Consider the following 72,089-nt stretch of genomic DNA (forward strand, 5'->3'; position numbering starts at 1 on the left):
CATACGACCTATACAACAACTAAAACATACCTCAACAGAAAATTAACATAACCCGACAAAAACATAAAAAATAACACAAACGCCAACATAAAACTCAACAAAAAAAATATGAAATAAGTAAACAAAAAATGAACAACATACAACCTATAAGGGTTTTCCGTCTCAACAATAAGAAAAACAAAAAATTATAAACAACAAATATTTTGAACAACAACATAACTCATAACATGAATGATGGAAAACTACTATAAAATATACATTTTGTAATATCGTATTATTTTGGACATTTAATCATTTGAAGTAATAACTCAAATTTAGGCGTCTTGAGTTTCTTATTTATTATAACACATTTAACCACAGTCAATTTTATATTTTTTTGTTGAAATAAGGGTGTGATCCTTTGGTTAAACACTTTTTATTAAGGTTCATACAAAAAACCATACTTAAATATTATCACATATCACCACAGTTCTTGTTATCAACCGTGGTGAAATATATTACCTATAAAATCTAACTTATTCCAGTTCAGAATAGACTCTGCTTAAAGGAAACCCTAACTTCCACTCGTCCTATCCCAATATCTTAAAACTCCAACATAACTCATATGAATAAAGAAAAAGTTTTACGAATCTTTGCAAGATGAAACAAGTAGCTTATTTCTTTGTCTTCATTCACCATGAATCTTTTAATTGAAAGGTACGTTCATGAAACATATCATGAGTTATGATGTTTTTGTTGTTCAAAATATTTGAATTGTTTTTCTTGATCAAAATCTACATGAAAGTTTTTTTCTTGGTCCAACATAGGTTTTATTGGGTTTGTATTGTTTAGTTTTTTGTTGAGATAAGTAAAGTGTTTAAATTATTGTAGAGGTATGTTGTTGTTTTATTAAATAAGTTGTTGTTTATTTTAGGGGAATTTTTTTTGCATAAATATTGTTGTTTGTGTTATTGTAGATGTTTTTTTATCACGTATGTTGATGTTTTTGTTGAGATAAGTAAGCGGTTTAAGTTGTTGTTGAGGTATGTTGTTGTTTCGTCAAATAAATTATTTTTTATGTTATGTACGTTTTTTTTTTGTGCATAAAAGTTGTTGTTTGTGTTAATGTAGATGTTCTTTATTAGATATGTTGATATTTTTGTTGAAGTATGTAGATGTTTTTGTTGAGGTATCTTGATAATATTGTTGTTGAAGATTGTTGATAAATGATGTTGTTGAGGTATATTGATAAATGTTGCTGTTTGTGTTATTGTATGATTATTTGTATAAGTATGTTAGTATGTTATTGTTAATGTTATTACTTGTATATTGCAGCTTTCATTTTGTTCAACCAATATGTCCTAGAAGATGAGTTTATTATATCCTACGTGGTTTGAGTGTTTTTACCAACCCTTGTTGAATATAAAACGTTTTGACTTGAATTAAAAAAAAGTAATATGAAAAACCAGGTTATGCTAGAAAAAACAACTTACATTGATCAATATTTTACGAGCTTTCTTCAGCCTATTATCTACATCTCAGTCTTTGACGGTTAGAAGTTTGTTCAATACTTCTAACTCTTTAATCAACTCTTCTTTTTTTACAAGTTCATTGTGCAAAGTTACTAATACTTTGCAGAATGAACTAGTAGTGAAGGAAGTGTTGGTTGAAGAATTATAAGCATTGAACCAAATTCTAACCATCATTGATCGAGATGCAGATAACAGGTTGTAGAAAGTTGTAAAAACATTGATTGGTGTAACTTGTTCTTCCAATATAACTCAATTTTTCATATTATTAATTTCTAAATTGGATTGAAAAGTTATATGTTTATTGAGCAGTTGGTGAAATAATAATTCCACCTAAGTTATAATAAACTCCGTCAAATATATCACCATGATCGGAAGCTATAAACGTGGTGAAATATTGTGCGCTAACTCTTTTACTACGGTTGGGATGTTCAACCGTTGTGAAATGTATAAAAATATCTCAAAATGCTGGCTCAGGGTATCAAACCCATGACCTCCATATTTTAACACGATTGGACTATAATATTGTAGTGATATGTTACGCGCTACTCTGTTTATACCACAACTATGAGCACATTGTTGTAAACACATACTACCACACCCAACGTTACCACGGGAAACCAACCATGGTGGAATCCTTCTTCCAAGAATGGGTAACTGGTCTTTTGTAGTAGTGAAATGTTTCATGTACCTGAAATGTAAAGAGGAAGTTAACTAAATGAGTTTGGTGTTTTTGTCCTGTATGTTTCGTGGCACCTTTCCTTAATCCATACAAGTTGGAGAAGATGTGTTGTATTTTTGTGAAGAAATGTTGTTCAAACTTTATTGGAGATTAGGATAAGGCATGAGAGACATGTTAGGATTTTACATTAGGATAGCTACGATTGTTCTGTACAAAAATAAAAAAAATGAGGGTGCCAAACACATAAGAAATGAGGGTTTGAATTGGGTTGCATTAAATATAATCTCTTCACAACTCAAACACAAAGATAATAAGTGAATAAAATAAATGAACACACAATTTTTATCCTAGTTCACTGTTAACTAAGTTACTCAAGTCTACCACGTAAGGTAATTTTCCTTATCCAAAATAACTTAATCCACTATAATCAACCGATTACAAAAAACCACAATAAGTCAATTCAACCTTGTTGACAAGCTTAACAAGTCTGTTGATCCTTATTCTCAAGGCACAAATAACCATAATAAATCTGATCAACCTTGTTGACAACCCTAACAAGTATGTCAATCTTTATTGTCAAGCTGCAGAAAACCACAATAAGTCTGATCAACCTTGTAGACAACCCCAACAAGTTAGTCGATCCTTATTTCCAATCCATTATGACTGCAACCAAATTCTTCTTAAGAATCCTGACTAAACCTAGTCTCTCAAGGAACCTATCAACAATCGTTGACTACAAAGATGTGTATACATAGATGCTTCTAACAAGTAGATTACACAATGTTTAAGTACAACAACAGAAAAGTGTTGATAGCAATATATGAACACAAGCTCCTTGCTAAAAATACAAAACTATACAAAGAATATCTTAAAAACGTTTGTGCAGCTATTTAGCGTAGTTTTGTAGAATTGATTCGTTGATTTCAAATTCTTCCAAGTTCTCCTTTTATAGTCGGGAAATAGATCCATTTGAGGGTAGAATGGGAAACATAAAACCAGCTATTTTGTCCCCAACAGTCATGGTGGAAATGGTAGACAACAAGTACAAAAGGGACTTTCCTTATGCCACCCTATTATAGTAGAGGTCACACTGCACTTTATACTTTTATTCTCACCATCTCACGCAAGCCAGTATTGATCTTTATCTTCTATTTCTTCAGAGGCTTTTGATGTATGTTGATTGAAGCATATTCTAGAAGGATCAGAACTTGAGTCTTCTTAGCCTAAGTATTTGGAGTCTTTAGAACCTGTTCAACATAACCTTGTCTTCAGAGTCTTCAAAACTTGGTCTTCAGAAGTAATGTCTTCATATCTTCATAACTCATTAAGCAAAAACTAGTCTTCAGCATCTTTAGAACTTTGGACAACAAAAGCAAAGCTTTAGAAGGCCTCATAATTTCCTTGCAAAGTCACGATTAGAAGCTCTTGTACTAATGTTCCTTAGAACTGTTGCATAAGAATCATTCCAAAATATTGACTTAACTTTGTAACACACCAAAGGTATTCTTCCAGATGACGTCACACGCCTTCTTACCAGAGTCAAAACTTGTTTAGCAAAAGCTACACACTAGACAGAAACCATTAGAGTACACAATTGTTCTCTAAGATACCATCTAAAGTTATCATCAAAACTCAAGGCCAGATGCAGAACCAATCTTTTTCTTACGATCTCCCCCTTTTTGATGATCACAAAACCATGTATTTTTATGGAACAATTCATACAGGGTAATCACAATAGAACACAAATTCAGAAAATCTAACCAGCTCCCGCAGAATCTGTTAATACCGAAAATTCATTTATGCTTGTTCTGAGTCTCCCCCTAAGCAAAAGACTCACAAAATAAATTCTGCAGTACTAAAAGTAACATAGAGAAGGAATGCTTCCTCATTAACGTCTCCTTAGATTCTGACTAGAACTTCTTGGTCTTCATCTTAGAACTTGGCTTACTATCAGAACACTATGAAGTATCAAAACCTGTTTAGTAACTGTCTTGATGCTTCGCATCAAACATCAGAACTAAAACCCTGGTTCTTCCAGAAACTTGATCATGCCACCAAAAGGTGCGAAGCATCATGACATCAGAAGGTTCAACACCTGAACCGTTTCTCTATACCATGTCTTAGATCGTGTCTTTTGACCATGTCTTAGATCATGTCTTTCGACCAGATCTTCAGAAGGTCCACAACCTCTAAACGATGCCTGATTGAGAGCATACTTACTACACTTCCAAAAAGTTCACAACTTCTGAAGTATCAGAGTCTGGTCTATCAAAAACTAGTTACAAAACTTTCAGACATTTTATAACTTCTAAACAACCTCGTGGAACCGGAGCAAACGTTGCTAAAGCTCACGTTGACATTCTTTCAGACAGTTCACAACTTCTAAAAAAATGCATAGTAACAGATTACCCTTGTTATGCTTCCAGAAAATTCACAATTTCTGAAGCGTCAGAGTCTAATTCACTATACTTTTAGAAAGTTCATAACTTCTGAACAATAGGTGTTATCGAAACACGATTACCTTACTTTCAGGCAGTTTAGAACTTCTTAATAGTGTGAGGTATCAGAGCTTGACTTAACCATATTTTAGAGAAGTTCACAATTTCTGATATATACATTGTATAAGAGCGTAAATCAAACTTACTTAACTCAGAAGGTTCAAAACTCCTGAAGGATTCATAGTATCAGAGTAGAATAAATACTGAAGAATTCATATTATCATTGCACGATTCGTTTTAGAGAGTTCATAACTTCTAACAAATATATTGTTCCTAGATCTCAGCTCATCAGAGCATACTTAAGTCTTCTGATGCCAGATGATCTTATGCCATATGATAATCTTTTAATAGCCAATTAACCTGTTAATGAAAATTAGTGAACTTTCACAAAGTTCCTGAATCAAAACATCAAAAATATAGTTATAAGAAAAAAATATTATATTATGTTTGGGCTCAAGATTCTGAGATTAGATATTATCAAAGTCATAACTCTTTCTCCCCTTTTGTCAGAAATCAAAAATATTTTAACAAAATAACAAAAAAAAAGGATAACATTTCATTGATTAAGGTGATAAAGTACAAAATTTTGCATTAAATGTTTGGGATTGTTTATAGCGATAATTATTAGTGATATTTAACACATTTGTTGCAATAACATAAAATGAATATATAGTGGAATAAAAATGGGCTTTCATAAATGATCAATGGGAATTACAAGATGAGAAAAAGATAACTAGGAGGAAAAACAAGAGAAATCACTCAACATTGTCAAACATCTTACATCGTTCAACAACCAAGACATCAACAAACATTATGTTTCTGACCTTATTAACTATTCCTGCTCTTTTGAAAATCTCAGAGAACACTCTTTCATATGGAATGATAATGGATGTTTGGTTTCTCGAAGCTAGAATTGTCTCCTTGAGATAGTTAAAAATGCTCTTAGGAAGGTTGATGTGGTTCTTGAAGGCAAGAAAGAGCAGAAACTATTTGTCTTCATCTATAAGGACTTCTGTGTCTATATCTCTTGGATGAAAGTTTCACAAAAGCACTTGATGCCAGACTCTTACGATAGGTCAAAGAATCAATGGAGAAGAGGATCCATTGGCTTGATTGACCGTGTTCATAAAGAGGTGAATATGATTTCCATCAAAGGTGTTGTTGATTAGATAATCGTCCACAGTCATGCCAACATCTCGACATCCTATTGCGTCAGCAATAAAGTTCCTTGTGATTATTATTGGATGAACAAACAGAAAAGAATGGATTTTATCTCCCTAAAATGGGATAGAAGCATTAATCTAGAAATATTTCACAAGATTTTGAAAAATAGGTCCATCCAGCATGGCGAAATAATTTTTCTATTTTTGTGCTTTTATATGCCTTACAAGATTCAAACCTTTGGACTTTAGTTCGATTAGGTTAACTCTCTATTCAGCAATCACGAACAATAACTGCTCATCACTTTGGAAGGTTCTCACATACATGATGAATTGGAAAGGGAGAGAGATATTTATTAATGAAAGATTAAGAAGGTTTGTAAGGCTTATGCTATAGCTCAGTACTTGATTCAATGTTTCCCCTCCCTAAATTTGTTTTGCAAAAAATTTACACTATTTGTAGAGGTTTCTTGTGAACAGGGAAACATGATAATAGTCGGAAAAGTCCCATTGCTTGGCACTCAGTCTGCAAACCCAAGTGCAATGGTGGTCTTAACATTCTCAATCTAACTATTTGGAATCAAATTACCATGCTAAAGTGCTTATGGAACATTCAAAGGAAAACTGATAATCTGTGGGTGCTTTGGATCCATATCTATTACTTGAAGGGTAATCCTCTCATGGCTGATACGCAGAATAGTAGTTGGTCTTAGATTTTTCATAGCATCATGAAGCAAAGAGACAATATACCTCAGGTACAAGTGCTTTAGGATAAAATGGTGAGTGCAAAGAAATTCTCTATGAAACTGATGTATGATTGTCTTATGGATAATGCTGTTAAAGTTGATTGGAGAAATTTGATGAGTCACAACCCAGCCAGGCCAGCTTGTGGATGCAATGCCATGGTAGACTGCCTACCAAAGGTCGACTCCACCGTTTTGGTATGATTCAGGATACTCTATGTAGCTTGTGCAGCAATGAGGATGATACGATGCAGCATATATTTTTCGATTGCAGGATCTCTTATAGTATTTGGACTCACATCTTGAATTGGATTGATTGACACCACACGCCTCATGCTTGGCCAGATGAATTGAAGTGGATTGTTGCAAATACAAGGAAAAAAGGTTGGAATGCTAAGCTTTTAAAACTAGCCTTTACTGAGACTATATATGGAGTGTGGTACCTTATAAATGCCACTATTTTTGGTACTCATGATAGAATCAATACTACACATAGTATTATAAAGAACATCATTTATAGAGGATGGAAAGATAAGAGTATTATGAAACATATAGCTAGTCTTATGGTGTAAGGCTCTTGTGAGTTATTAGAGTCTGTTGTCTATCTTGTTTAGCTGGATCGCTTGATCGCTTGTGCTTGTATTGTTTTTTGAATTAATGAAATTCATTTTGATTAAAATAATAATAATAATAATAATAATAATAATAATAATAATAATAATAATAGTAACATTTTGTATAAATAAATATTGAACGAATCACTTTTAATATTGATCGAAAAAACATATTAAATAAAATCAATTAAAAAAATATAATAAATAGTTCTGAATCTTAATTTTTTTGAAATTAAATATTTTTATAAGGCTTAATTAGTTTCTAAGTCCTTTAATTTAATTTCAGATTTCACTTTAGTCCCTTATCTAATAAACGTTTCATATTAGTCCCTTAAAAACAGTTCCGTCAGTTGAATTGGTCCTTGCCGTTAAATTTTTTGAAAAAACGTTAATTGTACCTATGTGGCATGACAACAAAACATTTCTTATTATGCTGAGTCAGCATATTAAAAATTGTAATATTTTATTTAAACTGTGGGGGTTTTGTTTCGGAGGTTAAAAACCCCCGCAAACTGTTACAAGTGTGTAAGAAAAATATAATTCTTCATATGTATAAACTTGATAGAATGTAACATCTTATTCACAAAAGCAATGTCCTGTTCTTTTTTCTTCTTACATTTGCTGCAGAAAATTTAATAAATACGTAGCACTCTTAAAATACATGATATCATACACATCAATTTAAATTTCAAAAACTTTCAATATGCTCTCCCAGAACATACTCTTTGCACGGTTGAAGTTGAAACTCCAGGTTGGGAAGCACGTTGAGCGGTTGAAGTAGAGCTAGTGCAAGTTGCACGGTTATTACCTCCCAGCATTATACTAACAAGCATACAACACATACAAATCCATTTCCTGCAACTGTAAAAGTCAAACATCAAAACAAGAAAATTTGAACTACACATTAATTGCAATTTCAGTATTCAGAATCAGAAGCTGCAATAAAGTGTGCAAATGCAATTTTAAAAATTCAATAATAAATTGAAAATACACATTAATGTTAGATAATTGAAAGCAATTTCTCTCCAAACAAATAACGAGAAAACCAACACCTCTAAAAGTATCATTTCTCTCCCTCTGTAACTATTATAACACTTTTCCAATAGTTATACTTTCCAATAACTATGAAACTTCACTTGAACTAAAAAAACAAACACAAGCGAAGTGAAAGAAAATCATGGAAGAAGTTGAAATACCTATACTTTCTCAAATTCCACTGTCTTATTAGTGTTTTGTGTCTCCTCCTTCAAGGTCTTCAATTTTTCGTTCAAAGAACTTCTGTTCCAATATCAAACATGATGCTGATCTGAAAACAGTGTCATCTGTTAGACCAATTTTACTCATCAAATTTCACAGATCCGGTGACTTAAAAATCATCAAAGAAGATAAAGTGAAATGTATAACATTACCAACAAAGGTTCTCCATGAATCTTTCTGTAAAATCCAAAAAAGAAAAAAGAAATCAAGAAACAACATTGAAGCGTTACCAAAAACATTAAAAAGATGTTTGAATCCAAAATAGAACACACCCATGAAATAAAAATTGAAACTTTAAAGGCTTTGAAGCTTACCTATTTTCTTACCTTTTGAAGAATGCTCTGTAGCTGGTTAGAACCAACATTGTCGCCACTAACAATCACATCCTGAGCAATATCAAGACTCTGCTTCTCAATAGATCGCAAAGCTTGTGAGAGTGACCCTCGTTTACAAACTCAAAGGTGTATATGAAGGTCTTTGTTTCCATCTTCAGTAGCTGCAAAATCAAATTCAACCAAAAAATTTTCAGGCTGTAGCGAGAAGGAGAAGAAAGAAAGTCGTAGCGAGAAGGATAAGAGAAAAAGGAGAAGAAAGAAAGAGGGGGAGGGAGATGAAATAGAACTGGTGGCTAGGGTTTCGTTTTAGTTTTTTTAATTTTAAATCAATATGAAATATATAAAAATTCCATGTCATCTAATTTAGTATCAATTGGACTGCCACACATACATAAGTTAACAGAGTTTAACAAAATTTAACGGAAAGGACCGATGTAACTAACGGAAAGATATTTAAGGGACTTAAAACGAAAGTTAATTAAAAAAGGGATTAATGTGAAACTTGAAATTAAGTAAAGGGACCAAAGGATGTATTAAACCTAAATTTTATTTAAAACCTGCTTTAGATTTTCGTATGTATTGGGCCAGCCTTGAGTTGGAAGGTTGTGAGAGAAACATTTAACAAAGAACACAAAGATTGTGAAACAAACCAGAAGTAGGACGTGGAAGCTAGGAAGAAAAAACATGATTTCTCGTGGTCAAAATTTGTAGCCAAAGCCAATCCATGAATCATACGATCTTATCAAAAGCCATTAATTTATGTCTCATAGACGTGGGATTATAGCCACAAAGTTTGACACAAAATCTATATATGAAGTATAGAATTATGAAGGCTTATAGTTTGGTTTTAAAAAAAAGCTGTCACAACTTGTCCTTACTCCATTTTATTTTTAATATTGTATATCAAAACATAATAAAATCTATCATATGATTGAGTATATCCACAAATTAAAAAAGACAAAATAAATTTAAAAAAAATCAAAAACATGTGTAGACAATATTTTCATACGGTGTTGTTGTCATGTTTCCTTTTCCAATTAGCTTTCCTTAGTATAAATATCACCGAACGTTTCAACTTCATCAATGTGCAAATCCAGATATTTTTCTACCTCTACCCACAAACTTTTCAACATGATCATGAAGTACATAACTTTAGTATATGCTCATCTAAAATGGGTATTACAATTCCTTACATACCATCCCTTTTATAAGGTCCATGTTTTTGATCACTTTCCAATAATGGAAGAGATGAACAATATATGTTATTACGAACATACCAATGAGTTGGAAGAAGATGTAGAATGTTCAGTGTGTCTATGCAAAATAGAAGAAGGAAATGATATTAGAGTCTTGAGATGTGAGCATATGTATCACAGACATTGTTTGGACAAATGGGTTGGTTTTAAAAACCATACATGTCCTCTTTGTAGAGAATCAATAAGACCAAGAAGATTAATCACTGAGCTTGGAGCTGAAGTTCTATCATTTAATTTTTGTGCCATTCGTAGTGATAGAGATTGTGATAATTGGTGGATACGTTGAGTAAGACTGACTTTCACTTGGGTTTGGATAATGTTAACAAATTTGTACAAGATTTCGTGATATATGTTAAAGAAAATTGAGATAAGGCGTAGGAGAGATGTTATGATTTTGTATTTGGAGAGCTACGACTGTAGTACTTTACAAAAATGAGAATTTTGTTTACTTATATATAAGTAATACTTTCCACACCGGTTCGTAGTATCAATTGTGATGAAATGTTTATAATTAGTTCACTTTAAACATATTACTAAAGTACCTTTCACAACGGTTGCTTTTATAAACCGTGGTGAAAAGTAAATTAATTTTAATATAAGTATAAAAAAAATAAGGGGTACACCTTTTTTATAACAAAAAATGAAAAATAATTGATGCTGGAATTCGTTCACTCCTTAACATATAGCCACAGTTGTTAAGTTGTACCATGGTGAGAAGTGTTTTAATAATTAAAAAAAAAATAAAAGCGACTAAAGATAAGTGGTTACTTCAGTGAAATAAATAGCTGAAGTAAGATTATGTTACAAAATTCATATTTTGTGGCAGGGATATAATTTTTCCATCTCTTTCATACTATATTTTTTAAACAACTTACAAATTATACTTAATCCATACAAAGCAATAATAAATAAAGCATAACAATAACAACAAAAGGTTTCCATACATAATAACAAAAGTTTCCATACATAGAAATTATGTTTAAATTTATTTTTGTTCTTATAAATATCTCAAATTTTAGTCCCGTTAAAAAATGACATATTTTGGTCCTTACAAAATTTTTTTGGGTGCAGTTTTAGTCCCTGCTATTTTTTAAAATTTTGAAAATTATGTATTTACCCTTTAACTTTTAAATTTTTGAATAATTTTTTCATACATGTTTAGAATTCTGTAAAAATATTTATTTACCAAATTTTAGAATTTTTTAAAATGACTAAATGTTTAAAAATGTGAGAAAAATGATGTAGAAACGAGCTAAAGGACCAAGTTGTTACAATTTTTTTTGGCAAAATACTCATTTTGGCCTCTTAACTACACTCTTAGGTTTAGATTAGTTCCTTAATTGTTTTTAGTATTACCTTGGTCCCTTAATATCTAAAATGTTTCATTTTAGTCTTTTTTGTCTAATTAGAGACGGATTTAGCGACCGATTTCAAAGTTTTTCCGTTGCTTATTAGACAAAAATGACTCAAATGAAATATTTTGAAAGTTAAGGGACCAAGGTGACACAAATAAAATTAAGAGACCAATCTGAACCTAAGGGTATAGTTAAAGAATCGAAATGGATATTTTGTCAAAAAAATTTAAAGGACCAATCTGTTACAAAAAATATAATTTTGCTGAAAATTAATCAAGAGATCCAAAGCAAGATAAGGATTGCCCCCACTTATGGTGGATGGGCCGATAACGGAAACCATGATAGGTGGCCCACCAGATCTTAAATGAGGCTCTTGATATCATGTTAAAAAATATGGTTGGGTCTAACTCATCCTTACAAAACCGGCTTGTAGGGTGAAGATTACCCCACTTATAAACACATGTTCAGACTATATATTGTTCGATGCGGAACTCTTCCCATTCGTCGTTGAGTTTTGTAAACCAAATCTAAAGAATTAATTTTTTTCAATTTAATTTAATTTAAATTGTCGACTCAATCATTTCTTTATCCCCTTACACCCAAAAATGCTGTTCCTATGCATTTTCACTCTATGACAGTGATGGGTTATTAGTGTTCTTAGAGTCCGAGACTGTTTTTTCCTTTTCAAAAATATCATTTATATTTCTCTTATTTTCGAGATTGTAATCTCTCCTTCCATTATTTCTCTTCAGTTATCTCCTAAACAAATTTGTCTCCCTCTTCTATTTTATATATTATCTTTTATAAACATAAACATTTTTTTTCTATCACCAAGGTTTGGTAGAAGGAGAGGATGCATAAATCCAAAGTCCATATTTTTATTTATCCATGTAGGTTCCTCAATAGATTCCTTATGATTGGTCACATGACTTTGTCCACAGCTGACCGTTGACTCTTGTGTTGGGATTGGTCTTACCATCTTTGTAATTAAGTTCACCACATCCTGCCTAAACACCAATCATTAAGTTGTTATACTCATGATCATACATATCAAAACACAAATCTAATTTAAAATCTCAAAAGTCTTTTAAAAATATCACACAAGAAATAAAAAATGTAGTACTTACTTTCCTTTTAAAAATAAGTTGTCATAACTTGACCTGATCACTACTACTACAAATGACTTTTTATATTTTATATACTTCTCATATATCCTTCAGTATAAATATGGCATAAAGTTTCAACTTCTACAAAGTGCAAAACTAGAACATAAGCCAAAAATCACATTTCTCTACCTCTACCCCAAACCATTCATCATGATCATGAAGTACAAAACTAATGCGGTTTAGTTCGGTTCGGTTGGTTCGGTTTTATACAAATATTTTATTGAGCCATACATACATATATAGATGACAACATAATTTTGTATTTAGACATTCATACACTATCAAAATAACAACAAAACTCGTCATATTTTGACAATAATTTTCTATTTAATATGTAAAAATTAAATTAGACAAAAGTGGAATATTAAACATAAAATAATAGCATAAAACAATATAAATATTATTATTATAATGAAACAAAAAATTAGAAGAGATGAGAGATTAGTGAAGGTGAAAAAAAAAGTTGAGAAATTAGAGAAGAAGATGTGCGATAAAAATAAAACTGAAATATGAAACATTTACATAAAAATGAGAAGGTGAAAAAGAAAGAATATAAGAGAGTAGAGATTATAGAAGAAGAGGGAAGATGTATGTGGCAGAGAATTTGCGATAATGTTATTAGAGATTTGAGAAGATCGGGACTGAAATTATATGTGTAAGGATGAGAAAATTGTTCATAATCATAAGACTAAGGTATAATAGGTTTAAGTTTGGGTTAAAATTAAGTTAAGTAAAAGTTAGGTTGTAACATAATGCGGTTTGATTCGGTTTGGTTCGGTTTACAAAATACAAACCGCAAACCGAACCGAACCGTGCGGTTTTGTTAAAGATGACCCAAACTAATCCGAACCAAATGCGATTTTTTGCGGTTTCGGTTTGGTTTGGTTTGCGATTTTCTATTGAGTTGATTTGGTTTTGAACACTCCTACAAAGGTATAGTTAAAGAATTGAAATGAATATTTTGCCGAAAAATTTAAAGGACCAACCTGTTATAAAAAACTAACTTAAAGGCCCTCTGATATAATTTTGCTGAAAATTAATCAAGATATCCAAAGCAAGGTTAGGATTGGAAACCATAATAAAATCTTAAATGGGGCTCTTAATATCATGTTAAGAAATGTGGTTGGGTCTAACTCATCCCTACAAAACCGACTTGTAGGGTGAGAATTACCCTCATTTATAAACACATATTCGTACCATATATTATCCGATGCGAAACTCTTAACATCAATTTTTTTGTTCAGTTCAGTTTATAAACCAAATCCTATACATTTTCGGAATTGATTCTATTCTTCCATTATTTCTCTTGAATTATCTCCTAAACAAATTTGTCTCTCTTTTCTATTTATATATTATTTTTTATAACATTTTCTCTCTATCACCACGGTTTGGTCAAAGGAGAGGGATGCATTAATCCAAAGTCCATATTTTTATTTATCCATGTAGGTTCCTTTATAGATTCCTTATGATTGATCACATGAGTTTGTCCACTGCTGACCGTTGACTCTTGTGTTGGGATTGGTCTGACCATCTTTGTAATTAAGTTCACCACATCCTGCCTAAACACCAAGAATCATTTAAAAACATCACACAAGAAATAAAAAATGTAGTACTTACTTTCCTTTTTAAAATAAGCTGTCATAACTTGACCTGATCACTACTACTACAAATGACTTTTTATATTTTATATACTTCTCATATATCCTTCAGTATAAATATGGCGTAAAGTTTCAACTTCTAAAAACACATTTCTCTACCTCTACCCCAAACCTTTCATCATGATCATGAAGTACATAACTCTAGTATACACTCATCTAAAATGGCTACTAGATATCCTAATATACCATTCTAATCACTTTCCAATAACTGGAGAGATGAACAATATATGTTATTATGAACATAGGTATGATGACTCAGAAGAAGATGTAGAATGTTCAGTGTGTCTATGCAAAATAGAACAAGGAGATGAAATTAGAGTATTGAGGTGTGACCACATGTATCATAAACATTGTTTGGATAAATGGGTTGGTTTCAAAAACCATACTTGTCCTCTTTGTAGAGAATCAATAAGACCAGGAAGGGAAATCACTGAGCTTGGAGCTGAAGTTATTTCATTTAGTTTTGGTGCCATATGTAATGATAGAGATCGTGATGATTGGTGGATACGTTGAGTAATTATGAAATTAAAATCGTCTTATCAACTAATTAAATTTGCAGTAAATTAAAATCGTTTTATCAATAATATCTGCAGTAAATTAGAGGATGGGGTTCTATTTCATTCTGGTCAGAAAAATGGATTGGCAAAAGACCATTGAAATAGTCTTAGCCCCTTGTTTGCTATATATATATATATATATATATATATATATATGAAGACAATAAGAATAGAATTTCTAAGATGCACGGGCAGCTTTATTAAAGATTCATGGACTTGGAGAGAAATTCTCTCAAGAGACCATTGTTCATCAATGGGAGATTTATTGACGTCTATTGACTCAATTTAAGAAACAAAGGTCATAAAATTATATACCGGGTTAACGGAGTGTCGAGTGGTTACCCTGTTCGAAATATCCCTTATTATATTCTAGATTGGATGATCTCTTGTCGTTCTTCATTCATTAGGTAGTTCTTGATGATTATATTTATTTGTTTCTTTGAATTGATACTTTTTTGTCTTCTTTTGAATCTTTGTCTTCTAAGAGTATTTTCTCTAACATGTCGACACAATCAAAGACTTCTACATCTGCAAAGTTGGATTAGTTTCATCCAAGGTAACGTTTATTGATTCTTCTAAAGTTAAGGTTCGTTCGCTCTAAATTAAAAAAGCATGATTATAAGTGGAATAGTTTAGAAAGAGACCTTCATCAACTTTGGCGTCAAATTTACCAAGGGTACCTTTTCCATTATTTATGATAAAACACTTGCATCTGAAAAAATAGCTAGAGGTGAGAAATTATTAGGGTTCCTTCCTTTTGATTCATAAGGCGTTAACTTTAGATTGGCAAAATCAAGATCTGATTCGTCACATGGAAATAGCAAGCGGTCCAAGCTGATCATCAAGTTAAAAATATTTAAGAAGGTTGATTTTGTCAAGCATCGTTCTTGCTAGATCTTCAAAAGATCTATTTTTCATTCCACTACCCCGTTTGGTTGGGAAGTTCATGGATCACAAAAATTCACTACAAGAAAAATGGCCTACGGCCACGCCAAATTGTTCCACAACTCAAAAACTGTGGCTACATATATGCTTTGGCCGGGGTTTTAAAATCGTGGAAATATGTTTTGAAATATTGAACCCAGATTGTGAAACGGTGGCATTTTCTTAAATTGCCACGTTTACAAAATGACAAATATATTTAGACCACGCTTAATAATCGCGGCTTATAATTTTCGATTCAAACTGTGGCCTAAGCCCACATTTTATACCCCGCCAAACTTTCCCTCTTTTTTTTTTTTTTTTCAGTTTCCCTCTTTGTTTTTTATTTTATTTTCTAATTATATTTTTATTAAAAAAAAAGAAATAGAAATAGAAAAACGACCCGTACGTCTCTTCCCTTCTCCCTTCTCCCGTCTCTTCACTCCGGCCTTCACTCCTACGCCTCCCGTCTCTTCACTCCGGCATTCACTCCTACGCCTCCCGTCTCTTCACTCTGGCCAACTCCCTTCTCCATTCTCCGAAACACGGCCTTCTCTGTTTCTCAGCCATCTACTCCAGTCAACTCTCTACGTAATTTTTCTGCTTCTCTCTTCATACCTCCACATCTTCTCACACATCTCCGTTAGCACCTCTACCTGTTTCCTTCACACATCTTCGTTCCTCTTCTCTCTTCGAAGTCCAAATCCAAATTTTGACCTAATCCCCAAAATTTGTTTTGCATGCAGTTTTGATTTTTTTGTTGAGGTGTGGAGCGGAAGCTTTCAGATGTGGTTGGAGCATTGCAAGGTTTTCATCTTTACCCTTATTTTTAGATTTTGTTATGTTGTTTTGAAACTGAGTTTTTTAGGGTTTCTTCTGTTGATGTTAGTGAACTGATCATTGAGTATGTTAGGATTGTATGATTTAGGGTTTGAATTAGTTAACTGATATGAAATTGACCTTAAATTGATTTTCTGTTTGGATTGTATGATTTAATATATGTTTGGTGATGTGAACTGAACTAAAATTAACCTTAAATTGTATGTTAGTATTTCTGTTTGGATTGGATTGTATGATTTTCATATTTGTTCCTCTAATTTCTGCCTTGACAAGCTCACTAGGGTTTTCTTTTCATATATGATAATTTGTGTCTAAGTTTTAATACTGAAAGTATGTCGTTTTGACACACGATTGCCCGTGATATGAACTTTATTTGATTGAGTTAAGAGTTTATCTATCGAATGATATGGATTATGTGCTTTGGTACTTGTTTCTGTTTATGATCTGATTTTAGTGTGGAATTTGAGGTTGATGAACCTAGGACAGAGCTGAAACTGTTTGAAACTTGTGATAGGTTGTGGATTTAGTTAAGATATTTTTTTGTGAAATTGAAAAAATGTAAAAGCAAATTGAGTTCTAATTGTATTGATATCAGTTAGTTATCTATTTTGTTTTATTTCTGTTTGGTATATCACTTCTTAATTTAAGAAGTTGACTTTCTGTTTGGTATTTCTGTTTGGTATATGTACTTTCTGTCAAAATGTTCAGTTTGTGATTGCTTAGTTTGTATATTCCCATGTTTTGGTTTTGTTTTGGTTCTGTTTTGTATATTCACATGTTTCTGTTTGTAGATTGCTTCTGTTTTGGTTCTGTTTCGGTTTTGTATAGTGTGTTCTGTTTTGGTTCTGTATTGGGTCTGTTTTGGGTCTGTTTTGAATCTATTTTGTGTTGTGTGTTTCAAATATTTAGATTATAAAGTGATGGAAAAAGAGTGGACTAAATTTCCATGGTTTAGTCAAGAGTACATCAACGGTGTTACTCGATTTTTAGACTTTGCCTACACTAACGGTAGACCTCATGGAGATGAGGTTTTATGCCTTTGTGCTATGTGTAAAAATTTGTATTGGAAAACAAGAGATATTATTAGGGATCACTTAATAGTCAAGGGTTTTCTAAAACGTTATGATGTATGGTTGCACCATGGGGAAAAAGTACAAAGGTCTATGGAAATTAGTGTTGCGATGGAAGATCAAGAGGAATCACATGACGACATCCTTGGCTTATTGCATGACATATATATCGATAGGGCAGAAGCACACTGAGTTCATGAAGGTCCCAATGACGATGCTAGGAAGTTTTACAATTTGATTAAAGAGGCGGAAAAAGAACTGTACTCTGGATGCAAAGACTTCTCTACTCTATCATTCATGATTCGACTCTACTTGTTGAAATGTCTTAACGGCTGGAGCAATACCTCATTCACCTCCCTATTAGAATTATTGAAAGAAGCAATGCCTGATTTAAAAATTCCCGTATCATATTACAAGACAAAAGCCATGGTAAGTGGTTTAGGCCTCGATTATAAAAATATCCATGCATGCCCAAACGATTGCATGCTGTTTTGGAAAGAGCATGAAAACGACAATTCTTGCTCTGTTTGTGAAGCTTCGCGGTGGAAAGAAAATGCTCCAACTGAAGGATGTGAGTCTGAGCAATCGAAAAATGATTATAGAGTTCCTGTAAAAGTTTTGAGGCACTTTTCGTTGATTCCTAGACTACAAAGGTTGTTCATGTGTTCAAAGACAGCTAAGTCAATGAGATGGCATGAAGAAAAGCGCTCAAAGGATGGGAAATTGAGGCATCCAGCTGATGGTAAAGCATGGAAGGACTTTGACGAGCTTCATCTAGATTTTTCTAGTGATTCCCGCAATGTAAGACTTGGCTTAACGAGTGATGGGGTTAATCCATTCTGATCAATTATCTTAGTTTTGATGATAACAATAATATGAATTTTGCTTTAGATTATATGGTACTCTAATTCAATGCAATTTCCCTTTCAGGAAATATATATAAAGAGTACGCATAATTCAGCGCTCAGAAGCTTTGTCTCAAATGGTTCAGCATGCAACATCAGAACATGGTCTGGCAAGACATCAGAAGATGGTCGAAGCAGAATCAGAACATGGGTCTATGGAAGCATCAGAAGAACAAGAGATCAGAAGCACTGAAGCTCAGAAGATGGTATCACGCTCAGAAGCACTTCAAGGTCAGAAGATCAGAAGATGCTATGCACCAAGCTGTTTGACTCTGATGATATTCAAACGTTGTATTCACAAACATCAGATCAGAAGGAAGTACAAGTGGCAAGCTACGCTGACTGACAAAAGGAACGTTAAAAGCTATTAAAGGCTACGTCAGTAGACACAGCGTGAACAAGGCTCGAGGTAGTTGACAAAAGCGTATAACATTAAATGCGATGCTGTACGGAACACGCAAAGCATTAAATGCATTCAACGGTCATCTTCTCCAACGCCTATAAATATGAAGTTCTGATGAGAAGCAAGGTTAACGATCCTGAACAATATAATTCAAATTAACTTGCTGAAACTCTGTTCAAATCCAAAACTCAGAATCTTCATCTTCATCAAAGCTCACTACATTGCTGTTGTAATATTTTAGTGAGATTAAGCTTAAACGATTAAGAGAAATATCACAGTTGTGATTATCGCTTTTAAGAAGCATTTGTAATACTCTTGAATTGATTACATTAAGTTGTAAGGAACTAGAGTGATCGTGTTGATCAGAATACTCTAGGAAGTCTTAGGAGTGAACTAAGCAGATTGTAACTAGAGTGATCGTGTTGATCAGTAGACTCTAGAAAAGTCTTAGAGGGTATCTAAGCAGTTGTTCCTGGAGTGATCAGTGTGTGATCAGAAGACTCTGGAAGACTTAGTTGCTGACTAAGTGGAAAACCATTGTAATCCGTGCGATTAGTGGATTAAATCCTCAGTTGAGGTAAATCATCTCTGCGGGGGTGGACTGGAGTAGTTTAGTTAACAACGAACCAGGATAAAAATAACTGTGCAATTTATTTTTATCTGTCAAGTTTTTAAAGCTACACTTATTCAAACCCCCCCCCCTTTCTAAGTGTTTTTCTATCCTTCAATTGGTATCAGAGCCTGGTTCTAAGGTGCAAGCACTTAACCGTGTTTAGAAAAGATTCAGGAAGAGAAAAACGCTTCAGTAAAAGATGGTTGATGAAAGTGAAAAGACTACACCTACACCTGCATCTACATCTGGCTCTGCTGAGCAATACAACGGTAACAATGGTTATACTAGACCGCCGGTATTTGATGGTGAAAACTTTGAATACTGGAAAGATAAACTGGAAAGTTACTTTCTGGGTCTAGATGGTGATCTATGGGATCTTCTGATGGATGGTTACAAACATCCTGTAAATGCCAGAGGCGTAAAGCTAACAAGGCAAGAAATGGATGATGATCAGAAAAAGCTTTTCAGGAATCATCATAAATGCAGAACTGTTTTGCTGAATGCTATCTCTCATGCTGAGTATGAGAAGATATCTAACAGGGAAACGGCCTATGACATATATGAGTCCTTGAAAATGACTCATGAAGGAAATGCTCAAGTCAAGAAGACTAAAGCTCTAGCTTTAATCCAGAAGTATGAAGCCTTCAAGATGGAGGATGATGAAGACATTGAAAAGATGTTTTCAAGATTTCAAACTCTTACTGCTGGATTGAGAGTTCTTGACAAGGGATACACCAAGGCTGATCACGTAAAGAAGATCATCAGAAGCTTACCCAGAAGATGGGGTCCTATGGTGACTGCATTCAAGATTGCAAAGAATCTGAATGAAGTTTCTCTGGAAGAGCTTATCAGTGCTTTGAGAAGTCATGAAATAGAGCTGGACGCAAATGAGCCTCAAAAGAAAGGTAAGTCTATTGCATTAAAATCCAATATCAAGAAATGCACTAACGCTTTTCAGGCTAGAGAAGAAGATCCTGAAGAATCAGAATCTGAAGAAGAAGATGAACTGTCCTTAATCTCCAGAAGGCTAAATCAACTCTGGAAGACCAAGCAAAGGAAGTTCAGAGGCTTCAGAAGTTCAAAGAAATTTGAACGTGGAGAATCTTCTGATGATAGAAGATTTGACAAGAAGAAGGTCATGTGCTATGAATGCAATGAGCCTGGACACTACAAGAATGAATGTCCAAATCTTCAGAAGGAAAATCCCAAGAAGAAGTTTCATAAGAAGAAAAGTCTTATGGCAACCTGGGATGAGTCAGAAGATGATTCAGACTCTGAAGATGAGCAGGCCAACTGTGCGCTGATGGCGACAGAAGATGATGGATCAGAATCTACATCAGAATCAGATTCTGAAGAGGTATTTTCTGAACTTACTAGAGATGAGTTAGTTTCCGGTCTAACTGAACTTCTGGAACTCAAGTCTCAGATTAGTCTCAAATACAAAAAGCTGAAAAAGCAATTTGAATTTGAAACAAAGAAGCTTGAGTTGGAGAATTCTGAATTAAAAGAAAAACTTTTAAAATTATCCAATAATGTTGGATCTCCTTCTGATTCAGAAAAATCCACTCCTAGTCTAAACCATATTCTGAAAGAATATGATTTAAGTTTCAGGAAGTTCTTATCTAGAAGTATTGGCAGAAGTCAGCTAGCTTCTATGATATATGCTGTGTCTGGAAACAAAAGAGTAGGCATTGGTTTTGAGGGTGAAACCCCATACAAACTTGAACCTGTTGATGAAATGAAAATCACATACAAGCCATTGTATGATCAGTTCAAGTATGGCCACTCCCATGATATTAGGCACACTTCACATGCTCAAAGTTTTCACATAACACACACCAAAAAGCATGTGACACAACCTAGGAAATATCATGAAACTCACATTAAGAATTATCATGCTGTTCCTCCTTCTGCTTACAATGTTAAACCTAAGTTCAATCAGAACTTGAGGAAGACTAACAAGAAAGGACCCAAGAAAATGTGGGTACCTAAGGATAAGATTATTCCTATTACAGATATCCTTGACTGCAAAAAGGACAAAGCACAACATGTCATGGTACCTGGACTCTGGATGCTCGCGACACATGACAGGAAGAAGGTCTATGTTCCAAGACCTGGTGCTTAAGTCTGGAGGAGAAGTCAAGTTTGGAGGAGATCAGAAGGGCAAGATAATTGGCTCTGGAACTATAAAGTCTGGTAACTCTCCTTCCATTTCTAATGTACTTCTTGTAGAAGGATTAACACATAACCTCTTATCTATCAGTCAATTGAGTGACAATGGTTATGATATAATCTTTAATCAAGAGTCTTGCAAGGCTGTAAATCAGAAGGATGGCTCAATCCTATTTACAGGCAAGAGGAAGAACAACATTTATAAGACAGATCTGCAAGATCTTATGAGTCAGAAGGTGACTTGTCTTATGTCTGTTTCTGAAGAGCAGTGGGTCTGGCACAGAAGATTAGGTCATGCTAGTTTGAGAAAGATTTCTCAGATTAACAAACTGAATCTGGTCAGAGGACTCCCTAATCTGAAATTCAAATCAGATGCTCTTTGTGAAGCATGTCAGAAGGGCAAGTTCTCCAAACCTGCATTCAAGTCCAAGAATGTTGTTTCTACCTCAAGGCCATTAGAACTCTTGCACATTGATCTGTTTGGCCCAGTCAAAACAGCATCTGTCAGAGGGAAGAAATATGGATTAGTCATCGTAGATGATTATAGTCGCTGGACATGGGTAAAATTCTTGAAACACAAGGATGAGACTCATTCAGTGTTCTTTGATTTCTGCATTCAGATTCAATCTGAAAAAGAGTGTAAAATCATAAAGGTCAGAAGTGATCATGGTGGTGAATTTGAGAACAGATCCTTTGAAGAGTTCTTCAAAGAAAATGGTATTGCCCATGATTTCTCTTGTCCTAGAACTCCACAGCAAAATGGGGTTGTAGAACGAAAGAATAGGACTCTGCAAGAAATGGCCAGAACCATGATCAATGAAACCAATATGGCTAAGCATTTCTGGGCAGAAGCAATAAACACTGCATGCTATATTCAGAATAGAATCTCTATCAGACCTATTCTAAATAAGACTCCTTATGAATTGTGGAAGAATAGAAAGCCCAACATTTCATATTTCCATCCTTTTGGATGTGTATGCTTTATTCTGAACACTAAAGATCATCTTGGTAAGTTTGATTCCAAAGCACAAAAATGTTTCCTTCTTGGATATTCTGAACGCTCAAAAGGCTACAGAGTATACAATACTGAAACATTGATTGTAGAAGAATCAATCAATATCAGGTTTGATGATAAGCTTGGTTCTGAAAAACCAAAGCAGTTTGATAATTTTGCAGATTGTGATATTGATATATCAGAAGTTGTTGAGCCAAGAAGCAACGCATCAGAAGCAGAGCTTCTCAGAAGCAAAGAGTCTGAAGATCAAGTATCAGCTTCTCTGGAGGATCTAAGCATTTCTGAAGAACCATCTGTCAGAAGATCATCCAGACTCATCTCTGGTCACTCAGAAGATGTCATTCTTGGAAAGAAGGATGATCCAATTAGAACAAGAGCATTCCTTAAGAACAATGCAGATTGTCAATTAGGTCTTGTATCTTTGATCGAGCCAACTTCTGTTGATCATGCTCTAGAAGATCCAGACTGGATAATTGCTATGCAAGAAGAATTAAATCAGTTTACAAGGAATGATGTTTGGGATCTTGTTCCTAGACCAGATGGATTCAATATAATCGGCACAAATTGGGTCTTCAGAAACAAGCTCAGAATGAGAAGATGAGAAACTCTTACGTATGAGTATCCTTTGATATGAAATTTTTTTTTAAGAAGTTCTGATAGAAATCAATTAGAAATTGTGATTCAGTTATTACTAACGTTTTAGTGTCTAAGTTGATTCAGAATCTCTATAAAAGCAAAACAGCTGTAACTGGCTATCCAGATGGTAAACACGTGTTCACTATTCCTGGACAAGCATGCGTGCAGTTGAGGGGACGTCTACTTAGGTAACTGTGCAAATCACGTCTTTTGTCATTATTATCTCTCCTCATGTCACGTAACATTAAATGCTTTTCATCATTTACTCTCTTTCAGTTTTCTTTTTATACTCTTCAAACGTTTCTTTTCCCTCTCATATTTCTCTCTCTCTGCATTCGGTTTCTTTTTCGTCTCTCTCTCTTTTCATATCATAAACCCTAGCAGTTTCCAATATCTGAAAATTCATCATGAATCCATCGTCAAGCTCTGGGAATCAAGACAATGATAGGAAACAAAAGAGAAAGGCATCTGCTGAACCAGAAACCAAACCTAAAAGAGTTAGGATCTCCTATGACCCTCTCAAAGTGTATCAACCCCTTGACGGTTCCCCTCAATCACCCCCCTCTTCAAAGACCTCCACCACCTCTTCCTCCTCATTCATCCTCTCGGAACCACCTTCTTCACCATCTGATATGTCCTCTCCTTCAACCCTTCCATCAGATATTTCTTCATCTCTCTCATACCCTTTTCCCACCAGAACACCTAATCCCTATAGTGTTGTTCTTCCCGACTCAAGGTTCACTGTCAACCCTCCAACCCCTACCACTCAAACATATCTGGAGCTTTTACATGCTGATGTAAATGGCTGGTTGGAGATTCTTGGTGCTGCTCACCTTAATCATCTGGATGAGTATGCTACAAACAACCTTTGGAATACCTTTCGTCAGGATTTTCTGGATAAGGCTACAGACACTCAGAGAAGGATTATGTCTGAAGCTCCTGGTGTTCGTGGTCTCCGGTTGGAAGTTGGTGAGAGCAGCCATCACCATCTCATCAGGAACAGAAATGTTCTTGAAAGGAAGATACCAGCAGATGAGTTGGAAGAAGAAAATCTCTGCAGAGACATCGTGGTGTGGAGACCATGGTTTCCTGTGCTGACTGGAGATTTTCAGTGGCTGTTCAACTGGTTCAGAATGAACCCTTCTGAAAAAGCACCTCACATGGTCTTTCCAGTAGTGGTTTATCGTGCTGAAGTTGCTGGTCCTACTCCTCCAACAAACCTAGCAGCTATTCTTCAAGCATTGGAAGATGGAACTTCTGAGCTGCCTGAACCAGAATATGCTAAGGCTACTTCTGAGTCAGACTCAGATGAGGAAATGGAAGATGCACAAGCTGAAGATCTTCCAGAAGATCACCCTGCTGAGATTGCTGTCCCTCTGGGCAGAAATACTGGTGCCTCTTCTTCTGGTGAAACCTCAGCTCTGATGGAGACCTTGGAAACTCTTCATCAGAATCAAGCTATGCTGGCTTCTCGTTTGGACGCGCAAGAAGCAGCCAATGCTGAGTTTCGTTCCTTCATGACAAGGCAAGCTACAAGCACTGACGGGATTCATGATGTTCTGGCGCGGATTTTGCGTAGGCTAGGATCTTAGTCTTTTGGTCTTTGTAGTTTCTTCTCCTTGTTGCATCTGTTTTCCTGAATTCCTTTCTTGTAATCCTTGTTTTATTATCAATGAAAAAGTTTCTTTGCTTTTACATTCCAGTGACTCTATTTGTCGTTTTATGCATCTAATTCTTTTGAAATATTCTTTTTGATGTTATGACAAAAAGGGGGAGAAGATAAATGATAAATGATTTGATTAAATCTATCAGTTGCTGGGTAAAGCTCCCACACATTCACTAACAAGAACTGCAAGTTCTATATGGTTTAAGTGTTTTGCAGGTATACTGAAGAGAATCTTCAAAGCAAACACAAGAAGCAAAACCATGGAAACTGAAGCAAGCTGAGTGCTGTCAAGCTTCAGAAGATCAGAAGCAAGAAAGAAGAATGAATCAGAAGCACTGATAATAGAATTTGATCTATATTTGTCTATTTATTCTGACAAAATTCTATTTGCTCTGATACATATAATGTTATGGCTCTGATACATTATTTGCTCTGATACATTATTTCAGCCTATATGGCTCTGATTCATATAATGTGTTCAAACATACATTTTATGTTCTAACTCGTTCATGCTGACTTTTGTCGTTTAGTTTTTGTTCTGTAACATTTCAGGATGTAGAGATGCTCAGATGATGCTCTGGTACATTCAACAATGTTCTGATACAAATCTAGCATGAAGTGATGTTGGTAGAAATTCAAAGCTCTGAAGCTATCCGAGGGAAGCAGAAATCAGAAGCTGCGAATGTTCTAAAGATCCAGAAAAACTCAAGTTCTGAAGCTGTCCTGAATGGAAGCAGAAATCAGAAGCTGTGAATGTTCAGAAGATCAAAGAAATTCAAGTTCTGAAGCTGTCCTGAATGGAAGCAGAAATCAGAAGCTGTGAATGTTCAGAAGATCAAAGAAATTCAAGTTCTGAAGCTGTCCTAGATGGAAGCAGGAATCAGAAGCTGTGAGTGTTCTAAGGATCTAAAGAAATTCTAGTTCTGAAGCTGTCCAATGGAAGCAGAAGTCAGAAGCTAGGAATTTTCTAAAGACAAGAAGCTTATATGATCGTCTCTACCGAAATAATCAGGGAAGTCTTTTATTAAAGTTCTTCGAGTATTTATTTCAGGGGGAGATTATTTATCTCAGGGGGAGATTGTTAATCTCAGGGGGAGACATATTCATATGCTTATGCTATAGCTGTGTAATTTGTCTTTTGCCGTCTATTCTTTCTGATCGCAAATTCATATCATTTATATATGTTTTTGTCATCATCAAAAAGGGGGAGATTGTTAGAACAAGATTTGTTCTGATCAATTATCTTAGTTTTGATGATAACAATAATATGAATTTTGCTTTAGATTATATGGTACTCTAATTCAATGCAATTTCCCTTTCAGGAAATATATATAAAGAGTACGCATAATTCAGCGCTCAGAAGCTTTGTCTCAAATGGTTCAGCATGCAACATCAGAACATGGTCTGGCAAGACATCAGAAGATGGTCGAAGCAGAATCAGAACATGGGTCTATGGAAGCATCAGAAGAACAAGAGATCAGAAGCACTGAAGCTCAGAAGATGGTATCACGCTCAGAAGCACTTCAAGGTCAGAAGATCAGAAGATGCTATGCACCAAGCTGTTTGACTCTGATGATATTCAAACGTTGTATTCACAAACATCAGATCAGAAGGAAGTACAAGTGGCAAGCTACGCTGACTGACAAAAGGAACGTTAAAAGCTATTAAAGGCTACGTCAGTAGACACAGCGTGAACAAGGCTCGAGGTAGTTGACAAAAGCGTATAACATTAAATGCGATGCTGTACGGAACACGCAAAGCATTAAATGCATTCAACGGTCATCTTCTCCAACGCCTATAAATATGAAGTTCTGATGAGAAGCAAGGTTAACGATCCTGAACAATATAATTCAAATTAACTTGCTGAAACTCTGTTCAAATCCAAAACTCAGAATCTTCATCTTCATCAAAGCTCACTACATTGCTGTTGTAATATTTTAGTGAGATTAAGCTTAAACGATTAAGAGAAATATCACAGTTGTGATTATCGCTTTTAAGAAGCATTTGTAATACTCTTGAATTGATTACATTAAGTTGTAAGGAACTAGAGTGATCGTGTTGATCAGAATACTCTAGGAAGTCTTAGGAGTGAACTAAGCAGATTGTAACTAGAGTGATCGTGTTGATCAGTAGACTCTAGAAAAGTCTTAGAGGGTATCTAAGCAGTTGTTCCTGGAGTGATCAGTGTGTGATCAGAAGACTCTGGAAGACTTAGTTGCTGACTAAGTGGAAAACCATTGTAATCCGTGCGATTAGTGGATTAAATCCTCAGTTGAGGTAAATCATCTCTGCGGGGGTGGACTGGAGTAGTTTAGTTAACAACGAACCAGGATAAAAATAACTGTGCAATTTATTTTTATCTGTCAAGTTTTTAAAGCTACACTTATTCAAACCCCCCCTTTCTAAGTGTTTTTCTATCCTTCACAATGTTGTCATTGCTGATTCCTGGACCAAAATCTCTAGGAAACGATATCGATGTTTACCTCCATCCACTAATAGAGGAGCTAAAGGAATTATGGGAATCGGGCATAGAGACATATGATTCTTCAATGAATCAAACATTTCGAATGCGTGCAGCTCATTTGTGGACAATTAGTGACTACCCTGCTTATGCGATGTTGTCGGGTTGGAGCACCATAGGAAAAATGGCGTGTGCATGTTGTAAATCTAACACCAATTCGTTCTACCTCAAACACCGTCATAAGATGTGTTATATGGACCACCGTATCTTTTTACCAAGAACTCATTCTTGGAGAGAAGATGTCAAATCATTTAATGGAGAAGAAGAACATGGGACTGCACAATGCATGTCAAACGGGGCAGAAATTCTTGAAACCTTAAAAGATTTCAATAATGAATTCGGGAAGACAAAAGCGAAGAAAGTTGATGGCCCGTGGAAGAAGAGGTCAATTTTTTTTTTAGTTTCCTTATTGGGCTCAAAATACCTTGCGCCATAATCTAGATGTAATGCACATTGAAAAAAACATATGTGATAGTATTCTTGGAACTCTTTTGGACATCATTGGGAAGACAAAAGATCATATTAAAGCCCGCTATGATTTGCAAGATTTGGGAATTAGAGAAAGACTTCATCCAAGGGAGATTGGTGGAGGACGTATAGAGTTTGCTAAAGCATGTTTCTCAATGAGTCCGCACGAGAAGTCAGTTTTTTGTGGAGTTATAAAGGCTGCCAAGTTACCGGATGGGACTGCATCAAATATTTCAAAATGCGTACAAGTTTCCGACAAAAAAAATCCGGTTACAAGAGTCATGATGCACATTTCATGTTACACTATTTGTTGCAAATTGCAGTAAGAAGCACAATGCCCAAGGAGGTGGCAACTCCACTAATTCGTCTTGGTTCTTTTTTCCGCTCTCTATGTAAGAAAGTTATACAAGTGGAAGATTTAGATTACTTAGAAGAGGATATTGTAGAGATACTTTGTCAATTGGAGATGATATTTCCTCCAAGTTTCTTTGACATAATGGTTCACTTGCCCATTCACTTGGTAAATGAAGTTAGATTGGGTGGTCCCGTTCAATTTCGATGGATGTATCCCACCGAAAGATACTTATGTAAACTCAAGAACTGTGTCCGCAATAGAGCTTATCCTGAAGGTTCTATTGCCGAGGGGTATCTGGCTAAAGAAGCTATAACATTTTGCTCAAGGTATTTGCATAGCAATGTAGATACAAGGTTGAATAGGAAGAATCGGAATTATGATGTTAGTGATTCACTTGAAGCAGATTTAGATGATTACTTTACAACCGTGGGCCGTCCTTTAGGGGGGGGGGCAGGTGAACAATTTCATCTTGATGCAAAATAGAAGGATGATGCCCATAGATATATCTTATTCAATTGCAATGAAGTTCAAATTTACATCAAGTGCTACAATCTATTTGTTCTCCTATGTATTTGTCCTTTAATCCTACTGTTAGAGTTATGTTAACATATAGATTGTTGACTTTTGTAGTGAGCATGAACAAAGTGTTAATTCAAACACTAATAAACGGAAGTGGACCAAGGCCAAAAGTCAAAGTAAAGATTTTGGTAAATGGTTTAAAACTCGTGCCCAAATAGATGATGTGCCATTGCAACTTGAAAAACTATCTAGACGTCCTAATTTAGTTGCAAAGAGGTATCCGGGCTACATCATTAATGGATATAGGTTCCATACTATGAAAAGAGATGCAAATTGCAAAACTCAAAATTCTGGTGTAACTTTAGTTTCACTAACTTCAAGTTTTTCTAGCTCCAAAGATGAAAATCCAAGGACAGAACATGTCACTTATTATGGAGCAATTGTAGATATAATTGAGTTATACTATTATGACAACTTCAACTTTGTGTTATTTAAATGCGTTTGGTTTGAGGTTGAAAAATACAAATACAGACTTACTTATGTACGTTGCAATAAGAAAATTTATCAGAATGATTCGTTTGTGCTACCTTCTCAAGTTCATCAATGTTACTATATCCAAGACCCTCTTGATCCAAACAGACATTATGCTCTACAAACAGTTCCAGGAGATTTCTCTAACATTGGTGACCCTTCAAACTTACAAGATGATAGACCTTTTCATGGAGAAAATAGTGATGGTGAACTAAATTGGGTTAGGGAAGACATACCTGCAACAGTAATGGATACACCTTCTCATGAATTGAGAGAAGCTGAAAGTGATGGAGAGGATTTTGATTATGACGATACTCTTTTTGATTTCATGGATTTGATAACACGATTTTATATCGTATATTTAGCTTGAAACCCGTAGATATTTATAGCATTTTCCGTTTATTATGCTGATTTATTATGATATTACGCGAGTTTTTGCTTTGTTTCAGGTTTTACACTCTTATTATGACTATTTGTGAAAAGGAGAAGAAATGGAGCTAAAACGACCACTATTTATGCCTAAAAGATGAAAAATGGGTGCTGAAGTAAAAAGGGAGTGCAAATAAGGCCCAAATATGCTAAAGAAGACCCAAAGGCCCAAAAGAGACAAACCAGCCCACTGAAGATCAAATGTGCGTGGCCCAAACCACATAAGCAAGTTGAGACGCACGTCTCCAACGTCTCTATGCCACATCAGCAAAAGGGAGACGCACGTCTCCATTCCCCTACATTTTCTCCACTTGAGACGCACGTCTCAAGTCATTCAAAGGCACTTCCTGAAGAAGCAGAGACGCACGTCTCCAAGCCCAGTCTGAAAAGCTCCCTCTTTTCATGCAACGTCACAGCAAAACCTCCCTTATAAATAGAACTTTCTACCTCAGTTCTAAATGTCTGATTTCCTGCTAACGAAGTGCTGCCGAAATTGTACCGTGCTTTATATTTTCTGCCTTCTTTCAATTCAAACAGTTATTTTCTCACAACGATTTCTACACCGGAAATTGTTGTGAACCTTTTATAAATCTAGCCTTACGTTAGATTTATCGCTTTTGTTTTTCTTGTTTTATTTTCCGTCCATTTAAATTCCGAAGAACGATCCAGCCAACCTGTGGTGGAAGTTCAGTACTCGAAGATTCAATTGCAATTTATTTAATTCAGGTTTAATATTTACCGCCTTTATTTATATAATTATTAACATGATATATTATATGCCAATTAACATGCCTTTTATTATAAACCAAATTAATTCATGCATGCTTAACCGTATTAATATGTCTGGCTAAATTACTAGGGTATCGGTATGTAAAGTAAGTTAACTGTGGGATCCGAAATAAATTGGCTTAATTATGTTTTGTTAACTATCACCTGTTTTTGGTTTGTATGTCTAATTTAATTACTAATTCTTCATAACAATAGAGCGAAAGTTTGAGGTCTTAAGACGGTCAAAGGTTAAAATCAATAGAGCGAAAGTTTGAGATCTTTAACTGGATAGTAGACATAGGACATTAGTTTTAAGGATGGCGAAAGCGTATTAAAACTAATTGGGACTTATTTATTTTCAAAAATTGTTTTTACACCCGAGCGGGATGGCGAAAGCGTACGTTAGGGATATTAGCATGTTCCGAGTCAACATAGCGAAAGTTTGAGATTAGGAGATTTAAATAGATAACAACTTCATAAAACAGGAATTTTATTAATTACGTTGTTTCAAAAAGCTTTTCTAAAATCTAATGGGATGGCGAAAGCGTACATTAGGATTAGGATAGTAATCTAAATCAACAGAGCGAAAGTTTGAGACGAGGATTTTTAACCAATTGAATTAGTAAAGATTTTTAATTAAATTATGCAAAAGCCAATGAACCTTCGGATCACCTTAAGTTAAACGAAATACATACTGATATCTGTCTTTTATTATATTTCTTATTATTCACAATCACTCTCCCTTTATAGCAATCGAAATATTAGTAGCCTTAGCTTTACATAGTAACCTTAGATAACGGTAGATCGATTCATAGTCCTTGTGGATTCGATATCTTTTAAAACTACACGACACAACTGTGCACTTGCAGTCATCAGATTAATAGAGACGTAAAGTCGCGATCAAGTTTTTGGCGCCGTTGTCGGGGACTATTTAAGTCGATATCGTAACTCACTGTTACACTGTAGAGACTAGGGCAATTCTTTCCTTTCTTTTTGAACGATTGTATGCCAAATACTCGTTCACAAGGAGGAGATTTAATACAACGAATTAACGAGATCGAACGTTTCATTAACGTCAAACGTCGAGCTCGCAATCTTCCCGAAGTAGCACCAATTCCGATTAATCAGGAATTGACTTTTACTGATCAAATCAATCAAATCACCCCAAAGTTAGAGATGGCTGCTCTTCGTCCTCTTAGAGACTATGCCGCTCCTTCGCGCGCTGAACCGCACTCAAGTATCGCACCACCTGCAATTGAGGCGAACAATTTCGAGTTGAAACCTTCGTTGGTCCAAGCTGTCCAACAGAATCAATTCTCTGGAAGCCCTGCAGACGACCCCAACCTTCATTTATCTGTGTTCGTGCAATATGCCGACACTGTCAAAGCTAACAACGTTAGTTCCGAAGCTATTCGATTACGTCTCTTTCCTTTCTCCTTGAGAGATAGAGCTAGAGCGTGGCTTCAATCCCTGCCTTCTAATTCCATAACTACATGGGACGAATTGAAGAGAGTATTCTTAGCGAGATACTTCCCGCCTAGCAAAACTGCTATGCTAAGAGGTCAAATCAACGGATTTACCCAGAAAGATAACGAATCACTCTTCGAAGCTTGGGAACGTTACAAGGACATGCTTAGACTATGCCCTCATCATGGATTCGAACCATGGCTGATCATCCATACTTTCTATGGTGGTCTCCTTTATAACACTAAAATGACTATAGATGCCGCTGCTGGCGGAGCACTAATGGACAAGCCCCATGATGAAGCATACAACCTCATAGAGAACATGGCACAAAACCATTACCAATGGGGTGGAGAACGAGCCGCTCTAGAGAAAGCCCAAACCAAAGGAGGAATGTACGAAGTAAGTGGTATAGACCGCGTTAACGCTAAAGTAGACGCTTTAACTCAAAAGATCGAAAACTTAACCGTCACTCCATCAGCCACCGCTGCTGCTGTAACACCTAACTGCGAGATTTGTGGATTGACTGGACATGTAGTTGCCGAATGTCAACTCTTGACTGGAGTCCCATCTAATCAAGTAAACTATGCTCAAGGAAACCCTTACTCTAACACGTACAACCCTGAATGGAAAAACCACCCGAACTTTTCTTATAAAAACAACAACGCGTTGTACGCGCCTGGACAAGCACCTGCTGTACCACCTGGCTACCAAAAAGTGTCTGTAGCTGCTCAAAACACCCCTAGGAAGTCGAATTTAGAAATCATGATGGAGAACTTTATAGCTTCCCAACAACAAACCAATAAGGACTTCCTGAATCAAAACATCCACAATAGCGAGCAACTAAAACAATTATCGAACAAAGTAGATGCCTTAGCTATGCATAACAAAATGTTAGAAACTCAAATTTCACAAGTAGCCCAACAACAAGCACCTACTGCTGCCCCTGCTGGCACGTTTCCTGCTCAACCACAACCTAATCCTAAAGGACATGCGAACGCGATAACACTACAAAGTGGAACGAATTACGATGGACCCATTGATCCTAGAACTCAAAACGCACCTATGTCCCAACAAGAGCCAAAGGAAACCCAAAAGACATCAACCGATGATCAGACTGCTAAGACCAATGAGAACAACAACGAAGTGGAACCTGAAAAAGAAAAACCTTACGTTCCACCACCACCTTATAAGCCACCAATTCCTTACCCTCAGAGATTAGCGAAATCAAAAACCGAAGCGCAATTTAAAAGATTTGTAGAACTTCTGAAACAATTAAACACAACCATACCGTTCACAGAAGCCATAACCGAAATGCCTTCGTACGCTAAATTCCTAAAAGAAATCCTATCAAACAAAAAGAAACTCGAGGATAACGAAACTGTAACGCTTACCGCTGAATGTAGCACTATCATCCAGAATAACATGCCTCCAAAACTGAAAGATCCTGGTAGTTTCTCTATACCCTGCGTAATAGGAAAAACCATCATAGAGAAAGCCCTGTGCGATTTAGGAGCCAGTGTTAGCTTGATGCCTCTTTCAACCTGTAAGAAACTAAATCTGGGTGAGCTTAAGGCAACGAGAATGTCTCTTCAACTAGCTGACCGTTCAATCAAATACCCTGTAGGAATGTTAGAAAATATCCCTGTTCGTGTAGGTCAATTCTACATCCCAACTGACTTCATCATTATGGCTATCCAAGAAGATTCTAACATCCCGATCATATTAGGAAGACCATTCTTAGCAACCGCTGGTGCAATTATAGATGTCAAGCGAGGAAAGCATGCTTTCGAAGTAGGAGAAGAGAAAATAGAATTTATTCTTTCCCGATTCCTAAAAGCACCCTCTATAATTGACACATGCTGCTCTGCCGACATAATCGACGAGTGTGTTAATGAAATAAAGTCTGAACCAAATAAGGAAACCGAGATCCTAAAAATTCCTATACCGCCAATCTTTGAAGATGACAACTGGCGTGGGGAATATCAAGATGACCACCTGAGTGAATGTTTGGCTTTAACTCCTGATCCTATACCTGGACCTAAGAAACCTGCTATAGAACTGAAAACACTGCCTACCGATCTTAGATACGAATTTCTAGACGAAGAACTAAACCGACCAGTTATAGTTAACGCTGATTTAGGACAAACCGAGACTGAAAAATTACTTACCGTCCTAAGAAAATACCCAACCGCTTTAGGATATAACATATCAGATCTGAAAGGAATAAGTCCTTCCCTCTGTATGCACCGCATTATGCTCGAAGACGATTGTAAAACCTCTAGAGAATATCAAAGGCGAATAAATCCTATTATGAGCGATGTGGTTAAAAAGGAAATCCAAAAACTGCTAGAAGCCGGAATAATATATCCAATATCCAATAGTAAATGGGTTAGTCCTGTTCATGTCGTACCAAAGAAAGGAGGAGTTACTGTAATCACTAACGCAAAAGGCGAATCTGTAGCGCAACGTACCCAAACTGGATGGAGAATGTGCATCGACTATAGGAAGCTAAACAAAGCCACCCGAAAAGAACATTTCCCTTTACCTTTCATAGATCAAATACTCGAACGCCTAGCTAAACACTCACATTTCTGTTATCTGGATGGATACTCCGGATTTTTCCAAATTCCTATCCACCCTGACGACCAAGAGAAGACCATGTTTACCTGTCCTTATGGTACATTCGCTTATAGACGAATGCCTTTTGGACTTTGCAATGCACCCGCGACCTTCCAAAGATGCATGATGGCAATATTTGCCGACTTCCTAGATGGAATAATGGAGGTCCTTATGGACGACTTCTCGGTCTGTGGAGGAAGTTTTGAAAAATGCTTAGAGAACCTTGAATTGGTACTTAAACGATGTGTAAGCGTAAACCTAGTCCTTAATTGGGAAAAGTGCCACTTCATGGTTCGACAAGGAATTGTACTTGGACACATCGTATCTGATAGAGGGATCGAAGTAGATAAAGCCAAAATCGAAATTATCGAAAACCTTCAACCTCCCAAAACCGTTAGAGAAATAAGAAGTTTTCTAGGACACGCTGGTTTTTACCGACGTTTCATTAAGGATTTCTCTAAAATAACCAAACCCTTAACTGAATTACTAATGAAAGACGTCGAATTCATTTTTACCGATAAATGCACTGAAGCATTTCATACGCTTAAACGAGCATTAATCTCTGCGCCAATTATGCAACCTCCCGACTGGAATGAGCCTTTCGAAATAATGTGTGACGCAAGTGATTATGCTGTAGGAGCCGTTCTAGGGCAAAGAAAGGATAAGAAACTACACGTCATATACTATGCAAGTAGAACCCTAGACGAAGCTCAAATGAATTATGCCACGACAGAAAAAGAATTATTAGCTGTCGTATTTGCATTAGACAAGTTCCGTTCTTACCTGGTAGGAGCCAAAATAATCATATACACTGACCACGCCGCCATTAGGTACCTCCTAACCAAGAAGGACGCCAAACCGAGACTGTTGAGATGGATCCTGTTATTACAAGAGTTCGACTTGGAAATTAAAGATAAAAAGGGAACTGAAAATGTCGTAGCAGATCACCTCTCTCGATTGGAAAATCTGAAACCCGAACAAGTACCAATTGACGATGATTTCCCTTATGAAAGACTCATCGCTCAGTTGGAAGCCAATGAATTAGAACCATACCATCCAAACGCTGAAACCCACAACTTTGCAGAAATAGCTTTAGCCCGCTCTGACACACCTTGGTATGCAGATTTCGTAAACTACCTAGCTGCTGGTGTGCTTCCTCTTGATCTAAGTTACCAACAGAAGAAGAAATTCTTCCATGACCTAAAACATTACTATTGGGACGACCCACTCCTGTTCAAAAGAGGCCCCGATGGAATCTTTAGACGTTGTGTACCCGAGGAAGAAATAGGAAGTATAATAACACACTGCCATTCTGCACCGTGTGGAGGACACCATAGCACATCTAGAACCTGCGCCAAAATCCTTCAATCTGGACTCTTCTGGCCCAACCTGTAGAAATACGTTTATTTTGCTGTACTAAACTGTGATAGATGCCAACGAACCGGAAATATTTCGAGACGTGACGAAATGCCTCAAAAGGGCATTCTAGAAGTTGAAATATTTGACGTCTGGGGAATAGGCTTTATGGGTCCGTTTCCGTCATCGTTTGGAAATCAATATATACTCGTAGCTGTCGATTACGTTTCAAAATGGATAGAAGCTATCGCTTCTCCTACAAACGATACACGAGTAGTTATCAAACTCTTCAAAAACGTCATCTTTCCTAGGTTCGGTGTGCCAAGACTGGTAATTAGCGATGGTGGGTCCCATTTCATTTCAAGAATACTTGAGAAACTCCTTAGAAAATATGGAGTAAATCATCGAATAGCTACACCATACCATCCACGAACAAGCGGACAAGTAGAAGTATCTAACCGCGAAATAAAACAAATATTGGAGAAAACTGTTGCTATATCTAGAAAAGATTGGTCAACCAAGCTAAATGAAGCTTTATGGGCTTATAGAACAGCTTTCAAAACTCCAATAGGAACTACCCCATTCAAACTCGTTTATGGAAAATCATGCCACCTCCCGGTAGAGTTAGAACATAAAGCCTATTGGGCCATTAAGAACTTAAACCTAAACTACACTGCCGCTGGTGAGAAACGACTTCTAGACATAAACGAATTAGAAGAACTTAGACAAGACGCTTACGAAAATGCCAAAATCTATAAAGAGAGAATGAAAAAATGGCACGACAAGCGTATATCTAGGAAAAATTTTAGCATAGGCGATAAAGTACTTTTATTTAATTCTAGACTAAAATTATTTCCTGGTAAGTTACGATTTAGATGGTCTGGCCCTTTCGAAATAACTAACATATTTCCGAGTGGAGCGATAGAAATCAAAGGAGAAACCGTCAAACCTTTTGTCGTAAATGGGCAACGTCTTAAGTATTACCATCATCTCGAACACGATGAAAACATCGAACTTTTTAAACTTGACGAGCTGCCCGCTCATTCGAAAAAATAGTTTTCTATTTTTAAATCGTCGAGCTTACGACATAAAACAAAGCGCTTGGTGGGAGACAACCCACAATTATTTTTATTTCTATTTCTTTTACTATTTAATTTTTATTTTTAATTTTTAATTTTCTATCCTATTTTGAATTATTTTAATTTTTTCTACATTTTTATTTTTTCCTACATTTTATAATAATTACTATAATTATAACTGTTATCTTAAATCGAAAAAATATTTCCTTTTTTATAATTATATTTATTATAACTTGTTACATTTTTATTATATTTTATTTCTTCTTTTTATTTTACTTTTAAATCAACACTAGCCTAGTTCTAACTTAATCTTAATATTTTCAACTTCTAGGTTTTCTTAACTACTAACTAAGATGCAAGAAGTCGATAATATGGAAGTTGTGTTCCGTGGTAGAGGACAAGAAGCAAGATTTGATAAGCTGGCTGAAAAACAAATGGATTTGACTTGCTACCCTCACCAACCGACTATGGTAAGACTTGGTATTGAAGAAAGCATTTTGCACCTGCTAAACCAAATCGGTTGGACTGGTTCTCACCTGTTCCGCAAGTTTAGTACCTACCGGAAGCTCACTCTAGAATTCTTGAGTTCCTTGACTTATCTTCCTAACTGTGGACAAGGACTGAGAAAAGGAGTCATTCTCTTTCGACTCTTTGGTATGGAATTTAACTTTTGCATCCGAGATTTTGCTGAAATGCTAGAGCTACATCATGGATCAGATGCATACACCCAAGTAGCTGAAGACAGCCTTGCGTACTGGGAGTTAGAAAGATATTGGGGCAAGATCACTGGAAACGATAACCCTGGAGAGAACGAATTCCAATCTGAGAACATCCATAACCCTGCTTTCAGATATTTCCATAAGATCATTGCTCATTACATCTTTGGTAAACCCGATAATGTCACTGAAGTTTCTAGAGAAGAGTTATTCATCATGTTCTGCTCCTCTCAGAATCGCCCGGTCAATGCCATCGCATTCATGCTAACAAACTTCGAGCGCATCACGCAAGACGAAGTTTCACCTATTAGGATCGGCGGATTTGTCACTATGATTGCTAATGCTATAGGACTGAGAATACCTCTGCTTAGATTGACACCTCTTGGTTCCCACAATTCTATGGACATTCACTTCTGCTTTAACCGAGGTATCATCGGTAACCTTGGACCTGATCAGTTTGATTTGCTCATTGATAACAAAGTATTGGATCAGTTCACCTTACCGAGTCCTAGGACGAGTGTGCACAACCCTGCTAACTGGCTTTACTATGGTCAGATTCCTGAGAGAGAACCCTCACCTGAAACCCCTCCAGCTTATGAACATTTTGATGAGGAAATGCACGTATCAGAATCTGAACCTGACACTCCTCCTGGATACTATGACCCTATTCCTGAAGATGAACCCATTCCTGATTATGAACCTCTTTCTGAAGATGAACCCATTCCCGAGTATGAGCCTGAGACTCCTTCTGAAGATTCTGTTGATGATTACACTGTTGATATGACTGACGTCGAGCTTGAACCACAACAACTCGCTGCATCCACCGCATCAGTGAACCAAAGAATGCCTAATCAGAACACACATGAGCAAGCCATCACTGCACTGCAACAAGATGTACAACATATGCGCAACGAGCTACACACTTTGCAAATGCACTTCTTCGATTTCATCGACACCATCAATGCTCAGTTCGACGAAGTTTTCAAACACATTTATTCTAATGTGCACAACAATAGACGTGGCTAGATGTTACCATTTAGATTTTTAGATTTTATTTCTAGTTTTAGCAATTTCAAATTTCTAGTTTAGAATTTCACTTTCTGCACTTTTACATTCTATTTCTGTCAACACTCAGTACCAGTTTAATTTTAAATGCATTATTTTATTCATTACTGCTACTGTGTTATACTGCACTACTATTAACTGCTATATATTCCTGTTTACCATATTTTTGCTGTTTATAGTATGAAACAATGACACTATTCTGAGCTTTTATTCTGTACTTAATGCTATCTGTCAGAACTGGTCTACACCCATGCACGCGTGAAACCCACTTGCCTGAGCTAGGAGACGCACGTCTCCAATCATGTGGGACCAGCACTCTGCACGCAAAGGACAGGAGACGCCCGTCTCTATGCCCTGTCCCCCAGCAGACTGGCTGCCTGAGACGCGCGCCTTCCCAAGGCCAGCAGTCTGCATTGCTGCCTTTTGACCACGCAGAAGACCACCATAAATTCCATTTTTTTGAATTTTGAATTTGAATTTCAAAATTCATTCCTTTTCATTCTCCCCATTAATTCTTCCATTTAAACACCATAAACCTCATTCATCCTCCATCATTCACCTCTTTAACTCTACATCATTTCCCATTTCTCCATTCCATTCAAACTTCAAACATCACCATAATTCCATTTTAATTCTACATTAACCACACCATTTTCAAACCTCACTATAAAACCACACCACCACCACTCTTATTCTTCACAACCTCCATACCATTTTCTACTCTTCTACTCTCCATTCTATTTTTCTTTCCAAACTCACCATGCCTCCACGTTCAATCATCCGTAGTGTGCGTCCAGAGAGACCACCCCCTAACCTTGACAATATTATTTTCCGAGAAGACGACAACGATGCTCAAAGAACCAAATACCTCGCGTTCTATGAACGTTCGGTTGTTCCCACAAAATTTGTGAACATCGAATGTCTAGAAACTCTGGGTCTCATTGATGGTGTCACCCGTTTACTCACTAAATCTAGCCTACACCATCTTTGTACCGAACCCGTACCAACTTATGACCCACTCGTCTTGGAGTTCTTGAGTTCTTTCAACTACGACACTCCTTCTGATCAACCACTCTCAACCGGTAGCATCCAATTTCGGATGTTCAACCGTGAATATACTCTGGATCAAGAAGTAGTGGCTACGTACTTGCATTTTAATAATGCACCAAATGCTCTCCGCACTATCTTTCAAGAACTCAATGGTCGTTTATGGGAGCAACATGCTTTCGAACTTTGGTTTAATCTCACTGGAGAAGTTCCTACCGGTTGGAGGGCTCTACATGCTTCTCAGATCCAAAACCCCGCTATACGTTATTTTCAACGTGTTTTGGGGCATACTATTTTTGCGAGATCCAACAACCATAAGGTAAATCAAAATGAATTATTTTTCCTTTATTGTGCGCTTAACAATGTCCGTTTCAATGCCGCACCTTTTATGCTCCAACACATCCAAGGCTGCATCAACGCCCCCGCTACAAATCCCTTTCTGTTTGGCGGTATTATTACTTCCTTGGCCTGTGCCTTAGGTCTTGGTGATGACCTCATCTCCCTCTCTCATCTCATGATGCCTGCTCAATCACTCGACCTCACTTACTGCCGTGACTCCCACTTGGTTTCACCCCGCCATGATGGCCGATACACTTTGGTCGTCAACAAAGTTCTGATTCCCTATGTCGTCCTTCCATGCCCAGAAAGAATCAACATCCGTTATGTTCAGCGTTGGAGGCTTATTGAAGACAATCCTCAAGATAACCAACCGGAACAACCTAATGAACCTATGGATGCAAATGAAGAAGAACTCAACCAAGAACAAGCTGATGTCAACCAACCTCCTCCAAACAACCCTCCGCCTATTACTCTTGATGGCATGTATGCTGCAATTCAACGACAAGACCAACTCTTTCAAGCTATGCAGACAAATCAAAATGAAACACTAAGGCTTATTCGAGAGATGCAACAAGAGCAGCGTGACTATGCTATTAGGAACGAAGGCCAATACACTGAAATTGCTACACAATTGCATGATCTCAACATTCGTGTAAATGGCTCTCCTACTGATAGACGTCGCCGTGTTCGTACAAGAGGCGCAAGCAGTTCTTGCAACCGCAACACTGAGGAGTAGTTCTCATGCATTGAGGATACTGTATCATTTAAGTCTGGGGGAGTCGTATTACATGCTTTAGTTTTATTTCCTTTTAGTTTATTTCCCTTCCTTCAGTTTTATTTCCCTTCCTTGTAATGTTTTTCTAATTCAATAAAGAATATTTATGGAATTTCAAGTCTTATCTTTATAATTCCGTAGTTATTTCAATTTCTTCCATTTTCTTGAGCCATAACAAAAATTTTGCTCCTAAACGATAAACGCAAAACCCCACACGTTCGAGAAATACGAAGCTACTCAAACACCAAACGCATAGAAATTGACTAAGATTCAAGTCAATATCCTTATTGTCACAACACTCTAAAACCCCCAAGTATGCGTAACCGATTTGAATACCCTTTATACCGAAACCATCGACTTTAATATTTGAAGTAACCCTTAGTAGTTTATTCTAGCAGTCGGCACCGTCTTAGATACCAACTACGCAGAGAGTCGATGAATATAAGTGTATGATCCTCATAATAATAATTATGTGCTTAACCGTAATAAGAAATGTGCCTACTAAGTAAGGTGATCCTCACAAGATCATTTAACCTAACGGTCGCAAATCTCAAATACAAAGAATTAAAAAAAAAAACTCATTGTTGATTGGTTCAGAAGTCATCTGGTACTTAACTTGGTAGGAGGGACTATTGTCCGATTCCCCACGATCTACAAATGAGCGCTAAGGAGTATACCACACAATTGTGCCAGAACTCCATAAGAAGGATCATAGTCACTAACCGACTACTCTGCTATGTGCGTGTCAAGATAATGGGCTTAATGTGATTGCGCGCGAATGAAAAGGGTAAAACATGATGACGAGTCAAGGTCAAGCTATAATGGCATGATACGGATTGGTATGCATACTGGGAGTTGTCTAGTGTCGCTACTATAAGTTTATTGCTAGGATCTGCAACATTATTTTCAAACAAGAACACTATGTAGCTGAGTATGACCGAACGACGTGGTGGAAGCGTATTTCATTTCGCTGTCCTCCTATCTTTACCTTATTATTTTGCTTGAGGACAAGCAAAGGTTCAAGTCTGGGGGAATTTGATAACACGATTTTATATCGTATATTTAGCTTGAAACCCGTAGATATTTATAGCATTTTCCGTTTATTATGCTGATTTATTATGATATTACGCGAGTTTTTGCTTTGTTTCAGGTTTTACACTCTTATTATGACTATTTGTGAAAAGGAGAAGAAATGGAGCTAAAACGACCACTATTTATGCCTAAAAGATGAAAAATGGGTGCTGAAGTAAAAAGGGAGTGCAAATAAGGCCCAAATATGCTAAAGAAGACCCAAAGGCCCAAAAGAGACAAACCAGCCCACTGAAGATCAAATGTGCGTGGCCCAAACCACACAAGCAAGTGGAGACGCACGTCTCCAACGTCTCTATGCCACATCAGCAAAAGGGAGACGCACGTCTCCATTCCTCTACATTTTCTCCACTTGAGACGCACGTCTCAAGTCATTCAAAGGCACTTCCTGAAGAAGCGGAGATGCACGTCTCCAAGCCCAGTCTGAAAAGCTCCCTCTTTTCACGCAACGTTACATCAAAACCTCCCCTATAAATAGAACTTGCTACCTCAGTTCTAAATGTCCGATTTCCTGCTAACGAAGTGCTGCCGAAATTGTACCGTGCTTTATATTTTCTGCCTTCTTTCAATTCAAACAGTTATTTTCTCACAACGATTTCTACACCGGAAATTTTTGTGAACCTTTTATAAATCTAGCCTTACGTTAGATTTATCGCTTTTATTTTCCTTGTTTTATTTTCCGTCCATTTAAATTCCGAAGAACGATCCAGCCAACCTGTGGTGGAAGTTTAGTACTCGAAGATTCAATTGCAATTTATTTATTTCAGGTTTAATATTTACCGCCTTTATTTATATATTTATTTGCATGATATATTATATGCCAATTAACATGCCTTTTATTATAAACCAAATTAATTCATGCATGCATAACCGTATTAATATGTCTGGCTAAATTACTAGGGTATCGGTATGTAAAGTAAATTAACTATGGGATCCGAAATAAATTGGCTTAATTATGTTTTGTTAACTATCACCTGTTTTTGGTTTGTATGTCTAATTTAATTAGTAAGTCTTGAGAACAATAGAGCGAAAGTTTGAGGTCTTAAGACGGTCAAAGGTTAAAATCAATAGAGCGAAAGTTTGAGATCTTTAACTGGATAGTAGACATAGGACATTAGTTTTAAGGATGGCGAAAGCGTATTAAAACTAATTGGGACTTATTTATTTTCAAAAATTGTTTTTACACCCGAGCGGGATGGCGAAAGCGTACGTTAGGGATATTAGCATGTTCCGAGTCAACAGAGCGAAAGTTTGAGATTAGGAGATTTAAATAGATAACTGAAGGATAGAAAAACACTTAGAAAGGGGGGGTTTGAATAAGTGTAGCTTTAAAAACTTGACAGATAAAAATAAATTGCACAGTTATTTTTATCCTGGTTCGTTGTTAACTAAACTACTCCAGTCCACCCCCGCAGAGATGATTTACCTCAACTGAGGATTTAATCCACTAATCGCACGGATTACAATGGTTTTCCACTTAGTCCGCAACTAAGTCTTCCAGAGTCTTCTGATCACACACTGATCACTCCAGGAACAACTGCTTAGATACCCTCTAAGACTTTTCTAGAGTCTACTGATCAACACGATCACTCTAGTTACAATCTGCTTAGTTCACTCCTAAGACTTCCTAGAGTATTCTGATCAACACGATCACTCTAGTTCCTTACAACTTAATGTAATCAATTCTAAGAGTTTACAAATGCTTCTTAAAAGCGATAATCACAACTGTGATATTTCTCTTAATCGTTTAAGCTTAATCTCACTAAAATATTACAACAGCAATGTAGTGAGCTTTGATGAAGATGAAGATTCTGAGTTTTGGATTTGAACAGAGTTTCAGCAAGTTAATTTGAATTATATTGTTCAGGATCGTTAACCTTGCTTCTCATCAGAACTTCATATTTATAGGCGTTGGAGAAGATGACCGTTGAATGCATTTAATGCTTTGCGTGTTCCGTACAGCATCGCATTTAATGTTATACGCTTTTGTCAACTACCTCGAGCCTTGTTCACGCTGTGTCTACTGACGTAGCCTTTAATAGCTTTTAACGTTCCTTTTGTCAGTCAGCGTAGCTTGCCACTTGTACTTCCTTCTGATCTGATGTTTGTGAATACAACGTTTGAATATCATCAGAGTCAAACAGCTTGGTGCATAGCATCTTCTGATCTTCTGACCTTGAAGTGCTTCTGAGCGTGATACCATCTTCTGAGCTTCAGTGCTTCTGATCTCATGTTCTTCTGATGCTTCCATAGACCCATGTTCTGATTCTGCTTCGACCATCTTCTGATGTCTTGCCAGACCATGTTCTGATGTTGCATGCTGAACCCTTTGAGACAAAGCTTCTGAGCGCTGAATTATGCGTACTCTTTATATATTTCCTGAAAGGGAAATTGCATTGGATTAGAGTACCATATTATCTTAAGCAAAATTCATATTATTGTTATCATCAAAACTAAGATAATTGATCAGAACAAATCTTGTTCTAACAATCTCCCCCTTTTTGATGATGACAAAAACATATATAAATGATATGAATTTGCGATCAGAAAGAATAGAAGGCAAAAGACAAATTACACAGCTATAGCATAAGCATATGAATATGTCTCCCCCTGAGATTAACAATCTCCCCCTGAGATAAATAATCTCCCCCTGAAATAAATACTCGAAGAACTTTAATAAAAGACTTCCCTGATTATTTCGGTAGAGACGATCATATAAGCTTCTTGTCTTTAGAAAATTCCTAGCTTCTGACTTCTGCTTCCATTGGACAGCTTCAGAACTAGAATTTCTTTAGATCCTTAGAACACTCACAGCTTCTGATTCCTGCTTCCATCTAGGACAGCTTCAGAACTTGAATTTCTTTGATCTTCTGAACATTCACAGCTTCTGATTTCTGCTTCCATTCAGGACAGCTTCAGAACTTGAATTTCTTTGATCTTCTGAACATTCACAGCTTCTGATTTCTGCTTCCATTCAGGACAGCTTCAGAACTTGAGTTTTTCTGGATCTTTAGAACATTCGCAGCTTCTGATTTCTGCTTCCCTCGGATAGCTTCAGAGCTTTGAATTTCTACCAACATCACTTCATGCTAGATTTGTATCAGAACATTGTTGAATGTACCAGAGCATCATCTGAGCATCTCTACATCCTGAAATGTTACAGAACAAAAACTAAACGACAAAAGTCAGCATGAACGAGTTAGAACATAAAATGTATGTTTGAACACATTATATGAATCAGAGCCATATAGGCTGAAATAATGTATCAGAGCAAATAATGTATCAGAGCCATAACATTATATGTATCAGAGCAAATAGAATTTTGTCAGAATAAATAGACAAATATAGATCAAATTCTATTATCAGTGCTTCTGATTCATTCTTCTTTCTTGCTTCTGATCTCTGAAGCTTGACAGCACTCAGCTTGCTTCAGTTTCCATGGTTTTGCTTCTTGTGTTTGCTTTGAAGATTCTCTTCAGTATACCTGCAAAACACTTAAACCATATAGAACTTGCAGTTCTTGTTAGTGAATGTGTGGGAGCTTTACCCAGCAACTGATAGATTTAATCAAATCATTTATCATTTATCTTCTCCCCCTTTTTGTCATAACATCAAAAAGCAATATTTCAAAAGAATTAGATGCATAAAACGACAAATAGAGTCACTGGAATGTAAAAGCAAAGAAACTTTTTTCATTGATAATAAAACAAGGATTACAAGAAGATGTTTAACAAGCAGATGCAACAAGGAAAATAAAACTACTAAGACCAAATCCTAAGACCCTAGCTAAGACAACGTCTGTGCCAGCATGCCATGAAGGAGTGAAACGCCTCATTGACTGCTTCTTGGGCTTCCAGGCGAGGGATCAGGAAGACTTGGTCCTGATGCAGATCTTCCACCATCTTTACCAGAGACAACATTCTCAGCGGGTGAAGATGAAGAGATTTCTTCAGAAGAGATTAAAGGAGAGGAAAGGTTAGATGAAGAGGAAGCTGAGTCTTGAAGGTCGAAAGATGAGGAAGAAGATGGAGATGATGGAGGGCTTTCACCAGGGGGATGAAACACACGTCTAGAATAGTTTCCAGACAACATTGCTTCGAATGGATTCACCTTGAGAGGATCATAGGTGATTTTGATCTTTTTGGGTTTGGAAGGTGATGTTTCAACAGCTTTTCTTTTGTTGTTTTGATCATTTTCATTATTTCCTGGGCTTGATGAAGAGTTCATGATGGGTTTGCAGAAAAATGAACAGGTAGGGTTTGATATGGAAGAGAGAGAGAGAGAAAAACTTGAAGAGGAATGCAAGGAGATAGAGAGAGATGAGAGGGAAAGAGAAGAGTTTGAAGAGTATTTAAAAGAAATAAAATGAAACGAATGATGAAAAGCATTTAATGTTACGTGACGTGAGGAGAGATAATAAAGACAAATGAGGTGACTAGCACAGTTACCTATGGTCGGTGTCCCTTCAACTGCACGCGCGCTTATCCATGAATAGTAACGACAGGTTTACCATCCCGAGATAAAACGTTACAGCTGTTTTGCTTTAAAAGAGGTTCTGAATCAACTTAGACAATGAAACGTTAGTAATAACCGAATCATAATTTCTAAAAGATTTTAATCAGAACTTCTGATATATAAAAAATAATCCATTTTCATTTCAGAAGTTACTCATACATAAGAACTTCTCATCTTCTCATTCTGGGCATAAATCCATACTGATGTTCTTCAGAATGAACTTAAACCTATCTTCAGCCAGGGGTTTTGTAAAGATATCAGCCCATTGATGGTCTGTATCAACAAAGTTTAAAGATATAACACCCTTCTGAACATAGTCCCTTATGAAATGATGTTTTATCTCAATATGTTTAGCTTTTGAATGAAGAATAGGGTTCTTAGATAAACATATAGCAGAAGTATTATCACAGAATATAGGAATGTTACTCTCAAATATCTGATAATCTTCTAACTGACTCTTCATCCAGAGCATCTGTGTGCTACAACCAGCAGCAGCGACATATTCTGCTTCTGTTGTTGATAGAGCAATAGTTGCTTGCTTCTTGCTATACCAAGAGATCAAATGACTTCCAAGAAATTGGCAACTTCCTGAAGTACTTTTTCTTTCAATTCTGTCTCCAGCATAGTCAGCATCGCAGAATCCTACTAAGTTGTATTCTTTAGATTTTCTGTAAACTAAGCCAACATTAGTAGTACCTTTCAGATACCTTAGAATTCTCTTAACAGCAGTTAAATGAGATTCTCTAGGATCTGATTGGAATCTAGCACACAAACAAACACTGAACAGAATGTCAGGTCTAGAAGCAGTCAGATATAGAAGAGATCCAATCATACCTCTGTATAACTTCTGATCTACCTTCTTACTTACCTCATCCTTACCTAGGATGCATGTTGGATGCATAGGAGTTTTGGCTTCTTTGCAGTCTAGAAGATTAAACTTCTTCAGAAGTTCCTTCACATACTTGGTTTGGTGAACATACGTTCCTTCTGATGTTTGATTTATTTGTATTCCGAGGAAATACTTGAGTTCTCCCATCATGCTCATTTCAAACTCAGCCTGCATAGACTTAGCAAACTCCTTTCCAAGTGTAGCATTAGATGTTCCAAAAATAATATCATCTACATATATTTGACAAATTAAAATATCCCTTTTAAAGGTTTTACAAAAGAGAGTAGTGTCCACTTTTCCTCTAGTGAAACCATTATCCAGAAGGAAAGAACTTAAGCGTTCATACCAAGCTCTGGGAGCCTGTTTCAATCCATACAATGATTTCTTAAGTTTAAGAACATGATTAGGAGACATAGAGTCTTCAAAACCAGGAGGTTGATGGACATAAACTTCTTCATCTATATAACCATTTAAGAAGGCACTCTTAACATCCATTTGAAAGAGAGTGATGTTATGTTGAGTGGCAAATGAAATTAATAGACGAATAGATTCTAACCTGGCCACTGGTGCAAAGGTTTATGTATAATCAATCCCTTCTTGCTGACTATAACCCTGAGCCACCAGTCTGGCTTTGTTTCTTACCACTTCACCTTTCTCACTGAGCTTGTTTCTGAAGACCCATTTTGTACCAATTATATTGAATCCATCTGGTCTAGGAACAAGATCCCAAACATCATTCCTTGTAAACTGATTCAGTTCTTCTTGCATAGCAATTATCCAGTCTGGATCTTCTAGAGCATGATCAACAGAAGTTGGCTCGATCAAAGATACAAGACCTAATTGACAGTCTGCATTGTTCTTAAGGAATGCTCTTGTTCTGATTGGATCATCCTTCTTTCCAAGAATGACATCTTCTGAATGACCAGAGATGAGTCTAGATGATCTTCTGACAGATGGTTCTTCAGAAATGCTTAGATCCTCCAGAGAAGCTGATACTTGATCTTCTGGTTCTTTGCTTCTGAGGAGCTCTGCTTCTGATGTGTTGCTTCTTGGCTCAACAACTTCTGATATATCAATATCACAATCTGCAAAATTATCAAACTGCTTTGGTTTTTCAGAACCAAGCTTATCATCAAACCTGATATTGATTGATTCTTCTACAATCAATGTTTCAGTATTGTATACTCTGTAGCCTTTTGAGCGTTCAGAATATCCAAGAAGGAAACATTTTTGTGCTTTGGAATCAAACTTACCAAGATGATCTTTAGTGTTCAGAATAAAGCATACACATCCAAAAGGATGGAAATATGAAATGTTGGGCTTTCTATTCTTCCACAATTCATAAGGAGTCTTATTTAGAATAGGTCTGATAGAGATTCTATTCTGAATATAGCATGCAGTGTTTATTGCTTCTGCCCAGAAATGCTTAGCCATATTGGTTTCATTGATCATGGTTCTGGCCATTTCTTGCAGAGTCCTATTCTTTCGTTCTACAACCCCATTTTGCTGTGGAGTTCTAGGACAAGAGAAATCATGGGCAATACCATTTTCTTTGAAGAACTCTTCAAAGGATCTGTTCTCAAATTCACCACCATGATCACTTCTGACCTTTATGATTTTACACTCTTTTTCAGATTGAATCTGAATGCAGAAATCAAAGAACACTGAATGAGTCTCATCCTTGTGTTTCAAGAATTTTACCCATGTCCAGCGACTATAATCATCTACGATGACTAATCCATATTTCTTCCCTCTGACAGATGCTGTTTTGACTGGGCCAAACAGATCAATGTGCAAGAGTTCTAATGGCCTTGAGGTAGAAACAACATTCTTGGACTTGAATGCAGGTTTGGAGAACTTGCCCTTCTGACATGCTTCACAAAGAGCATCTGATTTGAATTTCAGATTAGGGAGTCCTCTGACCAGATTCAGTTTGTTAATCTGAGAAATCTTTCTCAAACTAGCATGACCTAATCTTCTGTGCCAGACCCACTGCTCTTCAGAAACAGACATAAGACAAGTCACCTTCTGACTCATAAGATCTTGCAGATCTGTCTTATAAATGTTGTTCTTCCTCTTGCCTGTAAATAGGATTGAGCCATCCTTCTGATTTACAGCCTTGCAAGACTCTTGATTAAAGATTATATCATAACCATTGTCACTCAATTGACTGATAGATAAGAGGTTATGTGTTAATCCTTCTACAAGAAGTACATTAGAAATGGAAGGAGAGTTACCAGACTTTATAGTTCCAGAGCCAATTATCTTGCCCTTCTGATCTCCTCCAAACTTGACTTCTCCTCCAGACTTAAGCACCAGGTCTTGGAACATAGACCTTCTTCCTGTCATGTGTCGCGAGCATCCAGAGTCCAGGTACCATGACATGTTGTGCTTTGTCCTTTTTGCAGTCAAGGATATCTCTTCAGAATCTGATTCTGATGTAGATTATGATCCGTCATCTTCTGTCGCCATCAGCGCACAGTTGGCCTGCTCATCTTCAGAGTCTGAATCATCTTCTGACTCATCCCAGGTTGCCATAAGACTTTTCTTCTTATGAAACTTCTTCTTGGGATTTTCCTTCTGAAGATTTGGACATTCATTCTTGTAGTGTCCAGGCTCATTGCATTCATAGCACATGACCTTCTTCTTGTCAAATCTTCTATCATCAGAAGATTCTCCACGTTCAAATTTCTTTGAACTTCTGAAGCCTCTGAACTTCCTTTGCTTGGTCTTCCAGAGTTGATTTAGCCTTCTGGAGATTAAGGACAGTTCATCTTCTTCTTCAGATTCTGATTCTTCAGGATCTTCTTCTCTAGCCTGAAAAGCGTTAGTGCATTTCTTGATATTGGATTTTAATGCAATAGACTTACCTTTCTTTTGAGGCTCATTTGCGTCCAGCTCTATTTCATGACTTCTCAAGGCACTGATAAGCTCTTCCAGAGAAACTTCATTCAGATTCTTTGCAATCTTGAATGCAGTTACCATAGGACCCCATCTTCTGGGTAAGCTTCTGATGATCTTCTTTACGTGATCAGCCTTGGTGTATCCCTTGTCAAGAACTCTCAATCCAGCAGTAAGAGTTTGAAATCTTGAAAACATCTTTTCAATGTCTTCATCATCCTCCATCTTGAAGGCTTCATACTTCTGGATTAAAGCTAGAGCTTTAGTCTCCTTGACTTGAGCATTTCCTTCATGAGTCATTTTCAAGGACTCATATATGTCATAGGTCGTTTCCCTGTTAGATATCTTCTCATACTCAGCATGAGAGATAGCATTCAGCAAAACAGTTCTGCATTTATGATGATTCCTGAAAAGCTTCTTCTGATCATCATTCATTTCTTGCCTTGACAGCTTTACGCCTCTGGCATTTACAGGATGTTTGTAACCATCCATCAGAAGATCCCATAGATCACCATCTAGACCAAGAAAGTAACTTTCCAGTTTATCTTTCCAGTATTCAAAGTTTTCACCATCAAATACCGGCGGTCTAGTATAACCATTGTTACCGTTGTATTGCTCAGCAGAGCCAGATGTAGATGCAGGTGTAGGTGTAGACTTTTCACTTTCATCAACCATCTTTTACTGAAGCGTTTTTCTCTTCCTGAATCTTTTCTAAACACGGTTAAGTGCTTGCACCTTAGAACCGGCGCTCTGATGCCAATTGAAGGATAGAAAAACACTTAGAAAGGGGGGGTTTGAATAAGTGTAGCTTTAAAAACTTGACAGATAAAAATAAATTGCACAGTTATTTTTATCCTGGTTCGTTGTTAACTAAACTACTCCAGTCCACCCCCGCAGAGATGATTTACCTCAACTGAGGATTTAATCCACTAATCGCACGGATTACAATGGTTTTCCACTTAGTCCGCAACTAAGTCTTCCAGAGTCTTCTGATCACACACTGATCACTCCAGGAACAACTGCTTAGATACCCTCTAAGACTTTTCTAGAGTGTACTGATCAACACGATCACTCTAGTTACAATCTGCTTAGTTCACTCCTAAGACTTCCTAGAGTATTCTGATCAACACGATCACTCTAGTTCCTTACAACTTAATGTAATCAATTCTAAGAGTTTACAAATGCTTCTTAAAAGCGATAATCACAACTGTGATATTTCTCTTAATCGTTTAAGCTTAATCTCACTAAAATATTACAACAGCAATGTAGTGAGCTTTGATGAAGATGAAGATTCTGAGTTTTGGATTTGAACAGAGTTTCAGCAAGTTAATTTGAATTATATTGTTCAGGATCGTTAACCTTGCTTCTCATCAGAACTTCATATTTATAGGCGTTGGAGAAGATGACCGTTGAATGCATTTAATGCTTTGCGTGTTCCGTACAGCATCGCATTTAATGTTATACGCTTTTGTCAACTACCTCGAGCCTTGTTCACGCTGTGTCTACTGACGTAGCCTTTAATAGCTTTTAACGTTCCTTTTGTCAGTCAGCGTAGCTTGCCACTTGTACTTCCTTCTGATCTGATGTTTGTGAATACAACGTTTGAATATCATCAGAGTCAAACAGCTTGGTGCATAGCATCTTCTGATCTTCTGACCTTGAAGTGCTTCTGAGCGTGATACCATCTTCTGAGCTTCAGTGCTTCTGATCTCATGTTCTTCTGATGCTTCCATAGACCCATGTTCTGATTCTGCTTCGACCATCTTCTGATGTCTTGCCAGACCATGTTCTGATGTTGCATGCTGAACCCTTTGAGACAAAGCTTCTGAGCGCTGAATTATGCGTACTCTTTATATATTTCCTGAAAGGGAAATTGCATTGGATTAGAGTACCATATTATCTTAAGCAAAATTCATATTATTGTTATCATCAAAACTAAGATAATTGATCAGAACAAATCTTGTTCTAACAATAACAACTTCATAAAACAGGCATTTTATTAATTACGTTGTTTCCAAAAAGCTTTTCTAAAATCTAATGGGATGGCGAAAGCGTACATTAGGATTAGGATAGTAATCTAAATCAACAGAGCGAAATTTGAGACGAGGATTTTTAACCAATTGAATTAGTAAAGATTTTTAATTAAATTATGCAAAAGCCAATGAACCTTCGGATCACCTTAAGTTAAACGAAACACATACTGATATCTGTCTTTTATTATATTTCTTATTATTCACAATCACTCTCCCTTAGGAGCAATCGAAATATTAGTAGCCTTAGCTTTACATAGTAACCTTAGATAACGGTAGATCGATTCATAGTCCCTGTGGATTCGATATCTTTTAAAACTACACGACACGACTGTGCACTTGCAGTCATCAGATTAATAGACACGTAAAGTCGCGATCAGGATTGATGTAGAAAGTGTTAATTCCATATTTAGATAATTGTATTGATTATTAATGGATTGATGTTGCTAATTATTAATGGATTGATTGTTAATGGATTGATGTTGCTGATTATTGTATTGATTATTTAGCTAATTGTATTGATTATTAATGGATTGATATTACTTTTTTGCAATGATTGTATAATGTTCTGTTTGGTAATGTTCTGATTGATTATTATTAATGATTATTAGTAATGTTCTGTTTATTACTAATGTTCTGATTGTATAATTTTTTTATTGGTAATGTTCTGGTTGTATAATACTAATGTTATTACTAATGTTCTGCATAATATTTCCAATGTTATAATAGAAAATGAAGAAGTTACAAAAGAAGACGAATGCAACACAAAAGGGTGAACAAGTTACGGCTAATTTTTGGTTGCCTCTCTTTAAATCAAGTGGTGAATTAGCTAAGAAGTATGACATAAAGTGTGAGATGGTAAATCGTAACAACCAACGCACGAGAGAACTAGGCATTCGGCCTCCATTTGTGCCTGCATCTAGGGAGCTCTTCAACCTATCCAACTTTGATACTACTGCTCCAGCAATTGATAGTTCGAATGATGTGGTGTATCCAACCAAAAAGAGGACACCTTCCAAAAAACCAGGGGCTGAAGTTGCAGGTATCAAGCAGCAACCTTCAATAAAAATCGGGGCTGAAGTTTATGAATCTCCAAGGACTAGGCAGCAACATTTAAATGCAGGGGCTGAAGTTGCTTGTGCAAGCAAGCCATCCTCAAATGCAAGCAAGCCAAGCAAGCCACCCTCAAATGCAACACAACCAACTTCAAATGCAAGAAATCCACTTTCAAATGCCAGGAAACCACTTTCAAATGCAAGGCAACCACTTTCAAATGCAAGCAAGCCATCTTCAAGTGCATGGCAACCATCTTCAAGTGCAAACCATCAACTTAAGGAGAAACAGGTGGTTGACACCGCTGTTTCAAGGTCAAAGCAGAGTAATACAAAACGGGCAGTGCAAGATGTTGGAAATTCAATGACAAAGCAAGGAAGTTCCCTAAAGAAGACAAAAAGAATCCCAATGTGTAGATCGACTTCAGTTGAAGAATTTCTCAACGAAAATGGGGTAACTCTTGAAGAAGTAGATCAATGTCAAGATCTTGAGGAGGAACAAAATGTAATGGATGAACAAAATGAGGAAATTGAAAGTGAAAAAACTGAAGGTATTAAAACTTGTTTGTGTCATGCATTGTTTTTAATTATTGTTGCATTCAAATTCGATTTTGCATTTTAATAGTTTATCTAACACAGGGACAAATAAGAAAAAGACATGTGGACCAACACAATGTTTGAAAATCCATGCTAGAAAGAGTTAGGATCGTGAAGAGGTTGTCTTAGATGATGATGGAGAGCCTATTGGACCCAATGATTGAACCGTATCAGATTTGAGTGGTTTCCTTGGCACTGTCGCAAGGAATTCAGACTTGTGTCCCTTAACTTATATAAACTTCAGAGCTTTGAAGAATGCTAACCAAGTCCGTATATGGGAATTTGTTACTGTATGATCAAAATGAGTTATTTTCTCATTTTGTTAATTAATTTGTTACTTGTATATATCTAATTCCCTTCTTTGTTGTAGGATAAATTCATTATCTCTAAGCATGGACATAGAGCAATTTTCTCTCGGATAAATGATGCTTGGAGGCGTTACAAGAAATGTATCAAAAAAATTGCTTTTCAAAATACACTACTATGAGTGAAAGATTGAATCATCGTCCCCAGACCGTACCAATAGCTCATTTTAAGCAATTGGTTGCCTATTGGAAAAATGGCAAAATCTAAGTAAGATAATTTTATGACTTATAGATTATAATTTGGGTTGCCTATTTAATATGTTATTGTCTAACATTTGGTTTCCTATTGGTTGCCTATTTGTTGTTCCTCAATGTAGAAAATTAGCAAAGTTAATGCTGTGAACAAAGCTAAGCAAAAGTATATGCATCGTATGGGACAAATAAACTTTGCAAGGATTCGAGCAAAACTGGTAGTGTATTTATACATTCGTCAATTTATAATTCTGTATTGGTTGAGTGATTACTAATTGTATGTGTTTAATATCAACCAATGTAGCGTGCAAAGAAAGAGGGCAGAGAGGAAGTTAGCCAAGCAGAGATGTTCACTGAGACTCGACAAAGTCGAAAAGGAAAAAAAGTGGATGAGAAACACAAACTGCAATTGTAAGTACAATTTATTGTTTTCAAACCTATCAACATCTGTAGGCTGAAACTGCTAGGTAGAAACTGCTAGGTAGAAAATCTAGAAACTGCTACGTAAAAAATTTGGAAACTGCTAGGTAGAAAATATGGAAAATTCTGTTGTATGTAGAAAATCAGGAAATGGTGCTGTATGTAGAAAATCAGGAAAATTCTGTTGCAACTGTATGTAATATATTATGTGGTTATAATGTGAATATTTTTTAATTAGGATAAGCTTCAAGAATCTGTTAAGAACTCGACCGAATCTGAGACATTTACATCATTGTTTGGGAAAGAAAAATCTGGTCGAGTACGTTGCTATGGAAGAACAACTACACCAACCATGTTTAAAAGAAATCAAGAAATTTCAGTTATTAAAAAGCAGCATAGTGATAAAGTGGCTGGAATGAAGAGGGAGATGGATGGAATGAAGGTACTTTTTAAGACCATGATGAAGCAACAAAACCCGCATATGAGTGACGAGGAGATCTCTAATATGATGGCATCTGCGTTGGGAATTACCAATAGTACTACTGAACATCATGCTGATCCTATTTTGTCAACGTCAACTCATATTCCTCGTTGTGAAGAGGTATATTGTAAACTACAAATGGTGTTGTTCCTATTTTTTCCTTGTACAATTCTGTTTTAATTGTTATGTTGTTGTTGTGATAATTTTATGCTGTTTTTTTTAGCATAATTCCTTGTTTTGCCTCGCCGTAATTATCTACAACATGCCTTTTTATAATGTTCTAATTTTCTGTTTTGTTCTGTTTTGTTTTTATCTGCAATCTACCTCGCCGTAACTCATATTCCTGTTCTGTTTTTATAATGTTCTGATTGTATAATAGAATTGATTCCATTAAGAATTGGTTTGAAATGTTCTAGAATTGGTTTGAAATGTATAATAGAATTGGTTTGAAATGTATAATTCTTTTGGTTTGAAATGTATAATGGAATTGATTTTATAATGCTATAGTTTGGTTTTATTTTATCATTGCTTATTTATATATTATTTTTCTTGCAGAATGGTTATGAATAAATTTGTGATGATGATCAAGATATGGAAGAAGAACAAGAAGGAGGTTGTGATGATCAAGAAGAAGATGAATATTATGATGCATGAGTTTAAGATATACTAGCTAGTTGTACATGTTTTATGGGATGACAATTAAGAACCTTTGTTTTTAATTTGGGATGACTATATTTTGGAGAATTATTAGTCGGTAGCGCATTTGACGTAGACTTATATATTTTGGCGACTTATTAGTCGGTGGCGCAATACTTGATGTAATAGTTTGGTGACTTATAAGAAAATGTCGCACACACTAACATGTTTTTTAGTCAATATATTTTGGATTTGTGGCATAATGTTGCTTGTATAGTTAGATTTTAATTTGATCTAAAATAAACTTTTTAAGCCATTGCAAGTAGAACACAATTATATGGCACAAATAGAAAGCGTGGCAGTACTAAATATAGTAAAACCATGCATAAAATTAGTCGCGGTTTAAATTGTGGCCATACCTGGGAAACTAGAGCACGTTTTACATTATATATGAATCGTGGCTAGTTTCAGCCACTGTTAAAAACTGAGGCAAAAGACAAACCGCGGCCATAACCTGCATGTGTAAAGCGTGGCCTCTTCCAGCCACAGATGCAAATAAAACGTGGCACAAACATGGAAACCGAGGCCTATACTTTAGGCCACGGCCGCATATCCCACAGTTTGATTATTGTGGTTAAACCGTGGCAACATCCAATTGCCACGGTTATTTTGTATATAGCCTCAGTTTTCCGTGCGTGGTATCAGACCTTTTTTCTTGTAGTGATTATATTCCATGTCATTCTTAATACAAAAGTGGGCCTAATTAGTCCTGAAGTCCTTTAATTTAATTTCAAATTTCATTTTTGTCTCTTATCTAATAAACACTACATTAAACCCTTAAAAACAGTTCCGTTAACTAACTTAATCCTTTCCGTTAAATTGTGAAAAAAACGTTAACAACTGGTGATGTGGCATGACAGCTAAGCAATAGTTGAATTAATGAGTCAGTATATGTGTTTATTTTTTTTAATTATGAGGGCTTTGTTTTTGGAGGCTAAAAACCCCCCCAAAAGTTAACAATATGTAAAAAAAATATAAATAATTATTCTCCTCTAAGCTTCTTTAAAAATTGGTCTTAAATTAAAATTTAGGCAACACTGAAATTAATAGAAGAAGAAAAAATTAACACTCAAGAGACAAGATAAAAACTGTGATACTCTTATATTATAAATAATATATTGAATACACCAACTAAGACAATAGAGAATTTAACAATGCCGTGAGAAAACAAATTAGGAAAAAACTGCAAAATAAAAAAAATTGCAAATTACAAAAAAAACAAATTAAATTTCAAGCTTCCTTCTTCTTTCAAATTAAAAAAATAAATTAAATTAGGGTCTATAGTGGTCCTGAGAAAATAAATTTAAAAAAAAACTGCAAAATCGAAACATTATTGACCCAAGCTTCCTTCCTCCTAAGACTATTTACAATGGTTTCCAAATTCAACACCCTACTTTTTCACTTTTTATACTCCACATCATCTTCTCTCTCTTCCACCTAATAATTCAACACACATTCAACTTTTACTCACTACAATAGTTTTGTTTAATAAAATTCAACACCCTACTTTACCACCATTCACAACACACTGAAAATTCAAATAATCACAACAACCAATAGGATTTTGCAAAATATTGTATGTGGCCCCCACTCTCATTCATTCAACATGTTGAATTCTTTCAACACAAAGTAATCCACGTCATATTAAACAAGCTATTAAACATATCATTGCATGAATTCAACAGTTGAAAAAAAAATTCAACACCCCCATTGTACATAGTCTAATCCTTCAGATTCAAGTTCAAGAAGAGATAAAGATCTTCCAAGTAATGAAAAAGAGAGAGAAAGTGTAACTGAAATTAGGAGTGTTTGTTAAGAACAAGAAAGTGAAAATGATGAAGTTGTTGTTGTTGGAATTGAAATGAAAGTGTTTGATTTTTGAATCTAAAGTGGAGATAGTGATTTCCAACAACAAAACAAAAAATTAGGTTGAAAATTTGTTTATAAAACTGATTTTATTTGTTTTTGTTGATGTTGTTGGTGGTGATGTTTTACTTCTTCAAAGAGAGAAAGAAGGAGAAGAGAGAAAGAGAAGATAGAGAGCTGACGGCTAGGGTTTTGGAGGAAGAGAAAAGAAGATTGCTTCATATATCATAATAAAATATTAATAAAATAATTCCATGTCAACTAAATAATACCAGCTGGAGTGCCACATCTGCTCAAGTTAACCGTTTTTGGAAAAATTTAACGGAAATGACCAATGTTTATAACAAAACGTGAATTGAGGGACTTAAAATGAATATTTATTAAATAAGGGACTAAAGTGAAACCTAAAATTAAGTTAAGGGACTAAAAGATGAATTAAGCCTACAAAAGTGTTGGAATTCTAGATTTTTAAATTCACCTCTATGATCACTTTGGATGTATGCAATGCTTAAGTCTTTTTCGTACGGGATAACTTTGATTAATTCTGAAAGACACTAAACACATGCTTTATAAGACACAAAAAGTGCCCATATATAACGAGAATAGTCGCTCACTATAACAAAGGTATAATAGCTACCACCAAAAATCGTGGTTCAAGATGAGTAAAAAAGATCTATGTGTAAGAATTGTGAAATTTGATTTATATAAATAACATGTTATGATTTAAATGAGGTCTTTAGTTGTTTACCCTTTTAGAATGTATCACATAATATAGTTTTTTTTAAAAATGCAAGTTTGACAAAATGATTATTAACTCCTTACATGCCAATTTATTTTAAATGGTCCACTACAAGAAAAAAGCCAATTTGCCAGGGGCTTAACCCCTCACTAGTGGCAAACATTCCTCACAAATACAAAATTTGCGAGGGGAATGCTCTCTTAGGAAAACAGGGGGTCGCAAATCGTTTTTCGAGGGGCTTTGAACATCGCCAATTTTCCAGGGGCCTACCCCCTCACTAAATGTGGTCCCTTATTTCAAGTCTGCAACATGCATACGTAGGCTCTAGCTAGTGGGTTAGGATGCGTCAGATATTATGCTTGGGGATAAGCCCCACGCAAAAATCAATAGTTTTTAATTTGCTAGGAGTTATGCCCCTGACAAAATGTAAATCTAAATTTAAAAAAAAAAGTATGAATTTTTCTAAATAAATAATCACCTATTCTTATAAATATTTATTCTAATAAAACATATATAAATTTTTTCAACAAATATAAATTTATAAATATACTTTTTTATTGGTCATCTATTAATTCTAAATAAACATATAAACATATTTTTATTATGAATACACTTAAAGACATATTTTTTCTTTACATTATATACGGTTAAAAAAAGTATACTGTTTCTTTCTACCATAAAACAATATTACTTTTAAACTGTTTTTCTTTTATTTCACTTATAAACATTATACTGTTTTAAAATATTTTTAAACATTAACATAATATAGTTTTTTTTAAACATAAACATTTCACTTATAAACATAAATATAATATTGTTTTTTTAGAAAAAAAAAAATAAATATAAGTATCTAAAAGAAAAAAAATAGAGGAGAGAAGTAAACATTTTAAAGAAAAAAATAGAGAAAATATGTACCTTGGATGAACACACAACAATATAGATTTGAATTTCTTGGTTGCTTTGGATGATATAAATAGTATCTAAATTCAAAAAATAAAAAATAAATATTATTAATAATATGTTATATAAACTAAAATATATAAATTGGATAAAAAAATTAAATAAAAAATTATTACCTTAAGTGTTTGCTGGGAGGAAATGATAACAGAGAGAAGAAATGATATGAAGATAGGAGAAATGGAGAAGAAATGATATGAAGATGGGAGAAATGGAAGAAAGTGAAGTGAATGGTAGAAAGTGAAGAGAAGTGGATAATTATATAGTGCAATTGGTGAGAGGGGAGCCCCTCACAAATTGTAAACATCTTTTAAGACCCAACTAACACGCTGCGCAAGAAATGATTGATGGGACAATTGATCAGCATTTGCGAGGGGCAGCCCCTCACTGATTGCAAAGTCATAATTTGTGAGGGGCACCCCCTCACTGATTGCAAAGTGGTAAAAAATTTCAAAATTCAAAAATCCCTCTTTTTATTTTGCGAGGGGCACCCCCTCACTGATTGTTTTTTTAATTTTGTTTTCTGATTTGAGGTTTGCGTCGGGGTAACCACCAAGCAATGTCAAAATTTAGTGAGGGGTTAACCACCTCACAAATTCTCCTAGCTAAACAACCTTTTTCTTGTAGTGGTCCATGTGGATATGAGCTATTCTCACATGTCATGGCCATGATTTGTCCTTTTTACTTAACAACCAAACATAATTTGAAAATAAATTATTAAAATTAATAGTGTATGTATTTCCACTTCTTAAACTAGTCAAAAGAGATTGATTGTTTTTCAGTTTTTACGGCTTTGCACTTAGCGAATCAAAAGTTACTTTGTTACCTTGTCACGTAACTAGATAATACTAAGTTATGTTTTAAACTTTCATCTAATAAATCATCCTCAGTCATTGGATTGGAAAACTTACTTGTAGTTGCATGTCCCTAATATATTTAGGGGGAGCACCCCCAATATAGTTATTTTGTTGCTTGTCTTATCGCTTTCGTTTATTATCGTTTATTGAGTCTCTTTCATGATTGAACATCTCTAAATCAAGTTTGAATCAATTAGTTTTAGCATGCATAAATCAATGGTAATATTTGAGCTTGATCATGATGCATTTATTCAATTGCACGAATTAGTGGAATAAGAACCATGTGTGTTATTGATTCAAGATAGGTGGAAAGAAAAATCTCAAAGTATCTTGAAAACTATGAAAAAAAATGAGATTTTGTGAGTTTGATTCAAATCTAACACATATCCTGACTCGAATCAAATTGAACAGAGGAAAACCAAAGTTTATCAAACACCTTGATCAGAATCAAAGTTTACACTTGATTCGAATCAAGAAATTCTGGGTCACCTCTACTTGGTTTGATTCAAATCAAACTTTACACCCGATTTCGAATCAGATAATTTTACCACATTTTGTTTTGCCTTTGTTTGAAATTATGTGAATCAAATTTAACACTTGATTCGAATCATGGAATTTCTTATTCAAATAAGACTTTATACTTCATTTGAATTAGATGAAAAATGGGTCAAAATTCTTTTTCTTTCTTATTACACTTCACTTGTTCTTTTGACCAAAATTATGAAATGTTCTTGATTCAAATCTAACCAACTTTTTTAATTCATTTTTGTGCTTAATCCCAAGCACATATAAAATCATTTTGTCATCATTTTTCATGTGTAAAAATAAATTCATAATCAACATTATTATTTTTGTGAAAATCAACACCCTCTTACTTTTGAGAAGTTCAAAACACATGCAACGAAATTCTTTCATCTTCAAACCCTAGTTTGATTTTAGATCGTGATAATAAGAGTTCGTAATTGATTTATGGATACACCATCTTGAAACTAACCATTATTGAATATTTGATTAATATTTTCAAGTAGCTTACAAGCATGTGGTTGTTGTCATTGGTATTGACAAATTCCAGTGAAAAGAAGAAGGTCTTTCTCTCCAAATTACCTTGGTAGTGACTATGTGGAAGGCTATAAACAAGGTGGAGTTCTTCTCAAATCTTCAGACAGTTCATAGCTCAAGGAAATATTAAGATCAAGGGGTGATTGCTAACACGAAGGCTTGAACCAGATTGGTGAAGTTGGAAGATTCAAAAAGCGTGAAGTGAGTAAAGATTATGTAGAATAGTTTGGCATTACGTTGTATACAAGTCAAGATACCTATAGAAGATTTATTTTTTCACCATTATCGTGGATTAGTGATTGTATGAACCCTTGCAATATTTGTCAAAATAAAAACTAACAAAGTAGGTTCCATTGGGAAACCATAAATAATGTAGTAGGCAAAGCGAGGACGAACGCTGAAGCGCTATAAATTCAGGTGTCCTCTCTCTCTCTCTCTACATATATATATATATATATATATATATATATATATATATATATATATATATATATATATATATATATATATCCCTTGCATTAAATTTTCGTAGGATATTAGATGCTTAGATTTTCAATTTTTAGTATAGTTTATCGTTATTCAATTGGTAGCAATTTATTACGTAAGGTTAGGTTTTGTTAGAATTGGTGCCTAATCGCGCATTAGTGGTGATTAAATTCAGAGAGATTTTCGATATTAAAATTTATTGAAATTGAATCATTATATAAACACACCTCGAGAAGTATACAACTGAATCAATTGATTACCTTTGTGTATTATCATAAAACCATCTTTAATATTTGTGAAGTTATTAAGTGTTAATGTGATCAAGATTCAATTAAAGTATAATTCTCATATGTTCGCTCATAACCTTCCACGCACAGTAAAAAAAAGCCTCTAATATTCTATTTTGGGAAAATCAGTCAAAATTTTATAAAAGTGTTTTATAGTCTATTCACCCGTTCTAGACTATTTTTCTACTTCATATTCTCACGCAACATTTCCAACTGTGTAGAACCTGCGACCCTTTCTTTATTTTTATCACCTCACCAAACAAAACCTCTCATTTTATGTGTAAAGGAACACAAGATATTTCTACTTCAGTCAAATACTTTGAACAACCACTATCAAGATATCATTTATAGAGCTTGAGATTGTAAAGCACATGTTCATTATAAAAGTAAGTTTCTATTTTGGATCCTCTAATGTTAGTGAAATATAGAGAATTTCAAGGAGTCAAATTTGAACAACAATCATAAGTTTTCTTCTATAATCAAGATGAAGAAGAAGTATGCTTCCATGAAACTGTCTCACATCGCCGAAACTTCCCAACCATATACTACCTACTGAGCATGAGCTGAAAAAAATATATAACTAGCACTAAGCTAACATTATGTCTTAGATTAGAGCCCAAGACCTGCAAGGACTAGGATCACAATGAACACAACTGAATCAATTGATTACCTTTGTGTATTATCATAAAACCATCTTTAGTATTTGTGAAGTTATTAAGTGTTAATGTGATCAAGACTCAATTAAAGTATAATTCTCATATGTTCTCTCATAACCTTCCACGCACATTCAAAAAAAAGCCTCTAATATTCTATTTCGGGAAAATCAGTCAAAATTTTATAAAAGTGTTTTATAGTCTATTCACCCCTTCTAGACTGTTTTTCTACTTCATATTCTCACCCAACATTTCCAAGTGTGTAGAACCTACGACCCTTTCTTTATTTTTATCACCTCACCAAACAAAACCTCTCATTTTATGTGTAAAGGAACACAAGATATTTCTAATTCAGTCAAATACTTTGAACAACCACTATCAAGATATCATTTATAGAGCTTGAGACTGTAAAGCACATGTTCATTATAAACGTAAGTTTCTATTTTGGATCCTCTAATGTTAGTGAAATATAGAGAATTTCAAGGAGTCAAATTTGAACAACGATCATAAGTTTTCTTCTATAATCAAGATGAATAAGAAGTATGCTTCAATGAAACTGTCTCACATCGCCGAAACTTCCCAACCATATACTACCTACTAAGCATGAGCTGAAAAAAAATATATAACTAGCACTAAGCTAACATTATGTCTTAGATTAGAGCCCAAGACCTGCAAGGACTAGGATCACAATGAACACAACTGGCAGGGTCGACAAACCGGTAGCCAACTGCAAAAATTAGAAAACATCACAAATTTTTGCAAAATTATGCATAGATAGCACCACCTAGTCAAATCAAAAATGCAAACTCCGAAACAAGAACCAGTATAACACAAACCATCAGCCTTTCTGCAGCAATCACCAGTCTCATTGCATCCTAAACTAAACTACAAAATGCCCATAGACTCCCAAACTGCTAAAAGATTACTCCCACTACCGACTCCTACGATAGACATAACCTACAATGCCAACGGCTGCTGCAACATACATCACTAACCTAAAAAACAATCCTTTGAGTTTGTAACCGACTGGGAAATATTATAATTGAAACGACCAATCTTTCTTTTATACCACTTCCAGGTAGTCAATTAAATCTCCTCAATAACAGATTTGCCTTTTCTTCCTATCTGCCTAAATTTTATATCATTATGCCTCTTCCATAAAATCCAAATACACGCGAACCAAATTATACTGAGGACCTCTCCTTAACGACCCTGCCCCCGTTAAACAACCCTATGAACCGATTAAAGTTTGGAATGGATGAATCATGAAACACACTAGAAATGTTCAACCATCTTAGGATCTTGCTCCAGGCCTCATACGCTAACAGACACTCAAAGAACAAGTGCATAATACTCTCCCTTTTTCCGCAGCCAAACATACTGGATTTTTAGATGCTACCAAGATGCATTTTTAATCAAGTTGTCTCTTGTCATAATTGTTTTTTCCACAGTCGCCACACCAAAGTTGAAATTTTTTAATAGAACTAGTTTGCACCATGCCTACACAAAAATCTTATCTTCATTACTCTCCGCTGCCACCATATCCATTATCAATGAGTATCCATCCTTAACCGAGAAAACACGTTTGGACCATCTGCATTTATCATTAATTTTACCCCTCAAGCAGATTTTGATCACTATATCTATGATTTCCTCCTCTAACTTCTTATTATTCTCATCCAATATAGTAATCGACCTACTGTTCCACACCTACCTCTCATCCATTAATTGAATAGACTCTCTCACACTCATATCTTTATCTACGACTAACCACAAGAGCCCTGGATATTCATTTTTCAAACTTCTATTCCCGACCCATTTATCCTTCCAAAAAAGAGTGTTGGCTCCGTCTCCAATTTCCTTAAATAACTTATCTTCAAACCTCTACGACTCTACGTTCCCCGCCCCTACACCTATAGCTTATAAGTCTCTCCACCACAAAGAGCTAAATCCGTCAACCCTATTGTAACACCCCTTACTAACCCTGCGGCAATTTAATTAAATTCATTCAGAGTACATGAAAATAAGGGTGCCACAATTCATAATAAAATAAACATCATTCAGTCATGTCATGCATTCACTGAGGCAGTCATCATCGATTAAAAACATTTCATGTTAACGCAACGGAAATTAAATCAAACGGACTAAGTTCAACATCTTTAAAACCTATCCTTCAAAACATCAAACATAACTAGAGTTATAACATAAACTCTAAACATCGCGTCCCCAGTGTTACAAATATCAGAGCATGACACCTGACGCTAACTAAATAACTGACTCATGAGCTAATCCTCACCGAGTCGAACAACCGCTATCCTCAATCTGAAAATGACAACATGTAAGGGTGAGTCTCATCATAATTAACAAATGTTATAAGGTTATAAAGCAGTAACACATCATATCTGCATCGTTCACCCAATTGTTTCATAACAGACATTCAGACAAGTTTCATCATCACAAACAGTCAACCAACACATCATCAATATTTACAACACTGGAATACATCCAATCATGTTATAAAATATGCATATGTATGAACTGACACTATGCATGTGGTACTAACATCGTCAAATGGGAATAACCCATGACCGATCCAACATCATCAAGATACGGCCCTGCCAGCACAGATTCCACACAATGGGAATCATGCCCTTCACTGATCCAACACATCATCACGGATACAACATCATCAATGAATATGAATGAATGCAATATATATGAACATACTTATACCATCGTCAAGTCTAATGAGTAACATCATCAAAATACTCATTTCATCATACCTACCATCATCATCAAGCATGTTTATATATATATATATATGAATCATTCAATCACAATCACATCATTAATCATCAAATAGATTATTTTATAAGGTTCGTTTAGCTCGAAACGGCACATCAAACGGACCAACGGATAGAAAGTTATACATCTTTAAACTTCTTAAAAAGGTTCTATCGCTAACAGCACGCGGCGCCAACTTGGTTCACGGCGCCAACTGAGCGTCTCAAAAATCCTTGGCTCTCTGCCAAGCAGTTTGCGGCGCAAACATATGCTCGCCGAGCGAAACGAGAAAAAGGTACGCCTTTGCGGCGCCAACACTAGGACGCGACGCGAACTGAGCATGTCAAAATTTCCTGGCTTTCTGCCCAGCCGTTCGCGGCGCCAACCCTGGGACGCGGCGCCAACCGATAATTTCAGAATTCCAAATCGCAGAAAAACAGCATTCTACACATCCCAATTGCCCTCAAATCATACCAGCACGAATTTCAGGAAATGGATCACACATACCATACAAAATGCACATCAGAATACACTAATTAAGCATCAATTAAGACCATAACATCACACACATCATGGATTCAACAAAGGGATAAAACATCACACAAATTGCCTCAATCTCTAAACCTATCATATGGCTCAATTGATACGAATTCCACATCTATTCTATGATATTACCCCTAACCCGATAATAGATGCTAATCAGATAAGTTCCCCCTTACCTTAGCCAAATTCTTGAATTCTTCCTCTTTCTCTACTTCTGCACTTTCACGTTCTTGCTCTCTTCTCCTCTTTTGCTCTTTTCTCGTTCTATTTCCAATTTTCCTCTTTTCCTTCTTTTATGAAAAACAACATAGTTTTAGTAAAAGGCCTCTTGACTAACACCCCTCCTTTTACTAAACACTACCTCGGCCCAATTCTATTATTTTCCATAATTTTCAGAGAAATGCCAAATAATTCCAATAAAATAGTTTAAATTCTAATTAAATTAATTTAAGGAAAATTACGGATGTCACACCTATATCCTCCACCATCATTCACACCGTGCTTGCAATTCATTATTTTCACCTACAAATAATCTTTTTCCATTAAAAGCCTTCATTTCCACTTTCCTAATAAGGCCCAATTGAAGACATTCAAGTTTTCTTATCCCCAATCCACCTTCTTCTTTATCTTGACACACCTTATCCCATTTAAACCAATTGATTTTCCTACTTTCTATACCCTCACCCCACATAATATTTTTAAAATGGATTCTAGTTTTGAGGCAATACCTGTCGAAACCTTGAAGAATGAAAGATAGTAGACTGCTAAGGCGTACAAGATAGATTTTAGGAGGATAATACGACCTTCTATCGAAAGATGATTATTATTCCAAGCAGACAGACTCTTTCTTGTTGTTTCCAGCACTAATTTCAACTCCTCTCCCTCTTATGATTCCTACCGACCAGGAGCCGCATACATTTAAATGCAACTTCACCCACCTTGAAATTTAACAGCTCTGCTGCCTCCCCAATCCAGGAATGATTGTTATTAACTGCTATTAATGAACTCTTCATGAAATTCACTTTCAGCCTGGACACTACTTCAAATAATTTAAGAATTCCCTTAATCCCCCAAGTATTCTTCCAACTTTTCTTGCCTACTATAATGGTGTCATAAGCATATTGAATATGTGAAATGTTCACCTCTGAGTTTCCAAACTAGAATTCATCAAATACATTATTTTGGACACTTTTGACCATCAATAGATTAAGTTCCTCTACTGCTATTAGAAAGAGGAACAGATACTGAAGGAGTGAAAAACATTTAGAACGGGGGGATTGAATAAGGGTTTCTTCTAAAAATGATAGATAAAAATAAATCACACAGTTATTTTTATCCTGGTTTGTTGTTAACTAAACTACTCCAGTCCACCCCTGACAAGGTGATTTACCTCAACTGAGGATTCAATCCACTAATCAAACTGATTACAATGGTTCTCCACTTAGATACCCTCTAAGTCTTCTAGAGTATTATGATCATAACTTGATCACTCTAGGAACTTCCTTTTACAATCAATGTAAAATAAATATTACAAGAGATTCAAATGCTTCTTAATAAGCTATAACCACAAAGTGATTTTTATCTTAAGTTTAATTTCTAACACTCACTAAGATATTACAAAGTTGTGAGGTTGAAGATGAAGTTCTTCTTTGCTTTTGTGTGATTTCAGTTTGACAGTGTTTTGGTTTTTTTGTGCAAGAGTTGTCATTCTGCTTCTGAATCAGACCTTCTATATATAGGCGTTGAGGAAAAGTGACCGTTGGGAGCATTTAATGCTTTGCGTGAATAGTACACTGCTGCATTTAATGTTTCACTCTTTTGTCAACTACCTCGAGCCATGCTTCAGCTGCTTTTACTGACTTTGCCTTTTGTAGCTTCTAACGTTCCTTTTGTCAGTCAGAGATTTGACGTTATGGCCTTTTCATCTTGTACTTGCTTCTGGACTTAGAATATGTAGAATAAACATTTGAATATCAGAGTCTTCAGCTTTGGTGCAGATGCAACTTCTGTCTTCAGACTTTAGAAGTGCTTTGAGCGTGATACCATCAGATCTTTAGAGCTTTGCTTCTGACTGCCATCTTCCGATGCTTTCCATATCATGTTCTGAATTCTGCAGGACCATCTTCTAATGTCTGCCAGACCATGTTCTGATGAAGCTTTCCAGATCTTCTGGGTCAGAGCTTCTTAACGCTGATTTTGTGCATACTCTTTAAGACTTTTCCTGAAATGAAAAACGTGAATAATTAGAGTACCACATTCTCTTATACAAAATTCATATATAATGTTATCATCAAAACTAAGAATATTGATCAGAACATTTCTTGTTCTAACAGATACAACGGGTCCCGTTGTCTTAATCCTCTCCCAACTGAAAATTCATTAGTGGGACTTCTGTTCCCCTACACTAAAATTGTCGCAAATTGCAAACATTCTGAAACCCATCCCCTCCATTTTTTGTTAAATTTGATTATCATCATCATTAATTCAAGAAACTTCCAATCCACTGTGTCGTGTGCTTTCTCAAAGTCTCCTTTGAAGATTAAATCCTTTTTCCTCCTTCGCTTAGCGTCATCTACTAGCTCATTCGCTATAAGAACACTATCAAGCATTTGATGTCCCTCTACAAAGGCAAACAGCCTCAGAGATTACCTTATGAATCACCACCTTCAGTCTATTTGTAAGTAGTTTTCTAACACCTTATAAATATTGTCGATTAGAGATATAGGTTGGAACTCATTCAACTTCACCGGATTTGCGATTTTTGGAATCAAAGTTATGAATGAGCTATTAGTTCCACGAACTATTCACCCAATTGAATGAAATTCTACAATGAACCTAATAAAATCACCTTTAATAACTTCCAAAAATTCTTTAATGAACCCAAAATTTACTCCGTCCGGTCCTGGACTCTTCGAAATATCATAATCCCACAATGCCCTTCTAATTTCCTCCTCCAAAAATTCACCTATAAGCCCAATATTATCCTCCAATTCAATTTTTTTCGACTTAAATTCCCTTAGAATGGTCTGTTGACGTTGCTGCCTCTGAACGCATTGGAGTAGCATGATAATAGACTTCCTATTTTATCTCCTGGACACCTGTTAACTTTGCATCTTGGGTCTCTGACCTAAAGATCTATTGATTCTCCTTCTGATTGTAACACATCGATGGGAGAATCTAGTATTAACATCCACTTCTTTTACCATTTTAGACGAGACTTCTATCACATGATGTTAGCCTTCAATCTTGAAAGAGAGAAGAATTTTATCACGCGTCTAGTTTGGATAAGATCAATATTAAGATATTCTTAATTTTCTACCTATGTAACACTTAATTAATCACATTGTTAATTCAATATAGTAGATGATTATTTTAATTTATAATAAAAATTATAATCAATTTAGTTATATAATTACATTTCACAATTTTTAAAATGTTCTACAACTGCATATGTTATTAACAAGGTTCGATTTTTATGTTTTCTTTCTACAATGCACCTAAGAAAGTGATAAAGGAGATATCGAGGTTGGAAAGCAATTTCCTATGGGGTGGTGTTGGCAATAAGAGGAGGGTCCATTGGGTTAGTTGCAAGAGTTTATGCTTGCCGTTTGAGAAAGGAGGTCTTGGTATTCGTAGGCTTCGAGACTTTAATCTTACTCTTTTAAATAAATGGACACTACAAGAAAATCACAATTTAGCTGCAATTATTTAGCGTCGGCCCCGACTCCGACGCTACTTGCGTTGCACTAACGTTGCACGTAGCCGACGCTACTAAGAAAAACAACTTGTTTATATTTTTTTCCACAAACTCAATGGTAGCGTCGGTCTTGGCCGACACTACTTTGGTGCGAAATAATTTCATTTTCCCCCTTAATTTTCATATTCCTCCCTTTTATTTATTATTTTATATAATTATTTCATTTTCTAGTTAGCGACGGTCCAGGCCGACGCAATGTTGGTGCGAAATAGTTTTATTTCCCCCCATCAGTTCCATTTGCCTCCCTTTTATTTATTATTTTATATAATTATTTAATTTTCTAGTTAGCGGCGGTCCAGGCCGACGCTAATATTGGTGCGAAATAATTTCATTTCCCCCACCAGTTTCGTTTACCTCCCTTTTATTTATTATTTTATATAATTATTTAATTTATAGGTGTAATCAAAATTATAGCGTAATCAAAAATTGGTCACCAAAAATTAGGTGTCACCAAAATTACACCTTTTATTTATAAAATATAGGTGTCACCAAAAATTGGTCAGACCCAAAAGAGAAAAAAATAGCGTAATCAAAATTAATAATATATAGCTGTAATAAAAAATGGCCAGAACCAAAAAAAAAATAGCGTCGGCTAAAACCGACGCTAATAATAAAACAAATTCTTCCCATCTGGGAGACAGCCAATTGCAAGTGGACACGTTGCTTAATGTAGCGACGCGCATAATCGACGCTAATGATGAAATACAGTATCAAAAAAGGGGACCTAATCACAAACGACCACGTGGCACACCGTAGCGTTGCGTAAAACCGACGCTAATGGTGCAAAGCGTAGACCTTTGGAGCATGTTTAGTGGCCCACTTAGCGTGGCTTAAAGCCGACACTAGAGGTAGCGTCGGTCCATCACCACCTTTGCTTCGGGGTTTAAAATGACAGCCCCGACACCAACGCTAAGCCGACGCTAAGCGTTTGTAGCTTCGGTTTTTGGTCAATTAGCGACGGCTTTTGGCCGACGCTAAAGTGCTGTTTTCTTGTAGTGGGAGATGGAAGATTTTATGTGGTTCAAAATCCTTATGGTATAAGGTGTTGAAAGCTAGACATGGTGATATTAATCTTCATGTTGTTTTGTATGATGGTCATAGTTGCAAGAGTATTTCAAAATCTATTTGGTGGGCGGATATTTTATCGTTGGAAAACAGTTATGTTAATGATTGTTTTGTTGACAGGTGTAGATTCGTAATCGGTAACGATTATAATATCTCTTTTTGGCATGCTAATTGGTTGGATGGAAATTGTTTACGGGAGCTATTCCCGGAGGCGTATTCTCTTTCGAGTTTAAAATTTGTGGCGGTAGCGGGAATGGGTGGTTGGAGAAATGGGTGGCGGTCTTGGGGAGACTTCGATATTAGAACCGATAGCAGCCCCTTTGCTGCGGTTTATTGGCAGAGGCTGGTTCAGCTTTTCGTTGCGGTTCAGCCTGTTGTGGCTGAGCGGGATACCGTGTCGTGGGTCGAGGAACCAGATAATCGATTCTCGGTACATAATTGCTATGATTTATTTAATTTCTACCATTTTCCTAGAGGTCCGGAGATTGAGTTTGCTATTGCTTTTTCTTTAATTTGGAAATTGGAAGTTCCTCATAATATTAAGGCTTTTGGTTGGAGGTGTTTTTTTGAATAGATTGCCTACAAAGGATTCTCTTAGTATTAGGTGTATTGATTACCCGTATTCTATTAACTGTGTTCTTTGCGGGGGAGCGGGAATCATTGAATCATATCATGTTGACGTGTTGTGCTTCTTCTTTAATTTGGAAGGAATTGGCATCTTGGGT

At 35.8% G+C, this 72,089-nt stretch overlaps 1 non-coding gene across 1 annotated transcript; it reads right to left on the reverse strand.

Moving 5' to 3' along the window:
- Positions 1-32,172: 32,172 nt before the first annotated feature.
- On the reverse strand, positions 32,173-32,279 carry LOC131624156 (small nucleolar RNA R71). The gene has a single exon (XR_009290476.1). It is a non-coding gene; the product is annotated as a small nucleolar RNA R71 (small nucleolar RNA).
- Between the last annotated feature and the right edge of the window lie 39,810 nt (positions 32,280-72,089).

Source organism: Vicia villosa, unplaced genomic scaffold (genome assembly GCF_029867415.1).
Source record: "Vicia villosa cultivar HV-30 ecotype Madison, WI unplaced genomic scaffold, Vvil1.0 ctg.000106F_1_1, whole genome shotgun sequence".
NCBI classification, from domain to species: Eukaryota; Viridiplantae; Streptophyta; class Magnoliopsida; order Fabales; family Fabaceae; genus Vicia; species Vicia villosa.